The sequence below is a fragment of the Gopherus evgoodei genome, chromosome 16, assembly GCF_007399415.2.
Source record: "Gopherus evgoodei ecotype Sinaloan lineage chromosome 16, rGopEvg1_v1.p, whole genome shotgun sequence".
NCBI lineage: Eukaryota > Metazoa > Chordata > Testudines > Testudinidae > Gopherus > Gopherus evgoodei.
In genome coordinates, this window is record NC_044337.1 from 6,608,728 (window position 1) to 6,678,635 (window position 69,908).

The 69,908-nt window shown below is 47.6% G+C and overlaps 3 protein-coding genes and 1 pseudogene across 8 annotated transcripts; 1 reads left to right on the forward strand and 3 right to left on the reverse strand.

Moving 5' to 3' along the window:
- Nucleotides 1-10,379: 10,379 nt before the first annotated feature.
- Nucleotides 10,380-20,675, reverse strand: LOC115635985 (annotated as a pseudogene).
- A 7,249-nt stretch (nucleotides 20,676-27,924) lies between these two features.
- Nucleotides 27,925-32,284, reverse strand: LOC115636015 (zinc finger protein 436-like). Of its 5 annotated transcripts, none has more exons than XM_030535570.1 (4): nucleotides 32,096-32,284; nucleotides 31,646-31,741; nucleotides 29,560-29,663; nucleotides 27,925-29,189 (listed from the first exon to the last, which is right to left on the reverse strand). In XM_030535570.1, exons 3-4 carry the CDS (start codon nucleotides 29,597-29,599, stop codon nucleotides 28,222-28,224), a joined length of 1,008 nt encoding a protein of 335 aa, XP_030391430.1. In that variant the 5' UTR covers nucleotides 29,600-29,663; nucleotides 31,646-31,741; nucleotides 32,096-32,284; the 3' UTR covers nucleotides 27,925-28,221. The 5 variants fall into 5 exon arrangements, with proteins under 5 accessions (XP_030391430.1, XP_030391427.1, XP_030391428.1 ...); XM_030535567.1 differs by having other exon boundaries at nucleotides 27,925-29,192; XM_030535568.1 differs by lacking the exon at nucleotides 31,646-31,741 and having other exon boundaries at nucleotides 27,925-29,192.
- Nucleotides 32,285-37,499: 5,215 nt separating this feature from the next.
- Nucleotides 37,500-44,468, forward strand: LOC115636018 (zinc finger protein 436-like). Of its 2 annotated transcripts, XM_030535575.1 has the most exons (5): nucleotides 37,500-37,664; nucleotides 38,242-38,283; nucleotides 38,928-39,054; nucleotides 41,753-41,866; nucleotides 43,169-44,468. In XM_030535575.1, the coding sequence occupies exons 2-5, from the start codon at nucleotides 38,260-38,262 to the stop codon at nucleotides 44,071-44,073; spliced, it is 1,170 nt and encodes a 389-aa protein (XP_030391435.1). In that variant the 5' UTR covers nucleotides 37,500-37,664; nucleotides 38,242-38,259; the 3' UTR covers nucleotides 44,074-44,468. The 2 variants fall into 2 exon arrangements, with proteins under 2 accessions (XP_030391435.1, XP_030391436.1); XM_030535576.1 differs by lacking the exon at nucleotides 37,500-37,664 and having other exon boundaries at nucleotides 38,148-38,283.
- Nucleotides 44,469-57,103: 12,635 nt separating this feature from the next.
- Nucleotides 57,104-69,857, reverse strand: LOC115636197 (ficolin-2-like). The gene is made up of 10 exons (XM_030536007.1): nucleotides 69,763-69,857; nucleotides 68,293-68,406; nucleotides 65,844-65,897; nucleotides 65,091-65,126; nucleotides 64,676-64,711; nucleotides 63,122-63,157; nucleotides 62,409-62,536; nucleotides 61,370-61,499; nucleotides 60,687-60,821; nucleotides 57,104-57,771 (listed from the first exon to the last, which is right to left on the reverse strand). Exons 1-10 carry the CDS (start codon nucleotides 69,842-69,844, stop codon nucleotides 57,518-57,520), a joined length of 1,005 nt encoding a protein of 334 aa, XP_030391867.1. The 5' UTR covers nucleotides 69,845-69,857; the 3' UTR covers nucleotides 57,104-57,517.
- Nucleotides 69,858-69,908: the final 51 nt, after the last annotated feature.

Here is a 69,908-nt window from a genome sequence, read left to right on the forward strand (position 1 = left end):
CTTTGTAGCAAAGCAGTTAACTGAATATTATGGAATGGAGCCATGCACCACTCCTGCCCCTTTAGTTAGTGGGAGTTTGTTACTTAGCTGAACAAAGCAGCACATTCCCAGCCTGCTGTGCTGTTAGTAGAATGTTGTGTTCTTGTGCATTGAGTACTCCTCCCAGGGTAAGTTTTCAGTGTGGGACCTCTGAGGAGAGGAGATGAAAATCCCTGAGGTTTTTATCCCTGCACTTTCAAGGGGAGGTGGGGGCGGAGAGCCACCAGCAAGGGAAAGATCTGTCAGCGGTGCCTCGGTCTCCTGGGAAAGGCAGGATTGGGGAAGAACCTACAACATGTCACAAATGGCAGGCAGGCCGGTAGGCCTGCAGAATGCCGGATACCCTGAGTCTATATTGAATGTCACAGATACCCACTCACATTCATAATGTCCGCAGCCGTGAACTCCATCTCAGCTCCATTTAAACTGAGAGTCTCGTCTATAAACTGGCTGTAAAAGTAGCATTGTGGCGTTCCCACAACCCTTGTCTCAGGGATTTCAGTGGGGCAGGAAACAATTTTCTGATCCCATGAATATTTGAGAGTTTTGAATAGTTTTCCCTTTTTACATCAGGATGAAGCTGAAGCAACGAATGCTTTTTGCATCTGGATGGATGGGAAGGGCTAGCTCAGTGGGTTGCGCATTGGCCTGCTAAACTTAGGGTTATGAGCTCAATCCTTGAGGGTGCTATTTAGGGATCTGGAGCAAAATAATCTGTCAGGGACAGCACTTGGTCCTGCTGTGAAAGCAGGAGATGAGACTCAATGACTTCTCCAGGTCCCTTCCAGTTTTATGAAGCTGAAGTCACAAACACTTTCAGTTTTGACAAATTGGCATTTTCTGACAAAAACCTGGTTGTTGAAAAATTCCCAACCAGTTCTGGTCCAGCTCAGTCTGCAAGTAAACTCAGGAGCTGCCAGCCCAGCATGCTCAGTCTGGGGATGTGAGGCGTTCTTTGCTGCTCACGCATCATCAGCAATAAAAAAGATTTTGCAGGCTCAATTCTCCCTTCGTTTGGAGATAGGGTGACCAGATGAGAGACGTGAAATATCAGTACGTGGGGGGAGGTTTGACAGCGGAGCAACAACAACAAAGAACCAAGAGCCAGCGGCGGAGGAAGAAACAAAAGCAAAAATTGGTGGGGGCTGAGCACCCACTGGCAGCTCCACACCCAGCTCTCCGGTACCATCTCATCTCTGCTGCGCCTCCACCTCCCCTGAGCTGGCTACCACGTCCCGCTTCTCCCCTCTCCCTCCAGCACTTGCGCTACCATACAGCTGATTAGCACAAGCCTGGGAGGGAGGGGGGAGGAGGAGGAATGTGGCGTGCTTGGGGAAGAGGCAGGTCCTGGGCAGGGATTTGGGGAGGGATCCATTAGGACAGTGAGGGGGCGGGGCCAGGGTTGGGATTTGGGGAGGGATCCAGTGGAGGGACGGGCAGAATCTGGGCAGGGTTGGGGTGGAATTGGGGTGGGGGGGTGCGAGCCCCCTCTGCGTGTGCGCTGGAGGGCAAAATATCGGGACAATTTGCGTCCTGACCAATGTTCGGTTGGGACGGAGGACAAACTAGTAAATGCCAGGACAGTCCCGATAAAGTCGGGACGTCTGGTCACCCTTTTTGGAGAGGAGTGGCAAGGGCAGAATGTGACACTGAAGTTGGACCTTGCTTTGAAGTTTTGCTGATGATGCAGGAGAAAAGAGCAGTTTGCATTTCCCTCTCCCATAGCCGCCTTGGCTCTGAACTGCTCACAGTGCTCACAATGAGTAATAATGATTATTTTGGTCAATAAACCCATCAGATCTGACTGCAAATGCATAAAGGGAGGAAGTGTGCTGGAAAAGAAGAGCTGATTTTGAGAGTCACTCTTCAAAGCGCAACCTACGTAAAAACTAACTTCAAGCTATGCAGTTGCTTCTATTTTACTTTCCTGCCGAAGCTGGAAGTTCTGTCTATAAATGTTTTATCTCAGTACCTGGCTGGGAATCATTCAAACCCGAAACTCAATTGGCGCTGACACGGTTCGTATTGAGACTGCAGAAACAGCATTAATGTGGACCCATATTTGGAGTCTGTGGCTCCATGAAAGGCTCCCATGCAAATTATTGCTGCAAAGGGCAGGAGTCATATGAGTGAGCCGTGGGTTGGAGGTGACGGTGTGTTTACTAAACTGGGCAGACCATGCCCTGCGACCCCAAGCCCTGTCCCAGAAGGCCCTTCCTGTAGGGTTGCCAACTTTCTATCGGCACAAACCCAAGCAGCCTTGCTCCGCCCCCTGCCCCTTCCCCAATGCCCTGCCCCCCACTCACTACATTACCCCTCTCTTGGTGGCTGGCTCTCCCCGACCCTCACTCACTTTCACTGGGCTGGGGTTTGGGGAAGGGAGAGGGCTCTAAATGGGGGTATGGGCTCCATCGGAGCCGCGGGACCAGCGGACCGTCTGCAGTGACGCCTGTGGCAGGTCCACCAGAGCTGCGGGACCGGTGAGCCGGCCCTGCGCCTAGGGCACCAAAAACCCTGCGCCGCTCCTGACCACACCCAGCCCATCCACACGGCTGCATCTCCTGTCTGGGGTCTGGCCAGCCCTACTGGAGGACAGGGCTGGGGGTAGTAGAGCTGCGCTGGAGCAGCTGCTGGCGCATGGCGCTGGCTCCTGGGAGTGGCAGCCCCACATTCTGCAGTTCCTGGGAGAGCCCTGCAGTTCAGCGGATAATGATTTCTATCCGCATCCCACTGTCTTCACCCCTGTCGGAAGGAAGGAATGAATAATGAAAGTATTTTGTAAAGAACTTTGGATCTGGAGTGTTTCCAAGAAACATGTAAACTTGTGCATCGGCCTCTTTGGAACTTATTTTAAATGTGTCTCTTCAATTTAAGCATCAGGTGGATATTTCAAACGATCGTCAATGTTCCCTGTAGCCACCAGATGGGCCCAGTACAGCAGGGATGGGAGAACTTAACAAGTTCAACTATGTTTTAGAAATGGAGAGGAGACCAATGTATAGAGAAATCCATGCTCACAGCAGGATAATACTGAGCTGTAAAGGACCAAGATACATGGAAACTGTGCCACAAAGTGTGAAGAGTCTCTTTTGAAAGAGGAAAGGGAGGCCACGAGATTGAAGGAGCAAGACAATTCTCAAAAGCAGGTAGGAGAACAGAGCCTGCTCTGTAGCCTGTTGAAGACAATGGGAGCCTTGCTATTGACTTCAGCATGCCCTGGGACAGGCCTGTCATTCTAGATACCATAGATGGCTCTGGGGAGGGCAGGCCGCAGGCGTAACTCCACCACTTGTTAAGAGAAATCAGCATGCCAAGATCAGTGAGCCGGTCTGCCAGTGCCACCAGCCTGGAACAGTGAGGATGGTACTCCATAGGCTGTGCTAATGGGTGGCTCCTGGCCCCTGACCTCTTGACTTCAATGGGACTCGGGCACACGTTTAAACACAAGCACTTGATTAAGTGCTTTGCTGAATCAGGGGCTAAGCAGGGTTTGTTACACAGTGGGTCTGAGAGTCTTGCTCCAAAATGTGTTTAAAACATGAGGAACTAACCTCTCAACTTCATTTTTGGACACAAAGAATCCCATAAATTGTGCATTTGATATTTCCGACGTGGGGATTAGTCAGATCCATGCAGTTAAAAGCTAGCAAGTGTGTCTCTCGCTCGCCTGGGCAGGGGTCCTCAGCCTCTCAAACTGCTGCTGCTAGACAGAGGGTTTGCTGGGCAGCTCTCCCCAGGGCTGGTGCTGGTCTCTGCAATGGCAGCTCTGCTCGTCTTCTAATCCTCATTGCTGTGTTAGCACCTCAGCCCTGTGAGGGTTTTTTAAATCTATATTACAAAAATGCAATACACTTTGCTTCTGGTCTGCCATCAGGCTCCATCCACTGACTCCTGCTACCCAGCTGTTTCTCCTTCGCACTGTTGGATGGAAAGTTTCCTATCTTTAAAAGTGTGTAAACATCAGATTGTGTCACCTCTAAGATTCTTGCATAACTGTCAATGGATTAGCGGCCAAGTTCTCTTTAAGGGTTGGCTTCAGGGACTTTTTATTTAGGTCCTGATCAAACTGACTGAGGTAAATGGCAAGACTCCCCTTAACACTGATGGGAGTTGGATGAGGCTCCAAACTCCCTTATGCTGTTGAGTTAAGGTTTCATTCAGATGTGTCTGTGTGGAGGATCATTAACAGAACTGCTGTAATAAGGCATGGAAAGTAGAACACCAAATAACTGACCCCTGAAGAGAGATACTAAGGGATTCTCGGGAACACAAAGGGAGCTCTATACATGAGGTAACTAAATCAGGAAGGCCTTGTCCTTCAGCCAAATGAGGTTACCCTCAGACTTAAAGATTTCAGACCATGAACTTTGCCTACATCACATCATTATAAGTCCTACTTATCATGGGGACAACATAGATGAATTAATCTCCTTCAGAAGCCCCAGTATTTTTGCAGTAAATTCCCTCCTTCCAATGGTATTTTTGTGGAAGTGCAAGTATATGACCAGGGGAAGAAGGAGAAATAGCTTCTCTTGGAACTCCCGTGGTGGGACTCAGACTGCAGAATGGAGTTGGCCAAGAATGAATTTGGCCAGTGTGCCAGGGATAAATATTCTGTGCTTTAGGAAGGAGCCAGGAAGTCATTTACTCAACATGAGCTAGCAAGTCCTCTGGTTTTTGTCTTATCCAAAAGATGGGCCCTTTGGAAGTACAGTGATTCTTCAAACAATACCCAGACTTTGGTTCATTGCTAGAAGCACGGTCAGTGCAGCTGAAGTTCTCGCTTGCTTGTGCTATGGGGAAAAAACCCTTAATGTGTAGACAAACTCACCCACATTTATTGTTCCTGGAGTCAGATGAGGGCATCACAAACACAGGACAAAAATACAGTCGTGTATTTACTGATTCTTCCCTCCCACCAGTGTAATGCCTAGAGCTGGTTGAGAAATTATTTTGTCCACTCAAAAATGTTGAATTTTCCTTGAAAATTGTCATGTTTTCATAAAAAACTGAAATTGAACACAGGAAAGATTTTGGCTTTGGAATTTATGACAAAAAAAGATAATTCTGAAGAAATGGAAATATTTCCACAAAAATTTCCATTTAACCTAAAAGTCATATTCTGCCCCCCCTCCCCCCCAAGGACCTAAAATTTCCAACCAGCACTAGTAATTGCTTTGATATTGACAGAATTGCTCCTGATTTACACCCGTGTGAGATGAAAATCCAAACCTATAGCACAGGCAGAACCTCACTCAAACCCACCTGCTGCAAGGGTGTCAGGGTTTGGCTGTGTGCTCTGTGCTGGCAGTGGCAGTACCACCTAATGGCGATACTCCGGGGGGTCATGCCTCATAGTGAGAGTCCAAGGCTCATTTTACCTTGTAGTTACAGTTCAGGGGAGTGTCATCCAGTGGTGAGAGTCCAGAGGCCGCCTCGCATAGCAGCTAAGATTCAGGATGCTGCTGCCCACCAGCAAGAGTCCAATGGCCACTTTGCCTAACAGCTATAGTTCAAGATAGTGTTGCCTACTGGCAAGAGTGCAGGGGTTGGTAGGGGAAACCTGGCCCAACCTATCCACCAACCCTCACACAGGGCTCAGGGCTTGATACCCCTAAGTGTGCTCCCTGGGTCACTTCTTACCCTTGTTCCAGTCCCTCTGCCATCGTCATGAGTCAGACTTGGGGTCCTCACCGTGTTCCCCTCTGATCTGTCTCTAAAGTCTCTTGCACTAGCCACAGCGAGTTATCACCTTCTGCTCCTGCCGTCGTCAGGCTTCCAGTGACTTGGCTATGATGCTCAGTCCTGGCAGAGTGGAGCCCTGGTGGCTTCTCGGAAGGAGTCTGCTTCACTCTACTGCTCTCCTCCACCGTCAGCCCAGACTGAGCTGCTGAATTGCTCTCTTTTAAATGCTCTCTTCACAGGGAGCATGCCCAGCAGTGGTGAGGGGGCATGGCCTCTTGGGCCCAGATCAGTTCTTTAACCCTCGCTTCACCAGTGCAGGGTTGGTACATCTCATCACAAAAGTTTAAAACATCCTATTTTCCCTCATGCTTTTCACTCAAACACCTTTATCAGCTCATCCACTCTGGCATGGGAGCCTCTTCTCACATTTCCTCAAGAGTCCTGGACAATGAGGACATTTTCTAGTTGTTTATTATCCCTTTGCTTCCCCCACCCAACTTTGCTGATGAATTGGTGATTGGTTGATTAATATTGATCTCTTAGACCCCAGTGGTCTGTAAGGGTTTGGTGTCCTGAAGGCTACAGCATAAGGAAAATTATTCTGTGTCATTAGACTGAAATCCTAGAAGCACACAAGAGTGTGCATAAGAGTTCCAATTCCTTTTTCCTTATCCATAGTTTCACACCCCACTAATTTAGGGGTGCCCCATTTCTCATGGGCTATCCCCTTAGTTCCACATATTCTCATTAACATCTGTGTCAAGGAGTTACTATAAAAACGTGAGGTTATTATAGAGTCCCCATAAAATGTTACTATCAGCATATAGTGGTATTAATTAGCACATTGGGGCATATTTTTCAGTCTGTTGCTTCATAGTTTCCAGAACATCAGCACTTAACACATCTTTTACTGTAATCTTACCCTACTGGTACAGGGTTATCTTTTGGTCAGGTTGTCATGCCAACCTGTTTCAGACCTAAGGCATTGTGTGACTAAGTTGTAGGCCCTGTGTTACCATATTCATTCTTACAGTTAGGCTACAGAGATGAAATATACTTCATATCTTTTATTCTTGGCTACACCTCCTTGACTTGTTAACAGTGCTCCTAGGTTGATGCTTCTAGTTGATGCAGCTTCCTAGAAGCATCATCCTCATCGACAAAGTGAAAAGTGTAAATTAGGTTTGGCAAAGAAAGTTGAAAATTAGACTTTATTCAGTTTTAAAACTTCCAAGAATCCTTTGGAGTTGTGGTTCCCCTGATTTTGACCAACCCTTTTCCAGATTTATACAGCTCTCCTTCTTGCTTAAACTATGGGGATAGTCAGGTCAAAGGTCACGATGGCCAAAGAGAAGATGCACTTAAAGAGGGTGAGGGGATTTCTGGTTGAATCATTGTCTCCTCATTTACTGGCCTGAGGATGTGAGGGGCTAGAATCTGAGAATCTCAGGGATCACTGTTGACTCTGACTGAGGGACGGATTAACCATTTGTGTTACTCACTGTTGGAGTTCATAATGTTGTCCTCTGGCCTGCTCATCCTACAAGCAGGAAGTAAAAATCTTGTCCCCGTGGGGCTGCCAGGAAGGCTGTGTCTGGCCGCAATGTTCAGAGGAGCAACGGGGCTCCCTGTATTGGCTCTTTTTTATTGTTGCCACCCAGTCCCTATGCAAATTACCGCACTGAACTCATCCGGGGGCTGTTGAACTTCTGCACAGTGACGCTGAGAACAATTCTCTGCCGCTGGAGGATTGGAAAGGTGGATAGTTAAGGAACTTTAACCGTAGCGATGTGATATGTAACTGATCAGTGCAGAGAGGTGGCAGTGGGAAATGATTTAAATGGAAGTACATATCTCATGAATGTAACCTGAAGAATGAGGCTTCCACTGCAAGTGTGAAGGCTGCAATCCAGGCCAACACACTTGGGACTGAAACAGAGACCTCCAGAGTTTACAGCACGAGCTGCTAAAGCTTGAACTGATGAGCCAAGGCTCCCGAGCCGCTGTTGTAACAGACTCCTATCCTCTGCGGGTTGGGCACAGAGAGGGACCTGTATCACACACTCACTTGTAGGTTACATAAGTACACATTGTAAAGTGGTTTTCAGTGAATATTCACTCACAATCCCTTTCTGAAAGTTCCTGAGAGTAAACTAATTCATCATGATATCTGGGGAAAGCTAAAGCAAGAGAAATGAATTCCTTTCTAAATGCAATAAATGTCTGTGAACATTTTTTTTCTCATTTTCTTATTTTTGAAGAGTTTCCACTTTTTAACAGAGGGTGGCGCTGAGCTCACGTTGCTTACCCAGACACTGCATGGAATGTGTCAATGATTCTCAAATGTGTCAGAGTTTAACAAAACAAAAAACAAAGCCCATAATACAGAGTGGACAAAAGATATACTCTTGGTTACTTTTCCATATCACCGCTTCCTCCTTTATGTTGACGTCTACTCACAGCCATACATAATCTTCCATAAACAATGCCTGTCAGCATAATATTTGTAGTTTTTTTCATTATTAAAGTAGGGCTGTTAAGTGATTAAAAAAATAATTGCAATAATCACACTGTTAATAATAGAATACCATTTATTTAAATATTTTTGGATGTTTTCTACATTTTCAAATATATTGATTTTAATTATAACACAGAACACAAGAAGTACAGTGCTCACTTACAAATATTTGTGCTGTAAAAAATTAGTATTTTTCAGTTCACCTCATACAAGTACTGTAGTGCAATCTCTTAATCATTAAAGTTGAACTTACAAATGTGGAATTATGTACAAAAAATAACTGCATTCAAAAATAAAACAATGTAAAATTTTAGAGCCTACAAATCCACTCAGTCCTACTTCTCAATCACTCAGACAAACAAGTTTGTTTACATTTGGAGGAGATAATGCTGCCCATTCTAGTTTACAATGTCACCTGAAAGAAAGAACAGGCGTTTGCATGGCATTGTTGTAGCCGGCGTCACAAGATATTTACATGCCAGATGCACTGAAAATTCATATGTCCCTTCATGCTTCAGGCATCATTCCAGATGACATGCATATCCATGTATCAGAGGGGTCGCCGTGTTAGCCTGGATCTGTAAAAAGCGACAAAGAGTCCTGTGGCACCTTATAGACTAACAGACGTATTGGAGCATAAGCTTTCGTGGGTGAATACCCACTTCATCGGATGCATGTCCATGCTGATGAGGCGTTCTGCTTGATAACAATCTAAAGCAGTGCGGAGTGACACATATTCACTTTCATCTTCTGAGTCAGATGCCACCAGCAGAAGGTTTTTTTCTTTTTCTTTTTTGATGGTTCAATTTCTGTAATTTCCACATCAGAATGTTGCTCTTTTAAGACTTCTGAAAGCAAGCTCCACACCTCGTACCTCTCAGATTTTGGAAGAAACTTCAGATTCTTAAATCTTGGGTTGAGTGCTGTAGCTATCTTTAGAAATCTCACATTGGTACCTTCTTTGCATTTTGTCAAATCTGCAGTGAAAGTGTTCTTAAAACAAACAACATGTGCTGGGTCATCATCCAAGACCATTGTAACATGAAATATATGGCAGAATGTGGGTAAAACAGAGCAGGAGACATATTATTCTTACCCCAAGGAGCTCAGTCAAAATTTAATTAAAGCATTTTTTTAATGAGGGTCATCAGCATGGACGCATGTCCTCTGGAATGATGGCCGAAGCATGAAGGGGCATATGAATGTTTAGCATATCTGGCATGGAAATACCTTGCAGTGCCAGCTACAAAAGTGCCAGGCAAATGCCTGTTCTCAGTTTCTGGTGACATGTAAATAAGAAGTGGGCAGCATTATCTCCTGTAAATGTAAACAAACTTGTTTGTCTTAGTGGTTGACTGAACAAGAAGTAGGACTGAGTGGACTTGTAGGGTCTAAAGTTTTTCATTGTTTTGTTTTTGAGTGCAGTTATGTAACAAAAAAAAATCTACATTTGTAAGTAGCACTTCCACAATAAAGAGATGGCACAACAGTACTTGTTTATCCTTTTTACAGTGCAAATATTTGTAATAAAAATGATAACATAAAGTGAGCACTGTACACTTTGTATTCTGTGTTGTAATTGAAATCAATCTATTTAAAAATGTAGAAAAACATCCCAAAATATTTAATACATTTCAATTGGTATTCTATTGTTTAACAGTGCAATTAAGACTGTGATTAATCGTGATTAATTTTTTAAATCACGTTTAATGTTTTTTAGTTAATTGCGTGAGTCAACTGCGATCAACAGCCCTATATTAAAGTCAATAAAGTGCTGCTACTTTCCCGAGAATTTCTTCCGCTCTCCAGATCTTCAACACAGAGTGCAACCTTTCCGAGGCAGATAGTTGTGGCTGGATCACAGAGCTACAAACCAACGTCTATCCCTGACTCTTCTTGATTCAATACATGTAAATTTGGACAAATAATCTAAACTATCAATATATCAGTTTCCCTGTCTGTAAAACAGGAATAATGATACTTGCCTGCTTTTGTCAAGCCCTTTAAGGTCTTCTGATGAAAAGGACCAGTATTTATTTTCATTTGTTTTATATTATTAATATAAAAATTCCCGTAAATGATTGGGAGGGATGTGGTGAAAAAGCCAGTAAGAAAACTAGTGCAATGCAAAAGATGTAATCATACCACACAAAATGTACTTCACATGGCTGGTTAAACATACTTTATTAATTTAGGGTGACATATGCACTTTTCTTTTAACCAGTGAGGATTATGCTTCATAGTATCACATAGCACTATTGCAGAGAGAAATCTAAGAGTTCACTGTAAAGCTCTGGGTGCCATCCTGGCCCCACTGAAATCAGTGATAAAACCTCCAGTGACTTCATTGGTGCCTGGTGTTCACTCTTTGCTGGGAAGTGGGGAGATCTTAATAACCTTGGTGTAAATGATAAATGGTGTAAATATCCTTGGTGTAAATTAGCAAGGTGCAAATATATTGCTTTCTCCAGGCTCATGATCTGAAAAGAAAAAAAAAAGTTAAGAGTTGTTGATCTTCTGCAATTAACCACAGATGCATTATCATGCCATGACTTCTGATGCAAGAATGTATTGAGTCACCAAGTGCCAAATCTTAAAACCTTGACTCAGCTCTTATGATGGCAAAACTTCCACTGAAGTCAGAGGGATTTTCCTTTAATTTAGCAGGAATGAAAAAAGGGATGTCACGCTGTGCCTCAATAATTGTGACGTGATCAGCGGCGGCTCACAGCTTGGCCGCTGCCCTGCCTCTTGGTCACGATCTCTCTCGTATGTGCAGGCAGTGCTGGCTCTGCTTTGGTTCTAACAGAAGTAGAATGGAATGGGCTGGGCTGTAAGGTACCAGCATTCACACCTGAACAGAGAGCTCCTGACAACTCAACGTGACAAGGAAAAGGAAAGATTTGGTATTAAATGTCAGTGTGTTTGCTTGGGTGCTTCCAGCTATGGGCCTCATCTGATGTCAATGGAAAGACTTCCATTGACTTCACTGGGCTTCAGATCAGGCTCTAAGGCCCAGATTCTAACTTTCATGGGAATCAATGGGTTGTAGGCATCTAACTACCTTTGAGGGTCCATTCCCATATGTTGCTGGAGAGCGACCTCCCGCTGCTCTTTCCTTGTGCTAAACCGGCCTGAACTTCATCTCTGAGACTTCGTAGGAGTAGTGAGCCCCTTTGCCTGTAGCCCAGATGACACCATCTGCGTAGCTCTCATGGGGCCCCAGCAGGTACAGCCCGTTCAGATTGGAACCGTGACACTTGTTGTACCACCAGCCTCCCTTGAACTGCAGAGCACAGTTCCCCGAATGCATATCATTGTCGTTGTCTTTGGTTGTAAAAGTCATATTTCTATGGCCAGACAAGGAATCACCTGTTAAAACACCAGAAGCAAGAACATGATTGTGTGTACAAAGCACTGTCAGGTTCCGAGAGATGTCTTGCTCCCCTGAATGTGACTATTAATCAAGTAACAGGGATTCTCTATTCCACACTTTGGCTCTACAGCTATGGTTCCTTTTGTTTAATATATAATGTTTAATGTATAATAATGATTGGAGATATACCAGTCTCCTGGAACTGGAAGGGACCTTGAAAGGTCATTGAGTCCAGCCCCCTGCCTTCACTAGCAGGACCAAGTACTGATTTTTGCCCCAGATTCCTAAGTGGCCCCCTCTAGGATTGAGCTCACAATCCTGGATTTAGCAGGCCAATGCTCAAACCACTGAGCTAGCCCTCTCTCCTAATGTGCCTCTGATAGCTCCTTTCCCCTTCCCAAACAATATTTAAAAATAGGAGGCTACTGTGGGAAAAGACCTCCTACCCAGCAAAGCCTCACTTTATTAAGTTCCACCAACCAATCATCCTCTTTCTAGACTCTGGAGGACCAAGAATTCTCAGTTCAACTCCAGTTAACATTCTGATTCCACTGTGCATGAGTGTGGTGAGAACATCATGCCTATGGCCTGCGTTAGAATGTCACATGGGCTTTCTTCCCACCTCCCCTTTCAGGTAGTCTCTGAGTTGGTAGAACTGCCAAAGATACTCTATGCTTTTGATGGTTAAACATACTTTCTTGATACCTCCCTTGTACAGAAAGTGCAGGATGGGCTCCAAACTTACCTGCAGTGCCTGTAAGAAATTTTCCTAGGTTCAGTCTGTATTTGTCAGATTGTCCTGAAATGCTGAAAGTCTCATAGTGGGCAAAGGATTTTTTGTTTTCCATGTCACTCAGATCGACACGAAGTTCACAAGTTTCTAGAGGCAAAATGGAAACATAAATGTCAATCACTTTCCATTAACATTCTGCCTGAGGGGTTGAGACATGTTTGTCCAACCCGAGGAATACAAGCAGATGAATCACTTTATGTATCCTGTCTCCAAGGAGATGATATAGCAGAGAACAAAACCCAGAAAAGAATCCATCAGTGATTTTGTTACCAAAGGATGTTAACAGGTGGATATTGTCATTCCCCAGCCAGAATTCCGTCAGCTGGTTCCCAAACCCCTTCTTGTAGGAATTCCAGTCACGGAAAAAATCCACCGAACCATCTGCGCGTCTCTGGAAAACCTGCAAGGAAATGAGAGGGTGTGAGGTGGAAGACTGCACCATGATGTCTATCCATCATAAAGCAGCTGCCTGACATACCATTACTTCATACCTGCTCACGCAGCCACTACACTTCGCATTCACATAATGCTTTCCAACATATCTCCCTGCAATTAATCAGTCCCGCTCTACAAACATGGGCACCACTACCTTCATCTGTGGAGAAGGAGGAGGAGGAGGCTCAGAGATGGGATGTGACCTGGTCAAGTTCAAAGAGTGACTCTGGCTCCCATCAGCTCATTTAACTGGGCAAATCCATTTTGAGCTAATTTTTTTAACTACACGTTAGATGGATGGAGCTATCTCTTCAGGCTAGGAAGCATTGCAAACCCCCTCTGAGTTGGTAGCCATTGTGCTCCATGCCCCATCTCTCTTTCACTCCATGGCTTGAAGAACATAAAAACCCTTCCGTAGTTGGGATATGACAGAGTTATGCCTTGTTGTCTTTTGCCATCACATAAGGGTCTTTCATGCCTCAGCCAGGCTGTCACGTGCTGAGAATGCTGTGTAGGCAATGTGCTTAACCTCTGGGGTATGTCTGCATGGCTCCAGCCAAGACTTGAGCTAGCCATCCGAGCTCAGACCTTGGGGGTCCAAGCTGCAACCTGAGCTGCTACGTCTCGCTGCTAGTTTTAGTGTGCTGGGAGGCTCGTTCCCAGTACAGGGTAGACATACCCTGGGAGTGCCCACACTTCATGGGCTGATGGAAGGAGAGACCAGCTCCAAAGGAAGCCAAGGCAGCAGATAAAGGAAGCCTGGTGTAGCCCTTCCAGACACTAGAGGGAGACATGGTCACATGTACTAGGCAGGTTATTATACCTAAAGTCACCTGTAGAGTCTTCCAGGCTAGACAAGATCTAAATAGCAAATGCGAATAAACCAAAACCTAACAAATAAGGAAACTTCCAGGTTTCCACAAACCCAGTTTCTCCTCTTTGAACTGATGGGCTGGCCTGGACATGAAATCTGTGATGACATATTTGGGATGTAACTGGATGAATTATTTCAGCTCTGTCTCAACATTTCCTCAGTTTTAGGACAGATTTACAGCTGCCAGCAAGTGGCACTCCTTGCACCTCTGATTAAAATCAAACGTGTTCTCTATACCATCCTCCTCCCCGCCACACTCCCTCTCACTTACAATCCAGCCTCCACCACCTGTATCCATGTCACAGAAGACAGTGATGGAATCACCATAACTCCTGGGTAAATGGCATACCAGCCGCTCAGTGTTCTCCCTTTGGCTAACAGCTCCTTGCAGTTTCTGGGCCCTAAACAAAATGGAAAATTAAACATGCATTGATTGGAAGTGCGGGACTTGATCTGATTGTGCAAGGGACAGGTGAAGAGTCAGTGTGATCTTGGGGTCTTCAGAGCTAAAAGCAGGCACTGCTATGCTTTGAGCTAAATGGTCGAGGCCCCTGACACCAGACCCCTAGTCCCATCCTGCGTGGATCGGGCACAGAGGGTGACCTGTGACATGCACTCACTAGGGGGTTAACTCAGCAGAGTCTGTGCTTTTTTAGACAGCTGATTTATTTCATCTCCTTTCATTGGGGAGAGGCTGTGCCTGGCCCTGGCAGGTCAGTAGGGGCAGGGAAAGGCACCTGGACAGTCATGCCCTACTCCTAATCTCTGTCCCTGCCCCGCTGCTCCCAGAGCAAAAGGACTGCTCAAAGCTAATGCCAACAGTGTCCACAAAGGGAGTGGAGAAGAATGGGGTTCCCCTGCCTCCCATCAGTGGGAATGGGCTGGCACTCCCACAGGCTGGAGGAGGGTCCAGGAGGCACATTTCACAAGGGCATCAGGGACTGCTCCGTCCACCTTAAATAATATTATGGGTTAGTTAGTGGGTCTTTCTGAAATAAGGCGGAATATTACTCATTCTGTGCCTTGGCTTTCTGTCATACTTGGGACAGGGGAGGCAGCGTGGGAGCAGTAGTTCCTACACAGAAGAGGGAGAAGGAAATGTTTTGGTAATAGCTTGTTTTGTTTTGAAATGGCCACTATTTGAGAGGTTAACCATCCTCCTGATGGAGATGGATCAGAGACAGACTGCAGCTCAGAGGTGCCTGATAACAGAATTTATCCCATGGCTAGTACAGGTGCTACTGTCAGTTAAATCGTACTTTTGCCATATGGGAGAGTGACGAGGTTCTTACCTGTTATTTCTGGTTCTCCGCGCTCTCCTTTCTCTCCTAAAATGGAGCACAGGGTCAAACCCTTGCATGAGTTGGAGATCACATTGTAACCTCAGAACTCATGGGCTGTCAGCCTGACCTGATGCAGGAAAATACACGAATGCCCTTCCAACATCTCCAGAGCTGCATGAATTTGGCATAGATGGTACAATACAGAATATGAGGGCAGAAGAGGGGCATTACATTTAGAAGCGTGTGAAGTACATAGACATTAAAAAAAAAGTTAATATTTGGGGGTTTATTCTCCTTTTGTACAAACTCATTCACTTGAGGAAAACAAGATGAAAGTAGCTTGGTGAAGAATTGCCCCTGGCTGACTGTCCAGAGACCTCAGGCAGCCGGATGCAATGGGTAACATTTTCAAAAGCACGTAAGTAACTTACAAGCCTAAGGCCCATTAAAAAGCAGAGCTGTCTGGAGCATGACAATTCCATTTCGCGGCAACTTTGGAGGTTTTGAATTTGGGTTTTGTTCCACGTTAGCATGAAAACAAAACCTTTTGAAGGTTTTTTTGTGAAAATGAAATTGTGTTGAGATGTCCATGTTCCGATTGAAACCTGAGGTCTTCTATTCGAGAAGGTTTTGGGGTACAATGCTCTCTGGTTACTTCTGACAGGAGAGATTCTCTCTCACACTTTACAGCCTGGTTGTTAAGAAACTGGGATGTGGGAGAAGGGAGTTCAAGTCCCTTTTCTTCTTGAGTTAGGATTATCTGGGATGAAAAACTCTGCTCTTAATCAGCCAGAGGAGAGACTTGATCCTGGCTCCCCTACATCAGGGCTTAAATTCAGCTGGAGCTGTCCAGAGCTCTGCTCTGGTAAATATTTCTGAGCCCCTGTGCACCTCGTGGGGCTGAAGCCCCGAGCCCCAGTGCCCTCACCCCTATGGGGCTAAGTCCTGAGACCCCCGTCTCCTCAGCTGAAGCCTGGAGCCCTGCCACCCCTCAGGGCAGAAGCCAAGACCATAACAGGGTTCAGCAAAGAACTAGATAAATTCATGGAGGATAGATCCATCAATGATTATTAGCCAGGATGGGCAGGGATGGTGTCCCTAGCCTCTGTTTGCTGGAAGCTGGGAATGAGCAAAAGGGGATGGATCAGTTGATGATCCCCTGTTCTGTTCATTCCCTCTGGGGCACCTGGCACTGGCAACTGTCGGTAGACAGGATACTGGGCTAGATGAACCCTTAGTCTGACCCAGTGTGGCCGTTCTTTTGTAGAAGCCCTGAGCTCCCCCCGCAACCAGCCCAGCAACTGAAACCACCCACGCTGGAGTTTTTATAGCATGTTGGGAGAGGGTGCGTGGTGGCTCCGGGAAATAATCTACAAGAATATGAGCTCTATCCCGCAACACAGGCCAGTGCACTGGTCTGTGTTGCGGGATAGAGCTCATATTCTTGTAGATTATTTCCCGGAGCCACCACGCACCCTCTCCCAACATGCTATAAAAACTCCAGCGTGGGTGGTTTCAGTTGCTGGGCTGGTTGCGGGGGGAGCTCAGGGCTTCTACAAAAGAACGGCCACACTGGGTCAGACTAAGGGTTCATCTAGCCCAGTATCCTGTCTACCGACAGTTGCCAGTGCCAGGTGCCCCAGCCCTTCATTTTGGTGAAAATTTTCCAACCGGTTCTATTCCTTCGGCACTTTTGAAAATTGTACCTGATGTTCCTTCAAAACTCAGACCAAGTTCTAGATGCAGACTGGAATAAGGGCAGCTGCTTGAAACAAAGCAGTGGGTGGCTGCACAGAAAGATGAGGGTAAAATGGTATTTGTACCAAGCCTCAATTACAGTCCCGCTCGTGTACAGGATTGGATTAGCTGAGCATGAATTCCTGTAAGTCCTAAGAAATATTTGTAAGTCCACGCAGGCCTTTGTGAACCAGCAGACGCTACAGAACAATTGCACCGTATGTGCTTGTCACTGTGCGTATGGCTACACTGATGTGATTTGCAGCTCGTGTAGACGTACTTGTGCTAGATTTTAGCTCGCTGACAATAGCCGTGAGGATGCAGTGGCACAAGATTCAGGATAGGTTGCACAAGTTTGCCTGATCCCTCTGGCTACATATTCACACCTGTAACTTAGCCCGCGCTACCCTGGGTTCACTTCTGTTGTTAGCAAACTAGCTAGATTAAAGCTAATGTGGGTACAGATACATGAACTGCAAATCACGCCCCCGGCTGCAGTGTAGCCATCCCCTGTTTATTATTAAAGTACAGAAGGGTCACAGCTTTGCAGTGAGAAGAATTATTTGAGATGATCAATTACCTTTCAGTCCAAGGAGGCCAAGCATCACCTTTTTGCTCTTGGTTAAACAGTGGAAAGATTTATCTGAAGTGCAACAATTTCAGTGGGGGGCTCAGAACTGACTTTCTACTGGGGTAAAAGTTTTTACAGGTGTAACCTGACGATAAGCACCTTCAGAAGCTGTTACTGTGATGACTCGCTCTTTCTTTCTTTACCTTTCTTGCCTACTGGTCCCATCTTTCCAGGGATCCCTGGAGCTCCCCGTTCTCCTACAAACACAAGAGAGTAGATATTTGACAGCGCAAGCCCTGAATAATTCAAACATACCAACTGAACTGAATCCCCACATCTGCCATTTCTGATTTGACTCATGAGGCTGCAACTTAGAGTCCAGAGAGAGGATCCTTCCTTTGGATTTTCATGTCACATCAGTCGCTAGCTGGGGTATCCATCCCAGAGAACGTATCAGACAGCTGCTTCCACTAAGCCACATCATGGGTGCAACTCAGATAGCAGCTAGCTTAGTTTTAACAAATCTCTCCATATCACTGTTTCTCAAACTGGGGTCTGTGAGGGTGCTCCAGGGGGTCTGTGGGCCCTGCTGATCAAATCCTCCCCCTCCTTCTCTCAACTTTTCCCCCTCCCTCCCAGCGCCTTCTGTATGCTGGGGAACAGCTCTTCTGTGGCGTACAGGAGGCCCTGGGAGGGAGGGGAAGGAGCAGGGATGGGATGTTGGGGGAGGGGGCAGAAAGAGTCGTGGAAGAGGAGGGGCTGGGCTGGAGTGGTGATGGGAAGAGATGGGGCAGCGGTGGAGCCTTGGGGAAGGGGTGGAATGGGGGGCTTGGGGAATCTGTGAAAATTTTAAAATCAGAATGGGTGTCCTTGAGTTACGAAAGTTTGAGAACCGCTGCTCTATAGGGTTATTGGCATCTGTGAGTCCTGGCAGATAGATCTGGTGAGGGAGGAGGTCAGTGTGTTACAGCAGCAGATAGCGGCACTTGGCCCTTTGGCTCCTGTTCTATCAGCTCACACTCTTAATGCTGATGATCCCTGGTGTGCTGGCCAAGGTGGTGGCCATCAAAGACACACCTGGCTTCCCTTCTGCAGCAGCCCACAGGCTACCATGGTTCTGGCCAGAGGAAAAATAAATTGACAATTGTTCAGAGCCAGCTTCTTAGTTCGGGCCCCTCAGTGTGGAGTTAGAGACTTGCATAGTGACCAGCTTGTTGGAGGCACCTTTTCCTCATGTTGGGGACTCGTAAGGATCATTTTTCTGCCATCCAAAGCAGAGTCTTCCTCCGCCCCTGGGCACATACCTCTCATTCCTGCAACTCCAGGGTCACCTTTGGGCCCCATGGCACCAGGAATCCCAGGACAGCCTTGGAGAACAGCGAGCTTCTCTGAGCCACTGAGACCCACTATTTTCACGTCTGGAGAAATAAATGACATGTGAGAAGGTCCATAGGATTGAACCATTTTGCAGATCCCTGAGAGAAATAAATCCTGCAAATGAGAATCTCCATAAGCTTTCTTTTCTTTTCTTTTCTTTTCTTTTCTTTTCTTTTCTTTTCTTTTCTTTTCTTTTCTTTCAGTACAAAAACCACAGCCTCAATTTGAGGAATTAAGAGACTATTTAAAACGTTAATGAATTTGCATGTATTAAATTCACCACCAGAAGAGACCGGACGGCAGACACTGGAGAACCTCGACAAAGATTTTCAAGGGACACTAAAACTGGCAGATTAGTGAGAGTCTGGGTGAAAACTAACCCCACGGCCATGTGACCTAGATAGATGAGAGCAGTGGGGACTGCAAGTAACAAAGGTAGATTCAAGGCTTGTAAATGTGAAGTCAGTGGGAGTTTTCTCATTGGCTTCACTGGGAACAGGATTGTATCCCTACATCTGGGGAGAGGAAATCAAGAAAGCTACACAAGTTGTAACCGAGCAGCCTCACCTACTGCATTAAACACAAGCCGCAGTCATTGCTTTCACCTTGTCTTATTAATACGATCCCAGGGACTTTTTCCTATAACCAGGTATAGCTGCAAGAAAGGGAGGTTCAGGAGGCTGGAAAGAAAGTCTCTTTGAGCAGCTCTTAAGAAGCATGAAATAAGGGAACATTTGAGAAATGCCAGAGTATTGTGCCTGTGTGAATTTCCAAACATTTTAGAGACTTTCTGACTTTCACATTAATTCCAAAGATCTGAATAATATCTCCCTGGGAGCAAACCAAAAATAGCTATGGGTAGAGGTATCTCATTGACTCATAGACTTTACGGTCAGAAGGGACCAATATGATCATCTAGTCTGACCTCCTGCACAACGCAGGCCACAGAATCCTACCCATCCGCTTCTATAACAAACTCCTAACCTATGTCTGAGTTATTGAAGTCTTCAAATTGTGGTTTGAAGACCTCAAGCTGCAGAGAATCCACCAGCAAGTGACCCATGCCCCACGCTGCAGAGGAAGGCGAAAAACCTCCAGGGCCTCTGCCAATCTGCTCCGGAGGAAAATATCTATTCTATTCTAGTTTACTTCTTATATCAAACTTATTCTGTTCTATTCCTTACATCAGATCTGTTTTATTCTCACTTTTTATATCACGTGCATCATATTCTGTTCCTTTTATTAGGTCCATTCTATTCTGTCCATCATATTCTATTCCTTATATCATCTCCATCTCGTAGTATCTGAGCTCACTGGACAGAATCAGTAGAGAATGAGACATGGCAAGATTTTCATTTAATCAGATTATTCTTTAACTGGAGAATGTTGCTGTTCGAGGATTGCCAAAGAGTAAAATGTAATAAAAAGCATCTCATCTCGTGAATGCCATTCTTCTCCAGTCTAGTAGCTGGGGGTTTCGCAGCCCCTTTGCTCTGTCTCCTACTATGCCAGGGAACAGCCCAACAGCAATGGAAAGGCATTAGTTATACAGTGCATATGTGAGCCATCTTGTTTCTTGATTAAAAGCAATTTAATTAAGGAAGAAAATTAGAAGGGCTAATATTAAACTTCTGTGCAGTCTAAATTCTGCATCTTAAAGTGGGAACCAGTCAGATCCATGTTATGAAAAGGTAACAGGTTTGTCTGTGACTCACCTGGGCAGGTGTCCTTAGCCTGACAAACCACAGCTGCTAGACAGAGTAAGGCGAGGAGGGTTTGCTGGGCAGCTCTCCCCATGGCTGGTGCTGGTCTCTGCAAAGGCAGCTCCACTTGTCTCCTCATCTTCGTGCTGTGTTAGCATCTGAGCCCTGGAAGCCTTTCATATCATATGAAAAGACAAGAAATAAACTCCACCTCGGAACTCTAATCTCCCTTACACCCCAGTTCCCACGTTCCAGCTGTAAAATGGCTTCCCTTTGGCTTGTTGTGTAGACACTTTCCCATCTTCAAGGATCTGATAAGAAAGTTTCCTGTCACATTGTACCTCCTGTGTGACTCAGTAAATATTTTGGTGCCAGTGGGTCTGCTTCCCATTAATTTTACTGGCTTTCCTTTAAGTGTTGGTGTCAGCAATTCTTCATTTAACTCCTTTATACCAAAGAGTTGAGATTATTTTCCAGCTAGAGCTTCATTCCACAGATGTCAGGATCGAAGATCAGTCTGGCCAAGAAGGATATGTAATTATTTTTCTTGACAGCCTAAGCATTGCGAAATCTCAGAGAGTATGGTTTATACCTGCTCCAAGACAGTGGCACTGTTAGATCATTAGATCCTGAGAGAGGATTTCACAGGGTTGAACACATATGTTCATATCCTGCTTTTTACTTGCAGGTTTGATATTGTTGTACTCTTCAGAATGATCTCAGTTCTAACTACTTGTTTGTTGTTAAATTGTTCCATGATATTTCCTCTAGAGCAGAGGAGATTTTGATTCCATGAAGTCATCAGTGATACATAGTGCATGACATCAGAAATCTATTCTATTCTATTCTTATACCCAGTAGCGCATTATGTGACATGACTGACAGCTGTCACGTGTGGTTTGTTCTCTTATCTGTGTGCAGTGGAGTGTTTTGGCAGTGTGTGGGGTGTGGTGGGTTGTTTATTAATGTACATGTTACTACATATTTATATTAGAACAGGCAGGTTGAAGAAATGTACCTTGTATTTGGAGTGGAGGTGGATGATGTTCATTATGATTTTCAGTTGCAGATGGGGTGGGGTGGGGTGGGTGGTGGTGGGGAATTTACACAGTCTCGGCCTGCCCCCAGAAAAGGTTTTGTCTTCCACACAGAGGAGCTTTGCTGCTGTCAGTCTGAGAGGCATGTAATGTACACTTCAGTGTGTGTGTGTGTGTTTGAACGCTGCATGTTTAGCTCAAGTAGCTTCCTCTTAATTGTTGTATGGAGGGACAAAGTTGAACTGAATCTCAAATAATCCTCACCTGTCGTTGCTGGTGACCCAGCATTTCCTTTATCTCCTAAAGAAAGAAGTTTCAGATCTTGTGTTACCTGGATGTCACATCTTGATCTGAGTGTGCAGCCCAGCATTGGTACTAATCCCAGGCTAGGGCACACGAATGGCTGATGTTCCCTTTCACTGCTCTGTTGAAAACATATAAGCAACATTTCCAGGGTGGCAAATTTGCCTCGGAGGCACAGGCTGTGAGGTAATCTTGCCTTTTAACCCAAGAGCTATATTAAAATGCCTGTTATGTGCAGCATGTTGGGAATACGGGTCAGAAAAGCAAGATTTCAGAAGTTCCTTCCTCGGACCATGTGAAATGACAGGTACTATTATTACAGCTCAAACCCCGAAGAATCACTTGGTACATCACAGCAAAACTGAGACTATGCCATCCAGCTCCAGGATACTGCCCTGGGATGGTATGTGACTCATTGGATGGATCCAAATGAGATGATAAGAAGAGATGGGGAATAGGGAATAACTAAAGGAGCAGATGACTCACACAGGACACAGAGCAAAACTGTCAGCGGCTCCCCCCAGCACTGCATCATCATTAGGAAGAGATTGCAGGGGAACAGACAGAGCACAAGCAGCTGGGTATGGAGGTATTTGGAAAGCAGCCACCAATTCATGACACTGAGTTCAGAGGCTCCTGCGTGTTTCAAGTGAGGTATCAATTAATAGAACATTCAGTGCCATCTTTTGACAATTCTAATGAGCCATTCTCAGCCTCACAGATGGGACTTGGGGTTTGTGACCGCTTGTCTTCTCTGTCTCTCTAGCCTGGAGCAGATGGCGAGGGCGGGTCGTCTTTTCCTAGGCCGTGCATTTGCATGTGGAGGCCAACAAGTGGAACAGCTCTTCCACTCCTTGCTGATCTACCTGGTCCCTGCTTCGTTGCTCTGCTTGTGCCTCCCTTGCGGCACCAGTCCTCTGGGAACAATCCTCAGGTAATACAAGCACGCTGTAATTATTGCCTTGCCATGCCTCTTCTGTGCTGCCAGGCGCCCTGTCTCTCTGGCCTCAGCTCAGCAGAGCACTGGAGAACGTGCTTAGTTTGAACCAGGTGCTTACTGATGTCAGTGGAACATAAACATGCTTAACGTTAAGCAAGTGCTTAACCGTTTTGCTGAATCAAGGCCTCTTTCAATGTGAGTAACATCAGAGAAGCAGGGGCACCCTCCCCCGAAAGCGCTAACCCTTACATCCAGGAAGGCCAGGAGCACCTCTTTCTCCTGGTGAAAAAGGGAACTACTGAGCCGAGGTGCAGTGGCAGAGCTCTGAACCTGCTCACCTGTGCAGGAACAGGAGGGGCCTGTATAAAGTCCGGTGGATGCAGGGCTGTTGCTGGGAAAGGCTGCAGTCGCTCCCTGAGTGGAGGGAGTTGGGAAGCTGGCAAACCCGCCTGGGGAAAGCCAGATATGGAGGAAGAAGCCCAGGGAAACAGCAGCAAGGGGTAGGATTGTATTGGGCTGCGGCTGCTTGTTACAGGGTCTCTTGGCTGGTACCCAGTGTAGAGGACAGGCTGGGTTCCCCTACCAGCTGCCAGGAAGCGGTACAGGGTGTTGGAGGTGCCAGGCAGCCAGTGGGTCTGGAGAGATGGTGAATTCCCCAGAAGAGGAGGACATTAGTGACCTGGCCGGAGGGCCAAGCCACGAAGAGGAGACTGCAGTCCCTGGAGTGAGAGGGGACGCAGCGCAAGACAGCGCAGAGAAGACATCACCAGAGGGGGAGGAGAAGGTCTGGTATGACGAATACACAGAGGACAGCCAGCAGGAGGTGCCTTGAGCAGTGAGGGGACCCTGTGCCATAAAGGTAAAAAAAAAGTCTCAAGAATGTTGTTGATTATTCCAAACCCAAGTCTGACAAGCCCCAAAAATTCAGAGTTGAGGTTTCATAGATTCCAAGGCCAGAAGGGACCATGGTTACTGTCTATTCTGACTTCTTGTATAACACAGGCTAGAGAACTGCCCCAAACTAATTCCTAGAGCAGAGCTTTTAGAAGAAACATCCAGTGTTGGTTTAAAAATGGTCAGTAATGGAGGATCCACCACAACCCTTGGGAAATTGCCCCCATGATTAATTATACTCACTGTCAAATATGTAGGCTTAACTTCCAGTCTGAATTTGTTCAGATTCAACCTCCAGTCATTGGATCGTGTTTCACCTTTCTCTGGTAGATTGAAGAGCCCCTTATTAAATATTTTTCCCCATGTAGGTACTTAGACTGTGACCAAGTCAGCCCACAACCTTCTCTTTAAGCTAAATAGATCGAGTTCCTTGAGTCTATCACTATAAGGCAGGTTTTCTACTCCTTTCATCATTCCCGTAGCTCTTCTCTGAACCCTCTCCAACTTATTAACGTCCTTCATGAATTGAGGGCACCGGAACTGGACACAGGATTCCAGCAGCAGTTACACCAGTGCCTAATACAGAGGTATAGTAACCTCCCTACTGCCACTCAAGATTCCCGTGTTTAGACATCCCAGGATTGCATTAGCTTTTTTGGTTACATCGTCACACTGGGAGCTCATGTTCAGCTGATTATCCACCACAACCCCCAAATCTTTTTCAGAGTCACTGCTTCCCAGGATAGAGTCCTCCATCCTGTAAGTATGGCCGACATTGTTTGTTAAAACTAACCAAGTGCAAAGCTGAGTTTATCCCAAGGGCATCACTTAGAGGCAGTTAAGAATTTTCAGTCAAAGCCATTTTTCAGAAGAAAACTGGGATTTCAACAAAATATATATATTTTTTTGGCAAAGAAGTGTCTGCTTTCAGTGGGAAATCTTGAATTTTCATTAAAAAAAAATGGAGCATCCCCAGCAGTGCCCCTGTTATGATGCGTTGCCTCCCCTCACCAAGACAGGAGATTGTGGTGCCTCATGAGAACTGTAGTCTGATCAGTGAGTCCAGCCAACAGAGGACAGTGGGAGTATGAAACACCTGAACCACAACTCCCAGGAGGCACCACGGCGGCATTTCAGAATTGAACTATATCATTTTTTTGGCAGAAATATTTAGTTTTTGAATTTTTTTGGTGAATATTCAAAATTTTCTTTGGAAGAAACGCCATGTTCCCTCCAGCTTTAGTGTCAATAGCAAACAGCAGTGTGTAGATATTTGCAAATGCTAATGGCATAATTGTCCTTGCCTTGAAACCTGGTCTCGCTGCATCTTTTCTATCACTAACTCGTATGAGTGTACATTTTAGGTCCAGTGTCCCACATAGTGTCCGGACCCTGGGTATGGCTAACAGCAGCAGATAAGAGGAGACAGTTGTAAAGAGAATCTGAGACCTCTTGTTATTTAATACAGAAACAAACTTTAAAGAACCACCCCATGGGCTCTTCATCATCCAATTAGTCTTGACCTGATAAACTCTCAATTCTGCGTTTGCTCGGTAGGGTCTAGCCAGAAGGTCCATACTGTTAAAGGGTAAAGTGACTCATCTGTCACTCACCTGAGCAGATGTCCTCACAGACCCCTGCTGCCAAGCAGAGTAAAGCTATGAGGCTTTACTCCGCTGCTCTCCCCATGGCTGGTGCTGGGCTCCGCAGTGTCAGCTCAATCCATCTCTGCTTTAGCATTTCAACCCTCTCTTACTTTGCCTTTCATAGGCAATAGAATAGCTGCCACCTTCGACCCCTCAGCTCCCATCATCCGTAATTCCCACTTTCCAGTCATTTCCCCTTGGAAAATTGTGTGGAAACATTTTATTTATTAACGAGGTGGAGGCTGTTTGTTTCCTGGGCCTGTTTTGTCATCTGTTACCTAGTTGATTGCAAAACTGCTGGGAATGTTTGGTCTTATTTCCAGCTGGAGAACTTACCTGCATGCTCACCGGGCTTCAGTGCACATTGTACGGGTGCAAGTGGGGAGGAGGGTGTGTTGGCTCTCTGCACAGGATGAATTTCCCCCTAAATCTTGGCTGGATTAGGGGAAAAAGTGTTTTTTTTTCCTGACCTCTCCATCAATGATCAGAATTAAATGGATCCATGAACAGTCTGACAACGCACAGAAGCCTCAGCCCTGGCTGACAATAGAGCTGGGAGGGCAAGAGAAGGAGGATATGGGATCATCTCATTCCAAACTCAAACTGCCTCTAGCTTATCACCAAATGTTTTAGTGACACGCTGTGAAGGAAAGGATACTGGACTGGAAACGGGGTGGTTCTGTTTGAGTGAGAGCTGCAGCCTGGCATGAGAAAAGCATGTGCCTGCACACTCTGATGAGACACTAATTGCTAAATATTCCCTCGTTTGCCCTGCCTCTGGGGAGAATACACTCTTGGGCCTGCTGCTTGGGCTCTGGGTGGACTGGGGATAGGGTGTAGGGGCGTCTCCATTCTCTGGACATCTTGAGTATGCAGGCTGTGCTGGAGAATGACAGATACCACCAGGCCATTTCAGATCCAGGCTGCTAGCTTATCCATAGTTTGGAACCTGTGGGTAATGGCCTAAGCCCCATACCTAGAGCCAGATTTTCAAAGGTATTCAGGTGCCTAAGGATGTAGATCGGCATCTAGTGGGATTTTCTAAAGAACCTAATGAGGTTAGGCACCTAGGCACCTGGTGGGAATTTTCAAAAGTATCTGCAGCTTCAGGCACCTAAATATTCTTACAAATCTGGCCTTTAGGTGTTTTTCAAGCTTTTATTATTTGTATGGTAGTAGCACCAAGGACCTCCAGTCATGGACAGGACCCGTTGTGCTGGGCACTGGACAGACACAGACCAAAAAGAGGGCCCCGGTCCCTACAATCTACATATTTTAAAGCCTGCTTCCCCTTTCTAATGTGTCTTTTCATCCCATTCTGTTTCTTTGCTTATTTTACCTTCTCGCTAATTAGTTCCAAACAGGGTCAGTGTGGAGATTAACTCAGCTTTGGTATACCAGCCCTGCAGCAGGCTCAGGAAACACCTGCTAACTCCTTTGGCAGAGTGTGGCGGACCCTGGGGGAGAGACCGTGCTGTTTTCTTTAGCGAGCAAAATGAAGGCCCAGACACCAGCAGCATCACAGAGCCGTGGGCTTTTTTTTCTGTAGCGTGCTGCATACAGTTGGTTCAGTTCCTGCTCGGTAAAAGGTGCACAATTCACAGATGTCCTTATTCGTCTTATGGGAATGTCCCAATTTCATCAATTTTTGGAGCAGCATCAATAATCACAGGATATGAACCACCCAACCTTTCACATCCACTTTGATACGTATCACCACTGCTATACAGTACAATTTATTTATGTTGAGTTTTTGATGGTCAAATATATTATTAACTTTTGGAAACGCTGTCACATGAAACCGGATGGAGAACACGCATTCTGTACAAGCACAAGGGAAACATACCAAATACGGGCCCAGTCATGCCAATGCTTATCAAGCTTAGTACCTACTAGTGTCTGCAGTCACACTGACGTCAGTGAGACTATATATGTCAGTCTGCAGCCTGCATGGTACTAAATGTGTGCAGCAGTGACCCCAAGAGAGAAATGGGAGGATTTTTCTTTAATTTGGCCATTTTAATTTGACATTGCTATACAGCCAAACTCCTATATGGATATGTCATCTATCCAAGTCCCTGCAGCAGTTGAACCTAAATCTTGCAGCAAAGTCTCTGGATTCTGCAGTGCTCTGTTGCAGCAGACTAGAAATTTGGTGACAGTTTCATTTAAATGAAGAAAGGAGGCTTTTAATGATTTTGGTATGAAAATGAACACCACTATCAATACAGCGGTCCTGGTGTTAGATTTGACTCCCCGCCCCGGAAAATCAGTTTGTTGGTTTTCAACCAGCTCTGCCATTTAGATTACCCCGTTTCACATGCATTTAGCCTCTGATGTGTTTACTTGTCCACTCCTTTTAACACTCCAGACTTTCCTTAATTGGAGGGCATCTCAGATCACCCTTCTTTGACCAGCTCACTCCCTGCCCAAGGCCAAGACGTGCACGGCTCAGGATTCCCCAAGCAACCCAAATGAAAAAAAGATTTGCCAGCTAATAAAAAGGAAAAAAAGAGAATGTAAGTATGCAAATTCACTGATAATCAAACAGGCCCAGAGTTACCTGGGAACCTTGCTCCATTCACTCACCCAACTCAAACTCATTGACTTTAAGGTCAGAAGGGACCATTATGATCATCTAGTCCGACCTCCTGCACAACGCAGGCCACAGAATCTCACCCACCCACTCCTGTAACAAACTCCTAACCTATGTCTGAGTTACTGAAGTCCTCAAATTGTGATTTGAAGACCTCGAGCGGCAGAAAATCCTCCAGCAAGTGACCCATCATGACTCACCAACAACACCCACTTCTGCCTCCTTTCCTGGTTACCTTGTATCCCAAAAGATCCCTTCCCACAACATCTCCTCATTGTCTTTTCACCCCACCGCATCCCAAGAGCAGCATATGAGTGGGAAAGAGCTCCACATGCCCCAAGAAGAGAATGCCCATGTCTTGGATGGGATGTGGCCTGTAACTGTCGGCCCATGGTTTTCACATGGGCCAGGCTCTTAGCCTGTGTGGATTCTCTGGTGTGTAATAAGGTTTGAGCTTCGGCTGAAGCTCCGCCCACAGTGGGCACAGGTGTAGGGCCTCTCGCCCGCGTGGGTCCGCTGATGCTGGAGGAGATTGGACCTTGCGCCGAAGCTCCTCCCGCACTGGGCACACTCATGCTGCCGTTCCCCCGTGTGGATCTTCTGGTGCTCGCTCAGCTCCGAGCCGCGGCTGAAGCTTTTCCCACACTGGGCGCACTGGCGGGGCTCGTCCGCCGCATGGAGTCTTTGGTGCCTAATGAGGGCGGAGCTCATGGAGAAGCTCCGCCCACACTGGGCGCACTGGTAGGGCCGCTCGCCCGTGTGGATGGTCCAGTGCTGCATGAGGTGGGAGCTCAGGCTGAAGCTCTTCCCGCAGGCGCAGCGGTAGGGCCGCTCGCCCGTGTGCATCCGCTGATGCTGCACCAGGTGGGAGCTGACGCTGAAGCTCCGCCCGCATTCAGTGCACACGTAAGGCCGCTCCCCCGTGTGGATCCGCTGGTGCCGGACCAGGTGGGAGCTCACCCGGAAGCTCTTTCCGCACTCGGCGCAGTCATAGGGCCGTTCGCCAGTGTGGATCCGCTGGTGCCGCAGGAAAGTGGAGCTCTGGGTGAAGCGTTTCCCGCACTCGGGGCAGGCATAGGGCCGCTCCCCTGTGTGGGTTCTCTGATGGATAATCAGAGACGAGCTCTTGTTGAAGCTCTTCCCGCAGTCCATGCACGTATTTGGTCTCTCCTGGTGGGTGAGGCCATCGCCCACCCGAGCAGATTTACCCCGGCTCTGTGCCAGCGGGTTCCTCTGCCGCTTTTCTGATCCGCACCGAGTCTCACAGACACCTCCCCACTCAGGGCTCTGGGATCTTGTGGATAAAGTCATGGGAGGCTCCACCACCTCAGGGGCTTCATGCAGGGGCTTCTGCTCCTCATTCTTTCTCGGCATCCCATCACCTGCTGGAATGAAAAGGGAATCCAGCCATGATTTGCTCCCTGCGCTGGGGAGAAAGAGAACCTCAGGAGTAGGAAGGACAGTGGGGCTTGTCATGAATATTAAAAGTCACCAGAACTAAACTCCACAAAAACCCTTCACCAGGAGGGGGACTTATACTCTCTCAAAATCCCACCTGAGCCATAGAAAAAGGATGGGCAAGGGGAAAGACCCCTGTTTCATATCAGTTTGGATGAGTGGGAAGCCCTGAATGTCTAGGATATGGGTACTGCAGTGAAGGAGGCGGGATGACAGAATGGCGAGGTCTTGCAACTGCTTGGGTGGAATTCTACAATTCTTCTCCGTTCACTGGGCAAGCTGCTTACTCCTCACCTATGTGGGCACTGCTCACGATCGCCTCACGGCCTTGCATATCGGACCTGCAGCTCTTCTCCTTGTTCTGTCTGGGATTACAGCAGGTCTCGGAATAGGCAGTTCTGCTCAGGGGAAAGGAAGTGGGTGAGATCAGGGTTTGTCACACATTTCCAGAGCTTTTGTTACAAAAATGGTGCATGGTTTTTAAATGATCCTTCCTTTCTGACGGCGGGTATATCTCATCTCAACAGAGGGGAAAATGTTCTTGGAGGCCGGCGGCGTAGCTAGGAGTGGAAAGGTAAGTGGGCAGGCAATGACCGACTTGCGCTAGCTCAGCTCGAGGTGACGTTGTGACATGGGCGAGTTGTCCGAGTCAAAACCCTCCCGACCCCTTGGGGCTGAGTTAGGGAAGAAGCAAGAGAAACTAAACTGGGTGAAGGAAGTGTCCACCCCAGATGCACGCACCGCTTCAGGAGTGAAACGTGGTTGAGATGCAGCTTGTCTCCCTTGAGGCTGAGGAACTGCCCTGACGCCTGCACAGGGAGCAGGAGTCAGCGCTGGGAGGGCTCTGCTTCCTGGGGGGCTCTCTATCAGGGTGCAGGGGAGCGATCAGGCTCCCAGCTCTGTGGGGAAGGGTTCTCTAGGGGCATGGGTAGGGCAAGTCCTTTGGGTGGGCGGGAGGAAGCCATTCTCATTGGGGTGGCAGGCCCCACTCTCCAGTGTATATGTCACTGTCCAGTCTCTGTCCTGGCCCAGTGTGGAGGGGAGGCCCCAAGGGAGGGGGTTTGGAGAATGAGCCTGTCTTGCACTCACCCTGCAGAGGCAGCTCCTGTCCCATGGGGCTGGGCCTGGCTCCCTGCCCTGCCCTGTTGGCTCTTGCTGCTTGCAGATCTAGAGCAGCCAGCTGCAGCATCACCTGGTGTGTGTGCAGGTGGGGCCCTCCTTGCTCCCTTCCTGGCCCTGCCAGATGCTAGACTTCGCCTGCCGAGCTGCGCAGGAGCATGGGGTTCCTCAGAAAATGACAAGCCCCAGGTGCCGGAGTGCAGTTCAGGTACTGGAGCGATGCTCCAGCAGTGCTCCAGCCCTGCTCAGATTTGGGTAGGTCTGGGTGGTTAGTGGGTTGGCCATAGACTGTAAGAGGGTGGTGGAAGCTCAGAGCCAGCCAACCATATTCCAAGGTACAGCTCTTTTAGGGAGAGCTTATGGTACACTCAGGGCAAGCGGTGGCTAAGGATTCAAGCACACCCCTAGACAGAGGTTTGTGGAGACCCTGCACCCAGGCTGGAAGGGATGGTTTGAGGCTGGAAGGACCAGAAGAACTGTAAGTTCCTAAGAGCAGCAATATTTTTTCAGAACTCCGGGCTACACCTCCCTTAACTGGCGAACCAAGTGGGGGACACTGAGGCAAGCTGACTATAGTGCTACACAGTGAGGTGATATGCTCTGCAACCAGACCGTTTGGGAACGTCACCACTCTGCTGTCAGATGCATTGTGCTCCCTTGTAGGAAATTTGGAGACCTCCCACTGAAGGGGACCTGATGAGTTAGGCAAAAATCAAGTACAAAGCCTGGTGCTTGTTCCTGGGTGCTGGAACTGGGGGGTGCTGCCGCACCCCCTGGTTTGAAGTGGTTTCCATCATACACAGGATTTACAGTTTGGTACAAAGGCTCTCAGAACCCCCACTTGGCAAATTGTTCCAGCACCCCTGTGTTCATCTCCACACCTGCAGAGAGACCATGGCCAAGCCCAGTGTGGAGAGGACACAGGAATTCTATACACCTGAGTGACTGCACAAACCCTACAATCCTGTCCCCATGGAAAGCTCTGAAGACAGGGAAATTGCCCTCCTATTTTATTGATCAAGTTCTGGCAATATCCTCAGCCTGATGCAAAACACAGAGGTGAAGCTAAAGAGCTTACTAAGAGGCAGACACAAAGAACGCAAAACTGGGACTTGTCAGACCAAAGCTGCAGCCGGTCAGACCTCCTTCCCGGACAGTGGCCAAACCGGATGCTTCAGGAAAAAAAAAATTAACAGGGGGGAAATTCTTGAAGTCATTGGGGCAGGATTTCATCCTGTCTGTAGAAATATTAAACACTGACCTTCCATGACCAAAGCGCTGTACAATGACAGAATAAAACGAGCCCCTCTGATGACACTGTTCCCTCGGGCAGGATATTCCCTCAGAAGCGAGTTTGCTATGAAGAGGAAGGGAACTGGCGTTGATTTTTGTTTCCCCGCTGGTTAAAAGGAAAACAAACTGGCCCAGTGATGATGCAGTTGCTAGATCTGGGAGCTCATATCTCAGCCCTTATTTCTCCTTCTGCCCCTTTCAGTCTCTTCTCTCCTTCCTCAGTGCCACTCGCCCTCCAGCTGGGAGGTTGATCGCTGTTACCTTTCCAGTGGGATCTCTCTGCTCAGGCTAGGACAGTAACAGCTGCTCTGGATCTGTGCAGTGAGCGGATCTGGGGTTCAGGCACATAGGGATCAGCAGTGGGTAAGGGGAAGGAAAAGGCATTTACAGCTACTTTCCTGCCTTCCCTCTCAATTACCTGCAGTTCCTGGCTCAGACGGTGACTGTAGAATCTGTTTGCTTCCCAAAGACAGTAGTTACAGCCTGGGACGGGGCCCGTTTGTGGTGGCACTTGAAATCATGTCTCTCAGCAGCCCAGGGCCCCTTTGAGGTGGGAGATTAGCAGCTCCTTGCTCTGGGCTCTTGGACAGAAGGGAGCTGGGTAGGGACCTTCTCACCCGGGAAGCTCATCCTTAAAATCCCGAGGACAGGCAATCCGGAGGCAGAAAGAGAAGCAGCCTCCTGTCTTTTCCCAACAGCCATCACCCTCTAGTGGCAACAGCAAGGGGAACACGTGTGAATTTTGCACGGTTCACAGGTGGCGAGGAGACTCTGTGAGCAGTTCAGGGTGTGAAAACTGGCTGACCCCCCCTTAATAGATTACAAGCGGCCAGTAGGTAAGGGGGGAGTAAGTACTGCTCATGGACACAGTAGCTTGCATTTTTTCACTATCTCTTTTCCTCTGCCTCAAGGCAGGAAGATCCTGCTCCTAACCAGTTAGTTCTACTTAGATAAGGGAAACATGAGACTTTACACTTACCAATCAAGTATTAACACGCAAGGGTCTTTGTCTGAATGTGTATAAAAGGTTTGTGAAATTTGTGTAAGACAGAGTCTTTTGTACCAAGGTACAGGCTCTCCTTTTTCTGCAGAATAAAGCATTTTTCCTTATCCCTGTCAGGCTGTTAACTGGCTCTCAGCTAGGCAGACCCGATATTTCGGTAACAAGGGAGCCCGCTCACACTGAGCGTGTGCTAGGCCCGGGGTAATCAGTTGTTTGTTGGCAAGGTCCAGATTTCTTGGTCAAGGTATAGTCCAGAGCCAGACTCCAGAGAAAATAACCCAACAATAACTAGTGATAATAAGTCAATACAAAGATTTCAAAAGTGGCTGGCAGGTAGGGTACCAACTTTGTAATCACACAGAACTAAACACGCCTCCCCTGCCCCCTGCCCCGCCCCTTCCCCAAGGCCCCGCCCCCACTTGCTTCACCCCCTCCCTTCATTGCTCCTTCTTTCCCATCCTCACTCACTTTCACTGGGTTGGGGCAGAGGTTGGGGTGCAGGAAGGGGGGTGAGAGCTCTGGTGGGGGGGAGCAGGCCCTGGGATCGGGCCAGGGATGAGGGTTTGGAGTGCAGGAGGGGGCTCCGGGTTGGGGAAGGGGACTGGGATGCGGGAGTGGTGCAGGCTCCAGTAGGGAGTTAGGGTAGGGGAGCAGCAAAGAGTCCTGTGGCACCTTATAGACTAACAGACGTTTTAGAGCATGAACTTTCGTGGGAGTTAGGGTACAGGAGGTGGCTCAGGGCTGGGGCAGAGGATGAGGGTTTTGGGGTGTGGGAGAGGGTGCAGGCTCTGGGGATATGGGCTCTAGGGTGGGTCCAGGGATGAGGGGTTTGGGGTGCAGGAGGGGATCTCAGAGCTGAGGCAGAGGGTTGGGGTGCAGAAGGGGGTGTGGGCTCCAGTAGGGAGTTAGGGTACAGGAGGTGGCTCAGGGCTGGGGCAGAGGATGAGGGTTTTGGGGTGTGGGAGAGGGTGCAGGCTCTGGAGATATGGGCTCTAGGGTGGGTCCAGGGATGAGGGGTTTGGGGTGCAGGAGGGGATCTCAGAGCTGAGGCAGATGGTTGGGGTGCAGAAGGGGGTGTGGGCTCCAGTAGGGAGTTAGGGTACAGGAGGTGGCTCAGGGCTGGGGCAGAGGATGAGGGTTTTGGGGTGTGGGAGAGGGTGCAGGCTCTGGAGATATGGGCTCTAGGGTGGGTCCAGGGATGAGAGGTTTGGGGTGCAGGAGGGGATCTCAGAGCTGGGGCAGAGGGTTGGGGTGCAGAAGGGGGTGTGGGCTTCAGGAGGGAGTTTGGGTGTGGGAGGGGGCTCAGGACTGGGGCAGGAGGTTGGGGTTTAGGAGCGGGTTCGGGATGCAGGCTGGCTCCTAGGTGGCTGTGACCTCAGGCAGCTCCCAGGAAGCAGCGGCATGTCTGACTCCTAGGTGGATGATGCTTACCTCAGGCGGCTCCCTGTCGGCAGCACAGCAGGATTCAGACAGGCTCCCTGCCTGCCCTGGCTCTGCACAGCTTCCAGAAGTGGCCAGCATGTGTGGCTTCTAGGCAGAGGAGCCGGGGGCTCTGTGTGATGCCCGTGCCCACAGGTGCCATCCCCGCAGCTCCCACTGACTGCAGTTCCTGGCCAATGGAAGCTGCAGAGCCAGTGCTTGGGGCGGGGGCAGCACGTGCAGGCCCCGGCCACGCTGTGCCTAGGAGCCACAGAATTTGCTGCCGCTTCCAGGAACCGTGTGGAGCCAGGGCAGGCAGAGACCCTGCCTTAGCCCCACTGCACCATCAACCAGACTTTTAACAGCCCGGTCATGTGTGACCGGAGCCGCCAGGATCCCTTTTTGACCGAGTGTTCTGGTGGAAAATTGGACACCGGGCAGCCCTACTGGCAGACCGGATTTGGCCCATGGTCCGCCTATTGATTCCCCCAGCATATGCCATGCTTATAGCTACTGAAGCATGCGTCTCTGTCCAGAGGGCAGAGCGGAGAATCCAGGGGAAATTCCTCCTAACTCCCAATAGTTTGAAGTTAGCTTATGCCAGGGGCGACCAAACTTACTGACCCTCTGAGCTCCATACGATAATCTTCAGACGTTTGAGAGCCAGGTGTGTCTGCCAGGGCTCAGGGCTTCTCCCTGCTGCAGGGTGGTGGGGCTAGGGACTTCTGCCCTGAGGGGCAGGGGGTCTCAAGGCTCCTGCCCTGTTCCTGTTGAAGAAGCCCTGAGCTCCCTCCCCACTCCAGTCTGTAAGCGGAGAATGGGGGAGAGGGGCGTGGAGGGCTCCGGTAGCCACACTTCAACTATAAAAGAGCTGAGATTTTGCCACCCCTTATCCCCTGAAGAGTTTGTATCATTTCCAAGACTCCTGGTTTTAGGGGTGATTATTTTGTTATTACATCACAAGATATTCTTGTTACACACAGAACAATCCTTCTTTAAATTCTGCTGCGCTTTCTATTTTTACACCCCCACTAACACAGTTTCTGAGCACCTCACAACCTTAAAAGTGTTTATACTCTTTGAGGTAGGGGAGTGCTACTGTTCCCATTTTACACGTGTGGAGCTGAGGCGCAGGGAGATCATGAGCTTCTCCAGGTCACACAAGACATTTGTGGCACAGCAGGGAACTGGGAATTGAATCCAGCTCTTTCAAGTCCTAGGCTAGTGCCTTAGCCACTGGCCAGCCTTCCTTCTCTGTTTTTTTTTAAAACTCCTATAACTTGTTGTGGCAATGAGTTCCACAGGCTGATTGTTCATTCTCTATACAAGTATTGCCTTTTGTCAGTTTTGAACTGACCACCTGTCAATTTCCTTGAATGTCCCCATGTACTTGTATTATGAGAAAGGATGAAGAGAAGCCCCTAGTGTACCTTCTCTAGAACATTCATTAATTTTTATATAGTGTTTTCTCTTGGTTTCTCATGTCCTTGTTTAGAAGATGGGGCTCAGTTCCCATTGTTAGGCACTAGCTGTTGTTTGTTTCTCTTCTGGGAGTGAGGGGGAGGAGACTCTTCCTCTTGCTGCTGGGTCAGGGTTTGTCGCTCTTGAAATTCGGGATGGGGAGATGTTTGGGGACTTTAAAATTTAGTTTAAATTTAAAAAGCCTAATTAAAAACTTTTAAAATCCAGCTTGTTACCCTGTTTCCTTCCCCCTACCCCCCTTTCTCCAGCTCCAGGAGAGAGATTGTCTTATTTGCCCCTTATTCAGTCCCACTCAGTAGAAATCATTTGCTTCTCCAGTGGAAATTTGTGGGAGGCTATAAGAAAATAATTCCTAATGACGAGGAGACTTTGGCCATGTGAAATAGTCTCCCCCTCAAGAGAAAAGGCATCACTAGTGCTTCCATCACTAGGGACATTGAAAATCTATGAAAAATTAGATAAAAGTCCTGGAAAATAGGCTACCGACCAGGGGTAGGCAACTTATGGCACGCGTGCTGCCTTCAGTGCGTGAGCTGATTTTCAGTGGCACTCACACTGCCCGGGTCCTGGCCACCGGTCCTGGGAGCTCTGCATTTTAATTTAATTTTAAATGAAGCTTCTTAAACATTTTAAAAATCTTATTTATTTTACATACAACCATAGTTTAGTTATATATTATAGACTTATAGAAAGAGACCTTCTAAAAACATTACGGGCACGCAAAACCTTAAATTAGAGTGAATAAATGAAGACTAGGCACAGCACTTCTGAAAGGTTGCCAATCCCTGCTATAGACAATTCTACACAGACCCCCAGGAGATAGGAGTGAGGGCCTGAGCGATTCAGAGAGGGGAACTGCTGCGGGATATACCTGGGATCAAGGGAGGCTGAGAGAAGCGTGGCAGAATTCAATTTTTTTTTACAATTTTAATGGATAATATTGATTTTTATTTTTAAGCACCGTCTTTGATTTTTATCCAGCTACACTTTTGATGTTGTAGGGAAATTAGACATGGCTGGTACCAGACAAGAATTGTTTAATGACAGCAGACACTGACATTCATAAAGTTAAAGCTTTGTAACCACTGAAACACAAACCGTCAACATCACGTGTCAAGATACACAAAGTAAATATCCTTAAACCAAACTCAAATACGTCCTCTGGCAGCAGTTTTCTTGCTTTGCCTATCTCTACATTTTGATTATTGACGGAAATACTTTCACGTCCGTTTGCGTGTGTCCAGTGAAATCGACGTTTATTGATGCTTGCGGTGTTGTAGCTGTGCTGACCCAAGGATATGAGAGAGACAAGCTTTTCTTCAGGACTGTGGTGCTCCAAAGCTTGTGTCTTTCATCAACAGAAGCTGGTCCAATGAAAGATCTTACCTCACCCCCTTGTCTCTCAGTTATTGACATTTACAGATTAAAATCGAATCCTTCTAAGCCTAGTTATAGAGAACAGAGATTGCGTAGGAGAGAGAGAGAGGGTCAGTTCAGAACAAAGTGACCCTTTTTAAAACCATCAGGAAAAGCTCAACACACACACACACAACCCCACCCGTCAGATATTGCAGCCCCTGACAGAAGTGAGGAGGGGATTTGGCCTGGAGATCCAGCACTTTTCCAGGGGGATCCTAAACTTAAAGGGACACTGGGCTGATAGGAACCTGGTCCGGGTGAGGCTGCCCAGCCCTGGAGGACAGAGCTATGCCTGTCACATGGTGTTATTTCCCCTCTGATCTTCTATTAGGTAAACAAGGAGGAAAGGATCCTGGACTGCTCTGCAGGGGAGGCTGTGTCCAGGTTTCTGTACTGATGACCGCTAGAGGGTGACGGTTATTGTGGCAGGAGAAGCTGGGCCTGTCTCTTCTCTTGCTAGTTCCTGTGCTTTGGATACCAGGGGTTGAGCTTCCTGAGATGTAGCGGCTGCTGCTGCTGCCTGTAATTTGCAATTGCAACAGCTTCTGCTGTGCCCAGAGGGCTGCCTGAGCTGCTCTGCTGCCTCCCCCCAGGGAGAGATCCTAGCCAAGCTGGGGCCTGTCTCTGGCTCTAACCAGGCCTAGGGAGACACAGGACGCTGCAGGTAACTGAGAGAGAGAACTCAAGCACTGGCTGGCGATGGGCAGCAAGGGGACTATGTAAAACTGGCTGGGCCTGCTGCCCGCTCTCAACCCCCTGTGTGCCTCTGCTCCAACCCACACAGCATCTCAGTTCTGTCAGCACTCGCTGGAGCCAGTGCAGGTCTGAGACCAGCGCTGCCAGGAATGGAACAATAACCCAGGCTCCCAGCCACTGCAGGTGGACAGAGGAGGAGAACTGAGACATGCTCCCTCCCCTTTCCCTAAGGCAGTTTTCTGCTTCTGTCTAGTAAAGATGCTGATGGGACAGGCAGGGGAACATCACCAAACCAGCTTCTTTTTATTCTGCCTTTTCAGGGCTGGGAAAGGGAGGGTTTAAGATATTTTGGTGTTCTTAGCCCAGGTGAAAGGCGCCAGATCTGCCCTATCAAGCATTTTACTAGCACCACACAGCCTGCAAATTTGCATGCAGACAAAGACTATAGAGAGGACTGGGCTTTAAAATGGTCGGGAGACCGGCATTATCTCTCCCCATTTGCCCTGATAAGCTGAGGAATAACACCCACCTTTTGATCGTTTCAGGGGGGACAGAAAAGAGAAATGTCTGCACTGGAGCCAGCTCAGGTAAGGCATTTTAATGGGGTTGGGGGGCTTGTTATGCAGGGAGAGGACTAAATACACAGGAAGGTGGAGGAGGGAGAGACTGCAGCCTGCCAGGAGGGGCTGACTTGTAGGATCAAGGAGATGATTAGGGGAAGGGCGAAATCCCTGAGCTACAGCATATGGATCAAATCCCAGCACTTTCCTCTCTATGCTGGGCAAGGGTTGCTGGGAATTGTTTCTGGCAGGATGGGTGAATAATAGAACATCATTAAGAAGTTTCTGATTGAATCTCCCAGTCTTGCCAAGACCCAGACATGCAGCCACAGATCCCAAGATGGGGGCAACTTAATGGAAAAGTGCCCAGAGCTCAGGAGACAGCCACAAAGCCATTCCGCCTCTGGGCTTCCCAGCCCTGACATTTGGGAGTTCAGTGACATCTGAGGCTGGGTATGTGAGTGCGAGGTGGGCTTACACCTAGGGGAAAGCAGGCCTGAATTGAGGGGTCCTGTGGGAAGGTGGTGCCAGGTGAGTCTAACCATACTCTAGGTGAGCTATTGCCTTGCCGTGCCACAGAGCATAAGGTATGGGAGACAGGGGCACATGGCTTGAGCGATGGGACTGTTCATGAACCAAAGGTGCTCAGTGGGCAACGCTTGTGATTTCAGGTCCCGGTGACATTTGAGGATGTGGCTGTGTATTTCTCTCGGGAGGAATGGGGCCTTTTGGACGATATGCAGAGGACCTTCTACAGGGACGTCATGAAGGAGAATTACCAGACTGTGGTCTCATTGCGTAAGGATTCAGCTCTTCTCGTTTATTTGAAGCTCTGTGGTCATTGAAGTGCCAAGGGAGGCTTCGGCTCAGGCCTCGGGCCCTTTATAGTACATTTACACTGCAAAGAAGAACCTGCCATGCCGAGTCTGAGAGCCTGGGTCAATTGACGCCTGTGGGGCTAAAAGACGCAATGTTTGTGGATGGAAGTGGGGCTTGGGCTGAAACCTGAGTCAGAGCTTGGGTTTAGTGTGCAGGGTAGACGTACCCATAGATGTCTGGGGATCCAGCCAGGCCTGGAGTGGCAGGGGGAGACCCCAGACAATACCTTTCAAGTAGCACCCTTGTGGGTATTCCTCCCCACCCTCTTATATGCAAATGTTATCCTTGTGGATTTAATTGTTACATTCTCACTGGCCTTTCTGTTACATAACTTGTTTAAAACATGGCCCACTCTCTCCCCTTTGGAGTTTTCTTCCTTCTTTCCCTTTCCCCAGCCTACTCACAAGGGGACATTAACAAAATGAAAAAGGTGTGATATTCAAAATGATGCACAATTAGGCGGGTTAATCATTAAGGCCAAGAACTTAGGATGGGACATTTATATGCATAATAAGATAAAAACATAAAACTATTACTGATAAAATTTTCAGGGACACAAAGACTGGGGAAGTTGTAAATAATGAAGAGGACAGGTCGTTGATGCAGAGCAATCTGGATCCCTTGATAAGCTGGGTGCAAGCAAACAATATTTGTTTTAATGAGGCCAAATGTAAAATTATACGTCTAGGGACAAAGAATTTAGGTCCCACTTACAGGATAGGGAGACTCTGTACTGGGTAGGAGAGACTCTGAGAAAGATTTGGGGATCATGGTGGATAACCAGCAGAACGAGAGTTCTTGGTGCAATCCTAATGCAGTCCTAGGGTGTATAAATGGGAATCTCAAGTAAGCACAGTGAGGTTATATTACTTCCCTGTTTGGCACTGGTGTGATCATTACCGGAATACTGTGTCTAGTTGTGGCATACCTAATTCAAGAAGGATGTTGATAAATTGGAGAAGAGCCAGGAGAATGACTAAATGATTGTAAAACTTGCCTTATGATAAAGGAAGTCGCATGGCCTGTGTTATCCAGGAGGTCAGATTAGATGATCCCAGTGGTCTTGTCTGGCCTTATGCAACCCTCATGCTAATCTGTAGAGATGAGGGTGAGATCTAACATGGGGAGCAGATTATCCCACACTTGCCTAATGCAAAATTTCTTGTTCCTTCCTCGGAAACAGCCGGTTCAGGTGACTGTAACTGGGCACTGAACTACATGGACCTTGAGTCTGATCCAGTCTGGCAATTCCTATGTTCTGCTCTTCTTTGTATTTCACTACATCTCATCTCCCTATTTCTTTCTCTTTCTTTCTCTCTCTGGATCTCTCTTTCCCGCCCTTTGCGGTGCTCTTTGCCTTCTCTTCCTCTGTTCTCCGCTTGCGTCTCCTTCCTCCTTCCACAATCCCTTCTTTTCAGTCCTCTCCACACCTTCCCTCCGCTTCCCCTAGGTCCAGCATCTCCCTCAGGGCTCTGAAATCACAGCTTTCCAGTCACAGCCACACGCCCTCAATCTAACCCCACACGCCACAGTCACGCCCTGTCCCCCGACAAGCATATACAGCACCAGTCGCACCCAGTCAGAGAGATACGCCCCCCAGTCACTGGCTTCTCTGTCCAACTCACCTTCACCGGACACCCCCACCCCCAGTAACACAGTTGCAAAAGCCTCTTGAGGCAGCGCCAGGTTTGCTCCGGGTCACAAGCCTCCCTGCCCTGCAGAGAAGCTGGAGTACACAGCGCAGGGAAGTCAGAGTCCCTTCTTGAAGACAGCGGTGGCTGCTGAACCGTAACAAGGAATTTTTGCGCCCGAGGCAAGGGTGGCTCCAGGCTGTTCAGCGGCAGGTCCCTGAGTCCCTCTCGGAGGGAAGGACCTGCTGCCGAATTGCCACCGCCGCTTCATTCATTCTTCGGCAGCAATTCGGGGGCAGGTCCTTCCATCCGAGAGGGACTCAGGGACCTGCTGCCGAATTGCCGCCGAAGAAGCATCAGCAGTAGAGCTGCCGCCGAAGCGCCACCGATCACGTTCCCCCATCCCCCGCGCCACTCCGCTTTGCGCGCCCGAGGCAAGCGCCTCATTCGTGTCGCCCTTGTTACGGCGCTGGGTGGCTGTGCAGGATGCATGAACAGCAGCAGACGTGATGGCTGCCACCTTGGCCAACACGCCAAGCTGCCGGAGAGTCTGCTACCGCCCCATCTCCTCCCATAGGGAAGGATTTTCAGACACAGAACACTGTCCAGGGCTTTCAGTGGGGAGAGAGCTGTGCGATTCCCCTGTACGTGAGCAGAGGTGCACCATGTCCCCTCGCCTCCTGGGGCTGCTTCCACGCCCTGAGAGGCCCTGGTCTCACTGCAGTAGAGAGAGCAGCAAGTACCACGCTTATTAGTTTCTCTTTGCCTAAGTTATGTGCAGGTCCCTGAATCAGCTATAAGGGGCACAACACATCTCCCAGAAACTGTCTGCCTTTCCCAAGGGCCTCGGGGAACATCCCCCATCCGTTCAGGTTAAACGTCTCCTCCCAGCAGAAGGAGGAGCTGGGTTTAAATCAGGGGCCATTCTTCATAACAAACAGTCGAGGAATATTTGACAAACGCTGATTTCCTTTCTTCCTGAGCAGGATCTTCCATTCCCAAACCTGACGTGATTTCCCAGATGGAACGAGGGGAAGAGCCATGGGTCCCAGACCTCCAGAGCTCCCAGGAAAGGGAGATCCCGAGAGGTGCCCGAACAGGTGAGGAATAGACCAAACCACCTCAGTAGCTGTCAGTGGAACGAAGATCTGGGAATCCAGCAGCACTTTCATATCCTCTCATCTCCCTCTTATCTCTGTCACCGTCATAGCTGCTCTCGGTGATCCTCACATGGCTGATGTCAGTCAGGGCTGTCAGCCCATTGCAACTCACATCTGGCAGGGGTCTGTCCCCTCACCCATCCTTTCTGTGTAGTCAGGAGGCGTGTGGCATCAAAATTGTTCCCCTTCCCTCTGTCTTCTGGGGACAGTTCGGGGATTCAATTCTTGATTTTCAGTCTCATTGCAACAAACCCTGCTTGTCACTAGACATTGCCAGTTGGTGTTGCTTTTTAATAGACGAATTTAAAAACAACAACAACCCGTTTTCTGATATAGGCTTCTAGCAGTATGTCCTAAAATTGGAATATAGGGTTTCCTGCTCCCCTGGTTATATCTTGAAGGGTTTTTGGATGGGCCTGTGAGCAAAACAACCAAAGATTCCCAGGCCCCCTCGTTCCTCTCTGTGCATCCCTCTGCCTGCTGCTGGCAGCCTGTTCGGTGTCATGTCTGCTGCTGCTGTTACCGGTAAAGAGATGGCAGACTCTCCCCTTCTCATCTCTTTTTGTTCTGATTGATGACTGGGATTGCAATAGCACCGAAGAGCTCCTGGCATGGGCCGAGTCCCCCGGGTGCTCTGCAAACACACCAAAAAGAGCTGACAACAGACAAGAGACAACAGATGGATACAGACAGATGGGGGCAGCACAAGGAAACAGTGGGACCATGGGGTTACTTGTAGCAATGGTAGGAACAAAAGGGACGCATGGCTTTTGCAAGTTCAGTTCCCTTTGCATAGGTTTCCTTCCTGCCCTCCCCTTGCAAGAAATCACAGGCACCAGTTTCCTACTTACCCCAGGGCTGCTCAACCCCCATTCAGCCCCAGGTCCAGTCCCCACGCCATCCCTTCCCCCAAGGCCCCACCCCAACCCCACCCTGCCTCTTCCAGCCTGGTTCCATCCCCATCCCACGAGTGCATCCCACTCCTTCCACTCTCCCCCCAGCACCACCTGCATGCTGTGAAACAGCTGATTGCGGCAGGCAGGAGTCGCTGGGAGGGAGGGGGAGAATCTGCTCAGCGTATGGGGCTGTTGGGAGTGGGAGGCACTGAGGGAAAGGGAACTAGCTGCCAGTGGGTGCTAAGCACCTACTAATTTTTTCCATGGGTGCTCCAGGGCTGGAGAACCCACAGAGTCAGCACCTATGCCGGAAATGACTCATGTCTGGATTCTCTTCTTATTCCAGCAGGGGACGATGTCATCGCCCAGAGGACTCCCGCAGGCGATAGGCCGACCATATGCAATGAGTGCGGGAAGAGCTTCAGAGGGAGCTCAAACCTCGTTCAGCATCAGAGGATCCACACGGGGGAGAGACCTTACGAATGCACAGCCTGTGGGAAGAGCTTCCGCCAGCGCTCGCACCTCCTCCAGCACTGGAAGATCCACACCGGGGAGAGACCTTTTGAATGCCCCGACTGCGGGAAGAGCTTCAGCGTGAGCTCCGCCCTCATTAGGCACCAGAAAACTCACACGGGCGAGAGACCCTACGCATGCGCCGAATGCGGGAAGAGCTTCAGCGTGAGCTCCGCCCTCACTAGGCACCAGCGGATCCACACGGGGGAGCGGCCCTACGTCTGCGCCGAGTGCGGGAAGAACTTCAGTGTGAGCTCCCACCTCGTGCAGCACCAGCGCATCCACACGGGGGAGCGGCCCTACGTCTGCGCCGAGTGTGGCCGGAGCTTCAGCCAGAGCTCCCACCTCCTCCAGCATCAGAGAGTCCACACGGGCGAGCGGCCCTACGAATGCACCGAGTGCGGGAAGAACTTCAGCCAGAGCTCGGACCTCATCAAACACCAGAGAACCCACTCGGGAGAGCGACCCTACGAATGCCCTTGCTGCTTTAAAAGCTTCACCTGGAATTCAGTGCTCGTTAAACACCAGAGAGTGCACATGGGACAGAGACCCTATGAGTGTGGCCAGTGCGTGGAAAGCTTCAGCCCTCATCATCCCTCAGAGAAACCACACACGGCACAAACCCCACTGATGGAGCATCAGGACACGAGCCAGCATAATGCACTTGCTCTTATGAGCAAGTCACTTCAACTCTCTGTGCTGAGTCTTCCACCTCTGCCTAAAGGAAAATGGGAATAATGGGATCTTGTTTATAGGAGAGGGCTCTGCTCACCCATCACCAGCTGGGACTTTTCCTGGAATTGTAGGGTTTGGGAGGTTTCTTTTCCTTTTACTATAGAGTGGGTTGAGTGCTGTTTCTGGAAATCCAGGTTTAGGAGATTTTCCAGTGAGTTTGGTTCCAGTTTCAGTAAAGTCTTTATTTGTTGCTGTGGGTCCTTGGAATTTGGGTTTGAAATGTTAAAAATTCTCAATAAAAGTTTGCATTAAGATACCAGGGTCTTGGAAATTTTATTAGTACTCAGAGTGCCAGAGGCTAATTTCTCCAGATCAAATTATTCCCACTTTTCAGTATGCAGCCCATTTACCAATAGTATCTGTGAATGTCCAGGAGACAGGTGTGGTGACTCAGAGAAACGTAGACTCTTCCAGCAGCAGATCCACTCTTGCTCCCTGGTACCAACTCAAACTTTCATCTCTCCTCTCTGGAGAATATTTAACTTCTTTAGATCCCATTTCAACAAAGCACTTCAAATGCTTCTGTCCCGTTGACATTTGCTGAATCAGAGTTTAATTCCCTAAATTCCAGGACTGTCAGTTTTACACTGGGATTGTTCATTCAAGGTGGGTGTTCAAAAGCACCAAAAGGGGTTATTGGATTTCAGTGGGAGCAGGACATATAAATCACATCTTAATAAGGGTAGTTAGTCAGCCCAAGGTGGCTGCGAGGTTTGGGCTTCCTTCACAGAAGAGAGATGGATCGGAGCTACATTTTTAAACCACTGCACAAAGAATTACATCCTCTTACTTGTTAATACCGGTTGTTATGCTTGTAAATTTGGAGATCATTGTGATGAGTCACAGAATTCCTATTAATTAATTAAACAAACCCAAACCAATTAAAAAACCAAAACTAAAAACAAATCAATGGCCATAGAAAATAGCCCTTGTCTACCCCAGTGGGATGCAATCTGGGGGATTGTGCTTATGTGACTCCTCAGTAGACAAGGTAACACAGTTAGCCCATGTTTTTATGTCAATAGATAGACTAAGCCTTGGACACTCTGCACTTCCTGGGACAGCGCATCTGAGAAATGTTGCACCAATACAATGTCTGTTATAGTGGGTGAACCTGAGGCTTTAGCCCAGAGCAGGTGTTAATTTTGTATCCTATCTCACCTCCTGAGCTCATAAAGTAACAATACATTGGTAAACGGGTGGAGATCAGTGGAGCTATGTTGATATACACCAGCTAAGAATCTGGCCCCAAACATTTAGTAGCAACCAGGTGGAATTTTAGACTAGGTTCAGAAATCCTGAAAATGCTTTTGAAATGTCTCTAGTGAAAACAATCCAGTGAGATTTGGAGGCAAGCTATCAAAGCAAAAGATACAAGCATTTAACCCCTCGGGTTCAGATGGGATTTTCCAATACAGTGTATGGGGCTCTGTCATAAACAGATAGCTAAGGGTTAATGTCTCTTTCACCTGAATCACCTGACCAGAGGACCAATCAGGAAACCGGATTTTTTCAACTCTGGGTGGAGGGAAGTTTGTGTCTAGGTCTTTGTTTTCTGGCTGCCTGCTTTCTCTGAGCTTTGGAGGAGTAGTTTCTACTTTCTAGTCTTCTGTTTCTAAGTGTAAGGACAAAGAGATCAGATAGTAAGTTATATGGTTTCTTTTCTTTGGTATTTGCATGAATATAAGTGCTGGAGTGCTTTGATTTGTATTCTTTTTGAATAAGGCTGTTTATTCAATATTCTTTTAAGCAATTGCCCTGTATTGTGTCACCTTAATACAGAGAGACCATTTGTATGTATTTTTCTTTCTTTTTTTTATATAAAGCTTTCTTTTAAGACCTGTTGGAGTTTTTCTTTACTTCAGGGAAATTGAATCTGTACTCACCAGGGAATTGGTGGGAGGAAGAGATCGGGGAGATCTGTGTGTGTGTTGGATTTGCTAGCCTGATTTTGCATTCCCTCTGGGGGAATAGGAAAGTTCTTTTTGTTTCCAGGATTGGAACAGAGAGGGGGAGTCACTCTGTGTAGTTTCACAGAGCTTGTGTCTGTGTATCTCTCCAGGAGCACCTGGAGGGGGGAAGGGAAAAGGGATTATTTCCCTTTGTTGTGAGACTCAAGGGATTTGGGTCTTGGGGTCCCCAGGGAAGGTTTTTCAGGGGGACCAGAGTGCCCCAAAACACTCTAATTTTTTGGGTGGTGGCAGCAAGTACCAGGTCCAAGCTGGTGACTAAGCTTGGAGGTTTTCATGCTAACCCCCATATTTTGGACGCTAAGGTCCAAATCTGGGACTAAGGTTATGACAGGCTCAGTTTCTAGATGTTGTAATTCAAACTGATTTCACAGTTTAACTGCGCTTTTCCCCTAACAGATTAAATGTAGTTGTTGCAGATGAGGAGAAATAGATTTTGCTTCTGCCACAGGATGTTGTACATCTTTCTTTGCTTTGGATTTTTTTTCTTCTTTTTTGAAAGAGGCAGAATATGATGAGAACCTCCCTGTATCACCACTAAGACAGCCTCAAAGAATCAGCATGTATCTGAACGACTTGTAATTGACAAAGTATTTGTTGTGTTCCAAAAATCTGTGATGTATGTGCAGTTCATTATTCAGTTCCTGGTGGACATGAAAAAGTCAGCATGTCCCAGTAACTATTCACACAATCTTTGTTTTTCTTTCTGATGGATTTGAACACCTGAGTATTGGCAATTTTTCAGCTACTCTGTATGGATTCCTTAGCAGTCCAATTTCCATCCCTAAAATTTCACCTGCCCATTAGCAAATGCCATAGAAGCACCTTTCCCCAGCTAGAAAGAGAGAATCTAGGGTCTGATTTTTTCAAAGGTTTTAAGTACCTCTAGACACCACTGACTTCAAGGGAAGTTGAGGTGCCTAAGATCTCTGAAAAATCTTTTGACCTCAAGTAGTGTCATTCAATGTGAGTACAGGTAGAACAGATGGACATTAAAGGAATTTGCAGACATTGTCACTTATCATTCCAGTTGCTGAGTCTAGAGTCTCCTGTAGCTCTTAAAGGAAGATCAAGGGTAAGTATTACTTAAACATCCTTCTCTGACCTGAGTGTTTGGATAGTTCAGTGGTTTAAACCCTGGTCTCTTAAACTTAGAGGTTGTGAGTTTGATCCTTGAGGGGGCCACTTAGGAACCTAGGACAAAAATTTGTCTAGGGATTGGCCCTGCTGTGGATTGGACTAGATCTTCTAGGCCCTTTCCAATTCTGATATTCTATGTCTGTCTTTGCCTCAGCAAATCCTACCCCTTCCTTCAAAGATAGAGAGGGAACCTATTCTAAGGGTTATTTTTTTGCAGTGTAGACATACCCTAACCTCCTTGCTGGATTAGGCTTCCAAAACAGAGCAGAGTCCTGATCCAGCCCCCCTAGAAGCCTTCTCTGTTGAGTGGAATCAGGCCGTAGGAAATCTAGCCTCACATGTATCCAAACAATAGCTGTTGTGTGGCAAAATACCCTAGTTGCTTTTGAAAAATTTAACCTTCTACACCTCTTTCCAGAGCTTTCCCCACCCTGCCAAATGAGTTATTTTCCTTCCTTCCTGCAGGAACAAACTGCCACAGGGTTGCTGGCCCTTGTAACTGAAGTAGGTCCAGGGCCCCTGGGCCAAAACAGGTGTTCCCACTTGTCCCAATTAAGAACTGCACCAGGGGCTATAAAGGGCCAAAGACTGTAAATGAATGAGAGCTACCTGAGAGAAAGGGAGCCAGGAAGCTGCAGGAGGATAAGGCAGTGAGAATGCCTAAAATGTAAAGGGTCAGTTGAAGGCCTGTGCTTTTTTTGTTTAAAGCAGATCCACAATCTTAAACAAAGAGACCGTGGGTGTGGCAATGAGGCCTTAGCAAGCTGGGGAGATGCCCTGCCTTGCTGCAAACACATTAGCTGTGTATGACTGATAAGGACTATTTTGAGGTTTTTTTGGAAGGGTTAGCAAGGGGCTGGTTATAGCTGGGAGCATTCAGCATGGTATGAAACAGCTCCCACCAAGCCAAGACTGGCTACTGACTTGGCCTCATTTCACTGGCTGTGGGCACTTTCCTACAGTGTTGCATAGGGGGCTGCCACTTGATACTTGCTTGCTGAAATGTTTGTGAGGCCCTCAAACCAGGGGCAGAGATTTTTAAAGCTGAATAACAATTGTGGAAATTCAAGAAGACAAGGACCCTCCTCTGTTGCTATGGTCAGATGGGTGTGATTGACTTGTGGGATTCAATCAACCTGTCAAAAGAGAGATCTAAGCAAATGCTGCTGTTGGAGAATGCTTAGTAGTAGCAAAGGAGTATTTTACTGAACTAGGCAGGAATGACACAGGCCCTGATTCAGCAAATCTGGACTATCTGGCCTTTTCTAAAAATCACTGATTCTTTTAGGTCTGTCTCTGTAATGTGTCTTGCTCTGAGCCTTCTCACTTGGTGATCCAGGCCAAGAGGTCTCTGTTCTTAACTCTCTGTTCGTAGGCTCATTGCTTGGCATGTAGAATATAAAGTTTGGCTTGCCATCAAAGCTATGTATTTTGATACTCTATCACCTCTCTTCTACGTGCTAAGGCTTACTGAGCTGTGGGCACAGCAAGTGATCACACTTAGTATCAAGAGGATGTGAGGTAGGCAGGAAGATACCCAGGGACAAGCAGTGGCCTCTTCATATAGGTACTTGCCACTCTTAGACTCTAGCACTTTTCACAAAAAAAAAAAAAGATATGAACTACAGATGAACCAGTCCCAGTAGCATGATAGGAGATTGACTGTGCTGTAGGGAACATTCATCGTCTTACTCATCTAAGCAGGCGTACATTTCATCTCTGACAGCTGGTAAGAATATATGTACCCTTTGCCTGTCTTCCAGCATCTGCATTGCTCTCATCGGTTTTCAGGCAGTACTTCCCGCTCAGGCTGGTGAAAGGACAAGAATTGTACCACCAGGCTCCCTTATAGACCCAGTTGCGTGACTATTTATCATGGTTGCGGCCTATGGTTGAAAGCAGTGTGTTCTTTAAGTTACTAAAGGAATCACCTGGATTAAAACAACGTTAATGACTTGCTACAAATGGTTACAAGTCAAATTGCCCCAAAGGCCTGACCTTTCAGGAAGATTGTGTGTCTGCTCCTGAAGAACCCTTAGTACTGTAGACAGGCATAACAAAAACAAATGGCTGGAAATTTCGGCCTGACAAATTCAAATTAGAAATAAGGCACAAATTTTTACAGAGAGAATGATTAACCAATGGAAGAAACTACCAAGTGAAGTGGTGATTCTCTGTTGCTTGAAGTCTTCAAATCAAGACAGGGGTTTGTCTGCACGGCTCTGTAGTGAGGACTACATGGGTGTGATTTGTAGTGCGCACCAAAGTGTTGCTGTATAACTGCACCATGTAGACACTGCTAGCTCAGACTCAAAGGCATCTCGTTCATGTTAACATGGTCCTGTTTCTGATAGGATTGTTATTGTAAACTGAGCACTTTTAGCTCAGGCTAGCAAGGTCTGTGGTTAAAGCGCCACACTTCAGTGCGCACTGCAAATCACACCCACGCAGTCCTCACTATGGGGCTGTGTAGACAAGCTCTGGATTACTTGCACTTCCTTGCCTTTCAGTCCAAAGGAGCCAGCATCTGCTTTTACTCCTGATAAAAAGAGAAGATGCAGAAATATCAGTAAGGTGAGGGGAAGGCTCACAACTGAGATCAGAATAAATATTTCAGGCTAAATCTTTATGCCAGGGCCCAGCCAGAGTAGCCAGGCAGGAGATCCAGGGAACCAGCAGATCCGCTCCCCAAAGGGTATTTCAGGCCTCTACTCAGGCTGTGGCCATGCCCATGGTCTGCCCCAAGGCCCTGCCTCGCTTTCCTGAAGCTGGGGTGGGCTCAGCTCCAGTTGGCAGCCTGGAGCTCAGGGGTCAGGTCAGCCATGTTTGGGGTGGGGGCAAGACCCTTGGGCGGAAGGGGCATGGCCAGGGGCTGCCTAGCCTCCCCAAAGAGGGGGGAGTCACCCGCTGTCCATGTTTCAGACTATTGGCTGTTGTGGCCCTCTGCACCTTAGCTGCAGGGTGGAAGGCCAGTGAACTGAAACAGCAGCAAATGAATCGTCTGCACCCTGAGGCTGTCACTGCTCCACAACCTGCCTCTCTGCACCTCTCTGAATCTTACGTCCTTGCTGAGGGTTACTGCAGTGGTTCTGCTGCCAGTCAGCCCTCCGTGGCCACCAGGGAGAGGCTCTGCCTCCCTGAGAATAAAACCCTTTACAAAAATGTGCCCTGAAGGGTGCATCCAAATATTTACAAATCTCTTCTGGTATTTCAAGCATGTGCTGCACATACACCGTTATTATCTGTTCTTTGTTACTTTACCTTTTTGCTCTGCTGGCCCCACCTTGCCTGGGATCTTCTGAGCAACTCTTTCTCCTGAAAGGCAGATGAAGACTTGAATATTTTATATGATGCTTGTGGTATATTGAAATAATTGTGACCTATCACTTTCCAGGGTTTTACTGGTCCTGATGTGCTCTGTAGGGAAGTGTGCAATCTAGGCCAAGCAGCAGTCAGCTTGCAGGTAGACCATTGAAAGCAAGGTGGGGTGCATTGTGCCTCTCTGTTTTAGGGAGCAGCCTGATTTGTCTTTCTGTTTCTGGGTTCTTGTTGTTGTTTTGAATTCTTAGAAGTAACATAGTGGTGTTGCAAGAGTCTTTTATGTTTTTATCTAGTTCTCTGTGTGTAAGCTGTGGAAAATAACAAAGACGAAAACTTTACATGCACCAACTAAAAATGAAGCACGCTCCCACATCTGCTGTCCCCTGGCCTCACTCTGGTCATCTTTACCCAGTATAACTCCACTGTAAAAACGTGTGCAAACCACTATGTGAGCTAAGGATGAGCCCCTTTAGCTGGGAGTCCTACAGACTAACTGCTATGAGAGTCGTTAGCAGACTGATGACATTTCAGTACATGCTAATGCTACAAATAAAGGCACAGGAGAAGAGCAGGGATGTATGTCTATGACTGAAATACAGTAGATGTGGGGAAACAGCCCCTTTTAAATGAGCAGGTTGGAAAATGATAAATTAATAATAATGGTAATGGTAATGTTCTTCTCAAAAGGCACAGCTGTTAGCACATTTGCGCAACTGACTTCCTGTTTTGTCTAGTCTTCTGCCTGATAACTTGGAGTTTGAAGATTCCTGCCTACATAGGTTGCTCTGAGAACCTTAGCCAGAGTGTTCTGGCATCAGATACGCAAGTAGCCCGCCTCTAAGCAGCACCCCTCATTTTTCTATTGTTCTGTGGAATGATAAAGGAACGGAAACAGACGGTGTTTCAGAGCAGGGTTGTTGTGCAGTTTGCATTCTTCGCTGCAGGGCGAGAGAGGCTTGTGCTGTGATCAGGATGTTTTCTAGCATTCCCTGCACATCTTATTTCCAGGGTCCTTGTGAGGTTCTCTGGATAACTTGTGTTAAATGGAGTTCCATGACAGGAGAACTTGATATCGGCATTCTGGGATCCGGCCTGGCTTCTGGATGGAATTCAAAGTGTGTGTGTATTAATCCATAAAGTCCTGAGAGGTCTGGAACCTGGTTCCCTGAGAGACTGTCCCTCCACTGGGCCCTATTGCCATAGCAGAGATCAGCCTCCTCCCCAGGAGAAGGTAGGAGCTCTGGGCAGGCTCTCAGAATCCCTCAAGTAGGGGATTCACCCTCTACCTTGGATTTGTTAAGCTCTCAGGCATGCCGCAAGCCCTGTCTCCCCCAGGCTTCTTGGGAGGGAGTGGGCTGTGAAATGGAGGGGTTGTCATTTACTTCAATTATCTTCCTCAGAGTGTTTGTCAGGATGAGCTTGATTTGGAGCAGGGACTTGAGCTCGCATCCCAGCTGGATGCCTTAATCAGCAGGCTATTGGCTATTCTGGGGTAGGCCTCTCTCAACCTCTCCTGTTGGTGCTGTCCCACTTTGTATAAATAATTGCACATTAATTGGAGCAGGGACTTGAACCTGACTCTCTCCTGTCCTACCCTAACCATTGCTCTGTAGAGTCATTCTTGCTCTTTGGCCCAATACATATTTATTTTATACAAAGTGGACCAGCAAAATTGACAGCACTGCAGTAAAGCCGGGTGATTAGGATGCAGGAGACCTGCGCTCAAGTCTCTGCTCCAAATCAGGCAGGGAAGGGATTTGAACTTAGATTTCCTACCCCCTGACTTCTAGGCAAAGGGATGGATGAGAGCACCGATACTCCAGTGTTCTGTGTCTGTGAGGTGTACTCTGACCATGCCTATATGACTGGGCTCCACATGTCAGCTGTAGTGGGAGCTCCTAGTGTGAGAAGATGGAGAATTCCCTTGTTAGCTCTGGGAAGGCATCGATATTTGGGTGGCTTTGCTGTGATTACTGGTGGCAACTTAAGCACCTTGAGGGTAGGCAGCCACTGAGCGGTGGTTTTGAGGATGTCAATGGCACCTACATGGTGGATTTAGGTGCCTTTAAAAGGCAGTTAGGCACCTAAGTACCTTTGTGGATCTAGGCCCAACTGCTGCAATTGTCTAATTCTCACTCAGTGCCTGGGGAGGTACCTCCTCCCACTTGACCAGCTCCAGGTTCTCCTTTGGGACCTGCAGCACTGGGTATCCCATGGCATCTGTGAAGACTGGAGAGTTTATCAGGACACTGAGACCCACAATTCCCCGCCCCCCCTGGGAAAAGAGATGGTACAGGAAGGGTTGCAGGAGTTGAAATAATCTCAGAAGCAAGCTTCCCTTTGTCCTGTTCATTGGCTATAAATCTAGTATAAGATCTAGAAGTGAAGTTTGTAATATACAAACATCACAATTATAAGAATGAAGCCAATAAGACAAAACAATGGCAAAGGTTTTAGGATCAGAAATGTTTTGCTATCTCCCTCTGGGCAACGGGGACTCAGTAAATTAGAACTTACATATTTTTTGGCTGCTTATGAATGCTACAGAAGTTGACTGGAGGAGGAGGAATTAGATGAATCTTCACAGCTAAATGAGCATTATTGTCATGTAACATTCTGCTAGGCACTGTACATACACAAAAGCTGAATTCATGTTGGGCCAGTGGTGCACGAGCACCAGGGCTCCGCTACTGCAAGCTGAAATCACTAAGAGCTGAAATCACTAAAAGAGCTAAGCTTACTGAGCTGAGATCACTGAGTGCTGTGTTAACTAGTGGGGAGCCTGAAGATCTATCGCTAAGAGGCTGGCAGAGTGGAGCAGTTTGCAGCATGTTGGAGCAGCCCATGGAACAGTGAGTGGGGTTGACGGCTCATGGGTCGGCTGGAGGAGCGGCACAGCGAGTGTAGTGGAGCTGGTCATGGTGAAGGCTGCAGCAGAACTCCACGGAGAGGCGGAGCAGTTGGCCCTGGCCCACATAAGGTGCCCCTTAACACCCTGTGTGGGCTCCCCCCCCCCATTTCCACCCAGGCTGGGGGGGTAAAACTCTGCAGATAAACTTTTGAACTCTGGGGTGGCACTGACCAGAGACTTTCAGGTTGTTGGACTTTGGGGTGATTGGACTTAAGACCCTAAGGGGGAAAGGACATTGCCAAACCTACTTGGAGGTGGGGTTTTTGCTTATGGTTTGTGTTATAATCCTGTTTGTGGTGTTTCTCCAATGTGATGCCATATTGTTTCCTTCCTTTATTAAAAGGATTTTGCTACATTCAGACTCCGTGCTTGTAAGAGGGGAAGTATTACCTCCTAGAGGCGCCCGGGGGGGGGTGGTGTGTAAGTGTCCCAGGTCACTGGCTGGGGGCTCGAGCCGGTTATGCATTGTGTTAATGAAACGGAACCCCTGGATACTGAACCTGGCTTTTGTTGCTGCCAATTCAGAGGGGCAGAAGGGTTACATCTGATCTCCTGCTCTCCCCATGGCTGGCGCTGGTCTCGGCAACAGCAGCCCCATTCGCCTCTGCCTTATTCTGGTCTCTGCTTTGGTATTTGAGTGCTACTTTGTGTATTGAGCTTTATGTAGCTGACGAGAATGCAACATTCACTTGCACCTGTTAATTCTTAGCTCGCCCACTCGGTCGCCGCATTCTGTTTGCTGTGAGGTTGCGCTGTGGAAAACTTAAACGGATGCAATGGCCCAGGAGGGCTGCTCATATGCCATTTAGAAATCCATTGTCTTACGTAATCTGCCTGGGTTTCCTGCATGGGGTGTTCCATTGAGGCTACCTTTAGCTCAGAGTTTCCCAAAGCCGTTTATCTTTAGCCAGGATTGACGTGCTGTGTCTGCGCTTGTTAAAACCTCATCCAACAAGACATCATAAACATCAGCCACAAGTGTCTGTTTTGTACAATACACATTGGCTGTGCCTTCTAAGGGAGAGAGAGAAAAATGACCATAGGACTCACACAGAACTGAACGTTGGCCATGGTAGGATCCTGGCATATGTTTAGCATTGATATTATTATTATTATTTACCTGAGCAAAGCAATGTCTGATGCTCTTCTCAATGGCTTTTCCCCCCTTTTAGGCTGAAATGCAATAACTTTTGAGCACTGCATCCAATCAATTGCAAAATTTTGGGGAAGGCAGACCCTTATTGATTTTTTTTTTTTGGTGACAAATGGGGAAAACCAGAAGGGAGGAAATATGAGGCACACAGGGCCCCTGGCATCTGGTTAGCAGACCCCCCAGCTTCAACCACCCCAGTAAATATCTACAGATCTGAAAAAATGGTTGCTGGCAGCCATTAGTGCTATATCATAACAGTACCCCCCGCTCCCCATCTCAGCTCTTCCAAAATGTCGATAGCCAGAGTGACTCTTTTATAGCCTAAACAGAAAGAAAAGTCATAAGAATGGTGGGAGTGGGAAGGAGGGAGGAAGGGTGAGTGGAGGTGTGCATACTGAGCCCCTGGCATGGAGAGCAAAATGGGGGACACTGGCATGGGGAAATGGGCAGCACATGGAACCACTGTTGGGGTGGGGAGAGGGGGAAAGGATGCCGTGGGGACACAAACCTCCTGGTGTGGGGCAGAATGGGGACAATGGTATGGGTGTAGAGGGGTATGGGGACACAGAGCACCTGACATATGGATGGAGGGGTTGCAGTGAGTCCATGAAACAGAGCTGCCAGGCTGGCATGCAGGGAGCTCATGTGTGTGAGGGAAGAATGGAAGGATGCAGAATCCCTGGTGTGTGCAATGCACTCGGGTGACAAACCAAACAAAGCGTACAGCCCTCGAGTATTACTAGTTAGCACTTCTATGGTGTTGTGCACATGTACAGCATGTGTATAGCCTGAGATTGGATATGTTGCTTTGCTGCAGGTCTGCATTTTGGTTTTGGCTAGAGCCACTGGATGTACTGTCTCTCTTTCTAGGGTGAGACTAGAGGTGCCAGGGTGCTCGCAGGAACATGCAGAAAAGTAGATCTGATGTACAATACTGTGTTTTATTTAGAGTTTAAAATGATCAGTGATACGGCGCAGTCAGGGTGGTAGGAATTTCCATTGTTCTCACTCCCTGCCATCCCGGCTCTGCTTCCCACAACACAGCGACGGCTTCTGTGGCTTTGGATGAACATGAAGAAATGCCCCAGAACAAAGCAGCCATAAATCACAGCTGTCATTCAGTGGGGCAGCAGCCCCTAGGCAAGCGAGTCTATACAAACCATGCCATGCTCCAGAGGGGTCTGGATGGAACCAGCGCCAACATCAGAAGGAGCTGGAAACAGTAGAAAGGTGTTCAGAGAGCTGCTCCCAGAGCAGAGACTCAACTCAGCTGTGATCTGTGAGGATTAATGCTGGAAAATATTAACCAAGTTAAACCCGGGGGTAGCTGGAAATGCTTGGATCCCATAGTGATAGATCAATGATTATTTTACAGCCTCTCTTCTCCTGCAGAGAAGACTCTCTACTCCCCAGATATGCACTTGGCAAATGCTTATTTAGAAGAGAAGTGGTGAGCCAGCATCTAAGGGCCCTGTCTCCCCACTACCCATGCTGGGAATTACACCTCCCAGCTGCGGTGTAGTCGTCTCCTATATTACTTACCAAAGATGACACAGGAAATGGATTGCAGAAGCGATACCTGAACCCCTGTCATGGTATAATTCCCCACTCTGAACCTTAGCGTCCAAAAGATGGGGTACCAGCATGAATTCCTCTAAGCCCAATTACCAGTTTAGTACTTGTAGTGCTGCCACCAACCAGGAATTCCAGTGCCTGCTACACTCTGGTCCCCCCAAAACCTTGCCCGGGGATCCCCAAGACCCAGTCCCTCTGGATCTTAACACAAGGAAAGTAAACCCTTTCCCTCACCGTTGCCTCTCCCAGGCTTCCCCTCCCTGGGTTAACCTGGAAGATCACTGTGATTCAAACTCCTTGAATCTTAAAACAGAGAGGAATATTCACCTTCCCCCCTCCTTATCTCTCCCCCTCCCAGACTCTCCCTGAGAGAGAAAGTAATCCTAACACAGAGAGAAATTTAACCTCTCTCTCCCCCTTCCCTCCTTTCTCCCCACCAATTCCCTGGTGGATCCAGACTCGGTCTCCTGGGGTCTCACCAGAATAAAAAAAACCAATCAGGTTCTTAAACAAGAAAAGCTTTTAATTAAAGAAAGAAAAAACAGTAAAAAATTATCTTTGTAAATTTAAGATGGAATATGTTACAGGGTCTTTCAGCTATAGACACTGGGAATACCCTCCCAGCCTAAGTATACAAGTACCAATTAAAATCCTTTCAGCAAAATACAAATTTGAACTCCTTTCAGCCAAATACACATTTGCAAATAAAGAAACAAACATAAGCCTAACTCACCTTATCTACCTAGTACTTACCATTCTGGACATATAAGAGACTGTATCAGAGAGATTGGAGAGAAACCTGGTTGCACTTCTGGTCACTCTCAGAACCCAGAGAGAACAAAAACCAAAAACTAACAGCACACACAAAAACTTCTCTCCCTCAAGATTTGAAAGTATCCTGTCCCCTGATTGGTCCTCTGGTCAGGTGACAGCCAGGCTCACTGATCTTGTTAACCCTTTACAGGTAAAAGAGATATGAAGTACTTCTGTTCTATTAACTCCTACTATCTGTTTATGACAACCCCCATCTCTGGAGTCCTAGTCCACTCCTTTAATCACATGAGCAGGCATCTAAGCCCAACTCAGTGGACATTAAGCTTGTTGCTATTTAGTGTCTAGAAAGAGGTACCACTTTGGCTCATATCCCCGGCCATGAACCCTGTAGAACGTGAAGCAGCTCTGTTAGTTGGGCAGCCAAGGCAGTCACAGATGGGAGCCGAAGAAAATGAGTGAAATCGGTGGTACCAAATTGAGTATCAGAGCATTAGCCATACTTAGGACCCAGGCACTGGAGGGAGAAAGGAGAAGGCAGTGCCAGGAAAATGTTACAGGCAAGACCCAGAGAGCAGTTCTTCCATCGTGTGCCTGCTGGCTGAGCTAGACAGGCCTAAATTTCATCTCTGATTGTTTGTAGGAATAATTATATCCTTTGCCTGTCCTCCAGTTCACGCCATCTGCAAAGCTGGCATGGACACCAGCCAAGTACATCCCATTCAGGTTGGACCAGTGACAGTCCTTGTACCACCAGGCCCCCTTGTAGAGTGCAGCACAGTTCTGAGCATTTGAAGCCAGGTCATTGTCATGGTCTCTGGTTGAAAACTTCATGTCCTTGTGTGAGGTTAGTGAATCACCTGTGGAAAATAATTGTGTTACTTTGTCACAAAGATGTTAGCATTTCTTGTCTTGCCAGGGCCTGATCTCAAGCCCATTGAAGTGGATTTGGGGTGGGGGGGGTGTCTTTCCAGGGATTTCAGGCCAGGGCACTTGACATTATAGTACCATATGCTGCGCTGTCTCATGTGATCACCTGCTTAGTTCCCCAAATCCCAGCCAGTGCGGTCTGCCAGGGGATGGCCTATTTCACTATCAGGCCCCAGGAAACCCTCGCTGTGCAGGAGAGAGGCTCTTATGCTTAGTGGAGGAAGGAGGAGAAGGCAGCACATACATACAAACGTGGGTAACCCCAACAGACCCCAGTCGCCAGCACTGAACTGGGGACCTCTGGAGCTCAATGCATGAGCCTCTATCACGAGCTAAAAGCCGACGGCCTGTTAGTGAAAGGCTGTAGCGCAGACTCAATCTCTCTCTTTAAGTAGGGTCACCATCCATCCTGTTTTTAATGGAACAGTCCCTTATTGAAGCCCTATTGCAGGTGTCAAATTTTTTTTAAAAAACAGGCAAATTGTCCCCTATTTTCTGCTGCCCTGGCAGGTCAGTCAGCGCAGCCCTGGCCGTGTCTTGTTTGTGGCTGGCGAGTGAGTGCAGGCAGGCGGTGGCTCATCAGTGAGAGCATGTGGTGGCCTCAGGCTGGGAGGAGAGGCAGGAAGATGACACCTCACGTAGGACGAGAGGCAGCCCTGTGTGTGAGGGGATAGGGGTGTGTCACCTCTCACCCATGTGAAACCTTAAGCTGGAGTTCTCAGCTGGGATCTGCAAGCACTTTCAGGGGGGTCACTGGGTGCTGATGCTGAAACCCAGAGCCTGAGCCCCCCCATGGGGCTGCAACCCTGACCCCTGGCGCCCTCTTTGGGGCTGAAGCTGGAGACGTGGGACTGATGCCCCGATCACTGGCTCCTGCCTCAGGGCTGAAGCCAGAGTTACAGGGAGGCTGGAGCCCCCAATTCCCAACACCCACTCCAGAGCTGAAGCTGGAGCTGCGGGGAGGCTGGAGGCCTCGATTCCCAGTGCTCACTGCAGGGCTGAAGCCAGAGCCATAGGGGAGGAGCGGTTTAAAACTCTGATGCGCAGCGCCTGCCGCAGGGCTGAAGCCAGAGCTGGGGAGGGAGAGGGAGACTGAAGCCCTGATTCCAAGCGCCCGCTGCGGGGCTGAAGCCGGAGCCGCAGGGCTGAATGCCTGAGCCCTGACGACCTCCGCGGGGCTGAATCTTTGGATCCCCAGTGCTCTCCAAGGGGCAGAATCCCCCTGAGCCAATGGGCAGAGTTGAGGGGCACCGGGAATGTTGCCACCTCAAACAGCAGTGCACGTGAAGGGGTATCCTGGAGTCAGAGCCACACCTCCCACACACCTCCTTCTCTCTCTGCCACCTGGCCAGTTCAGAGGTGGGAAGCTGGAGCTGGGCAGTGCAGGGCAACTGCCATGGAGCAGGCAGCCATGGTGTTCCCTCCTCTCCTGCTGGCTGCTCCGCAGCTCCCAGCCCCCATTTCTCACACAGCTGGAGAGCTGTGGGGGGAAGGGGCTGGCCAAGCCCTCAGGAAACAGGGACTGCACCCTGAGCTACACCCCTCCCTGCACCCTGAGCTACCTCCCTGCCTGCACACAGCCCCCAGCTACCTCCTCCCTACATCCTGAACTGTTTTCAAACTTTTTGAGCTGGACCCCCCCCCAAGTTGAATTATTATTATTTTTGTTTGTGCCTCCCTCCTGTCACAGCTCAGACAGGCTGGGTGGCCTTCTGAGGTGAGTCAGGGGATGAAGGTGGAGCTCCCTCCCTGAACCAGCAATGTGGAGCTGGCTTGAGCCCTGCTGGCCCGTGCCCCCCCAAAATAGAAGTCATACTACACCTATGCCCAAGGCTGCCCCCCCAGACATTGAGGCCCCCTTGCCCCGCTGGGCTCTGGAGTTTTTATAGCATTTTGGGGAGCAGGGGGTACTGCATAGCTCTGATTGCTGTTGAATATGAGCAATTTTACAAGGTGTCTCATATTCGGCATGGGGCAATATGGTCACCCTATCTTTAACTGGTCTTGGTGCCCCTTGATGGGACAGAACACCACACCCAAGGAGGTGTGTGGGTTACACGTACTTTTAGTGGGGACTGTGCTGGTAACTCAACAAATCTTTAAAAAAAATATACTCATCTCAATGGGGTGAAAGCTGGGTCTTCTCACTCAGCAGCATGACCACAGTGCCCCGTGATTTCACACCATTACAAGAGGTGCTTTGGGAGTGAGGTCACTAGAAGAACGCAGTGCTTTGGGAATGCTATTGCGTTGCATCTCTTCAGTGCATCTGTGGTGGCAGTGGGAGTACATGAACGCTGTAGCTTAGAGCAGAGACCCGACTGGCCTCTCACCTCACTGCCTTAGGGTATCTTCTCTGGTGCTCTTTAAGGACAAGTGTCCCTAACCAGACAAGTGGTTACTAGAGCCCTGGTGGAATTTCACATCAATGATGTTCAAACGGGTTCAGAATTCCTAAAATTGCAGTTGTCGCTAATGAAATCAACTTACAGATTTGGAGGCTAAATACAAAAACAATGGGCTGTATCTGGTGCTGATTTACAACCTCTGAGACCCCCAGATTGCACAGTGTTAATCAATACAGCATTTGTTCCAATGCTATAGGGAAGATTCCTGTTCTCCAGTCCCTCTGTCAGTTTTCCTTGCCTGGAACTGAGTTTCCAGCTGCTGTAAATAAATTTGATCCTGTGTCTTAGATGCACATTCCCCCCAGCCCCCAAGAGATTAAACAGTTATGACAATCAGGGAGGAATTTATTTTGCTTTTGCCACAAGATGTCCTCTCTCTGTTGGCTGGTCCTGTTTTTCTTGTGCTAGGAAAGGTATAAGACATGCCCAGAACCTACCTGCAGTGCCTCCAATAAAGTCTCCAAGAATCAGTTTGTATTTCTCTGTCTCTCCTGCAATCTTGAATGACTTGTACTTGGAAAACTGCGTGTTGTTTTCAAAGTCTTTGAGGTCAATGCGGAGTTCATGGTTTCCTGTTTAAAAACACTGTGATCATGAAACACAGTGCCACAGCAGAATGTGCTCAATCTTCTTGCATCTGAATCAGCCCGATATTTGCAGTAGGGCTGGCATTACCAAACTGACTTCTACCCTAGTAGCAAACAGTGCCACAGTATCTGACCATTTGCTGAGAAGAGATTTTCCATCCCTTTGCCCCTTCTGTAACCATTTACACCTGTGCAAGTCAGAACGAGAGCATTTTACATTCATTTTTGCATTGCAGAGCAAAGAAGTCTAGCCTGGAGTATCTAGAGCCATCTCCTTTCCTGAAGTTCACTAGTGCCACAGCATGCTTCAGCCATCAGATAACTGACAGCCTGTTTAAAGACCTTTCTAGGTTTTACATGAGCAATCCTCTCCATTAGAGATACAGCGTTCTCTGCTCCAGCAGCTTTTCCCAGAAGGTTTGTCAAAAACAGGCTCAGTCCCCTTATCACTATTTTCACCATTCTTAGCGTGTCTCACTGTTCCCTGTAATGAGGAGGGATTAGACTGAAAAACTGCATCAGTGATTTCTTACCAAGGGATGTCAGCAAGTGGATATTGTCATTCCCCAGCCAGAATTCTGACTGCTGGCTGCCAAAACCTCTCTTGTACGAATCCCAGTTGCGGAAAAAGTTTTCAGATCCATCTGCCCGTTTTTGGAAAACCTACGGGAAAAGGAGAGGGGCTCATGTAGGAAACTGAAGAGCGGTGTCTGCCTTTAATAAAAGCTGGGCAAAGGAGGGGAAAAAAGACCCCACCCCGCAGTCTCCAAGGGTACATCAAGTACTCGTGTGTAAATGGCTTCGACCCATTTTAGTCTCAGGTGAATAACCGCTCAGCCCCTCTGGGGTAAATATTCACCGTGGAGAACGGTGCATCTAAATCCCCTATCCACAGCATTGAAAGTATATCTGTGATAGAGTGAACTGTCACGTGGTGGGGGGGGGGTCCTAAGTTGCTGATTCCAATTAACCAATCCCCTCAGACTGCTGGGAGTAGGAGGGGTCTAGGCCTATATAACCCAGACACAGCTAATCTGAGGAGTGACAATGCCCAGGGGAAATGGGGTGCTGCAGGGAAAACAGTCTCAGAAAGGAGCAGCAGGAGAGGCAATTACCTTTGGGGGGTGGGGTAGGGAGGTACTAAGGCTTGGGAGAGCTGGGTACAGGCAGGGACTGCTTCCCTAGGAAACTTTGGACTAGCATGCAAGGCAAGAGAACTTATGGGGAAAAGGGACTAAGGACTTCTAGTGTAGATGATGATAAACTAAATATTGATACAGCTCCTATGTTTTCTCTGGCTTCCACCCCCTCTGGTGGTCAGGCCACTGTGGCCCACCAGGCAATAGGTTAGTGGCAGTATTCGATAACTTTAAAGTCCTTTGCATGAGCTCTTACGAAAAGGGTAAATTAAACTAGTCTCTTCAAAAGAATTTAAACCTAACATCAGTGAAACCCATAGGAATGTAATTCAGTGTCATTAGCTTGCAAAGAACCAGCTTTCTCACATCCTGGGACCCTCCTGCAGAACGAGCTTGTGCCTCTGATAGTTGTGCACACTTTATTCTCACTTACAAGCCATCCTCCACCGTCTGTGTCCATGTCACACAGCACGGTCCTGGCGTTACAGTCACTGGGGTAGATGGTGTACCAGCCGCTCAGGGCGTTCCCTCTAGCTAACAGCTCCTTGCAGTTTTTTGCTCCTGGACAAAACCAGAATTTAAAATACTTATTAAAAGTCAACATGATTGCAAGCTGTCTAGAACAAAAGCCCAGCTAAAGAGACCTTACAAAACCCACTTTACTGGAACTAAACCTCTGTGACAGAGCCAGGTATTGAACTTGGATCTTCTAAGTACCAGTCTAGTGTCTTAAGAGCAAAACCAGTTGACAAAGGGCAGAAAAATCCTCAATTCTTAACTGTCTGGGGGCCTGGGCATCAATCTAGGCAACCCTCCCATTGAGCAGCATGATGTCTGTTTATTGTAGCCCTCACAATGGTGCTGGCTTTATTAGTCTTCTCATACATTGGGTGAGTGCAATAACTGAAAACTCCACTCAGTGGTTTTAGCTCTGAAATCGAGGCAGGTTCTTTAAAGACACTATCCATTTCAAATGAGCTTCGCCATTGGGTATGTGCGTTTGTCATGGCCAAGGATATTGTGACAAACACCACGACTCCTACGACAGCTGGGGGAGAATCAAATGTGACTCTGCATTCTGAAGTGAGGTTCCATGACCCCGGAGCAGAATGAACTGACTGAACAGAAATTCCAGGAAACGCTCACCTTTCTTACACTGGACGCTGTCCAGCTCTTGCTCTCCTGTGCAGGAAAATGAAATCAGAAAGGAGTGACTCGATAAACTGCTCATAGTGTCTAGCATAAAAATGCTTGTCAATTACGACTACGTGCCTCTGGGTTTGAGATGCACAAAGAGTGCCATAAGATCAGTGTTAAGTTTGCTGGATTTGTATTTTCATGAGCCATGATTCCTTGGTGGTTCTTTCACTGTCAACTGGATGACGCATTCCCACCAAGGAGAGGAGTTGCAAGATGCCTGCTCTCCTTAGATGAGAAGGGTGTCTTAAGGCCAGGCAACAGCCAGGGTCAATTTTAGTTTGTGCACTTGTAGGAATTCTCCACACACACACGAGTACTTTGAGGGTGCAAATAGCTTCCAATGAGCTGGGTAAAAAGCAGGCACAGAGCTCATCCTCTTTGTTTTTGTTGGACCATGGAGCAGGCCAGCCATGAATGGGGAAGCAAGTTGCACCAGCCCTCCTCCATCTGGGACCCTCAGGATGTAGCATCCTCCCCCTGTGCACTAGGGAACGTGGGTGGGGTGTTATAAGAATTTAGATCTATTAATTACTCTTCGTAAACCTTGGAGGTAAGGCGCTATAGGGGAGCAAAGGGTTGTTATTAGTCATCCCATCTCTTATAGAAGGATACTTCTTTATTTAAGGAGGAAACTGGCCTTTCCCATCCTCATGTGAATCCTTGGAGAATTATGGGCTAACTGGGTCATCTTAACACAGAGCCCTACGCAGAATGGCGCTGGCTCAAATCTGATTAATTTGTAAGTTAGAAATATTCCTGGTACTTGAGTTCTGGCACTGGCCAAAAAAGTCATCTGTGTGTAATTAGGGGAGCTGTTGCAACACTTGTATGGCCACATGTTGACATGTTTTTGTTACGCTAAAAAATGTTTCACTCTGCAGGCTTCACTTCAGTTATGAACATTACAGAAATATTGTGGGGGGAGGGAGAAGGGGAATCAGTTTTTGTGTCCTATGCTTTTAAATATAGTTCTACTCTGAAGAGTGACTATGTACAAATGGCCCTTTCTGACTCTGTCAACACCTCAATAGCTATTATTCTGGATACACAAACCTCTTAAAATTGCTCTTTATTCAGGCTGCCACCTCTGTGGTAGAGGGTGTTAGACTCTTCTTCTGGTGCCACATCAACAACACTGTTTACTAAACTCTGATCACTTAGAATTGTGTAATCCCAACAAAATCAATAGGACTGCATAGCATTTATTAAGGGCATAACTTGAACACTATAGTATTCCCCAGGTATAAATGAAGGCACTTGTTACTGGTGATGATGAACAAAAAGGGAAGAACCCAGCATGACTCTCAGATCTCAGGCTGAGTTTGCAAGGCTGGTAAGCGGGGAAACCTTTTACTTGTAAACAAATTAGATTTCCAATGGAACCCTTGAGAAATGGGACCCCACTGTGTTACTTCAAAGGAATTTCTTTTTAGCTCAGAGCTGCACTTTAAAGATGAAACTCCCAGGGCTCTTGGCATGAAAGAGGGCAAAGGTTCTCACCTAGTGTTCCAGGAGCTCCCGGAGATCCTTTATCGCCTAAAGAAAGAACACAGGGTCAAATCCTTGTGATACTTGGAGATGACACCCTGATCTGTGTAGGGCTTAAGCAATACCTCGCTTTAAGGCATCCAAGCTTGGAAATGTGGCCCCAGTGTATGATATGGATGTGCTATGAATGGAATTACTGAAGCAAGATACTTCAGTAGGGTTCTGCTGAATGCGTCCACCAGGAAGGTATTTCAGAGGGCCCCTTCTGCCTGCCTAGGTGCTGATGTCAATCTCCAAAGGCAGAACTTGGAAGGCCTGGCACATATGATAACTGGGCCCATCCTAGACTCTACTAGCTGTCACAGTCCATCACCTTAGATAATGTGGCATCATAAAATCAGACTAGAAGAATGATTTGAGCTCTTACCTTTTGGACCTGGGGGACCAGCAACACCTCTGTCCCCTGATAAGAGAACGGAAAGGATTAACAGAGTTGCAGGCATCTCAGAATTGTGAGCTAAGAGCTGAATTTCTTTTAGGATAAACATCTGAAGGCAAATCCCGTTCCCCTGATCAAGACCTATGGCAAAGGTTTGGCTTAGGAGCTCACTGCATCCTCGCCAGGCCATGGAGTGTTCTCTGATCACTACTGCAATCCTCAGACCAGGAGCAGCCTCCAATCCAGCTGTTGCTCCTTCTCCCGGCCTGGGGAATGGCCAGTGGTTCCACTACTCCATTGATCTGCTAGATCTACCTTCAATCTTGCCCTTGCCCACACCCTCCCTGTCCTGTCCGTACTCTCCCTCCATAGCAGGAGATCCTCTGGAGCAGGGTTCCATGAGGCACAGGTCATTTATAGCCCTGTGTGAGTTCTTGGTATTCTGTCCCTGCTACCTGGGCAGAAAATTGCACCCATTCATTTTTGGGCATGGCCCTTCATGGCTACAAAAGAGAGGCTGGGATTTAGCCACTTTGTATAGTCAAAGGAGCATAAGAACAGCCATACTGGGTCAGATCAAAGATCCATTTGGCCCAGTATCCTGTCTTCTGACAGCGGCCAATGCCAGGTGTCCCAAAAGGAGCACATACTCCTTGGAGAGAAGACACAAATGCTTTTAGGACAGAGGCTGTTATCTCTATCAACTTCCAAGAGCACAAGGTTTTCCACTGGTTACTTTACCTTTCAGCCCCTGTGGTCCTGCCTTCCCAGGGATTCCCTGTGTTCCCTGAACACCTATACAACACAGAAAGAGAGTAAATATTTTACAAGACAAATGTTGACATGTTACATTTGGGAGTTCCCTCTTTGTCCTCTGCCTTAAAGCCAGAGGGTGTAGGGAGAAGTTGCTTGTACTGGAGACATTAATGACCTTGTTAAGCTATGTAAACTGTGCCCAGATACCATGGTGATGGGTGCAATAAAGAAATGAATTGAAATGCTATATTTGCTATTTTTGGTCAAATGACTGCCTGAAAAATGTTCTGGCAGCAAAATTTTTGATTTCACAGCAACACTCCCACACATAGTGAGACGTTTGAGTAACCCTGAAAGTTTTAATCTTGATGGGCTAAATTTCAAACTATCTCACATCAAGCAATCCAGGCTTTAAAAACAAACACTCCCACCCCCTCATTGACCACTTAGTTCAATACCTTAGTGATAGCTGAGCTCTCTTGTAAATCTGACCCTATGAATATCTCAGAGATTTAACGGCTCCAATATTTATTGCCTAGAGTGTTTCTTGGGGACATCACTCAAGTATAGTGTATTGTCCCCACCATGTGGAACCTAGAAGACAAACAGCTCATTTCTCTATACATGGCACCCCTTGTGTTTCCATTGTGAACTGCCTGTCAGGGGAAATGGACGCACTATGAGAACAGAGTTCTTTTAAGTTCATGTTTGTTGCAGAGTGAGTATCTTACCCCCCATCATAGGAATTATTGCCTTAACTGCCCCAATTACAGTGTATCTCCAAGGACTGAACATTTATTATTGTCCTTGGTGGCCTCAGTGGGCAAATCCATGCTAACTCTAGTGTGTTGGCTCAGGATCCCAAGGCTTCCATGACATGGACTATTACACCAGATGGTTTGGGGGCTAAACTCCTCTTTACAGGCATGATCTGGATGCTATCTTTGGGATGGTGTTGGAAATGGAGGGTGACACCATTCAGGGTCAACATCGCACCTCCAGTGCGATGTTGGGGGGGTAAGGGGACTATTCCCATGCCACTTGTGGTGGTGTACTTCTGTGCATGGCCTGATATCAAAAGTTGATGGACCAAGCGGGACTCTGTATTATTCAACTATGGGTCAACTCTGCCAGTGGCTTAGTGAGGAATGATAATTGCTCTGTTGCCCAATCATTGACAGATTGTTGCCCAGAGGTCCTCATGAGTCACCATGGGGCTCGTGATGGATGTACTAGAAAGGGAGGTGATGAGAGTGCCTTTAGTGCTGGACCCAGACTGCGTCTAATGGACTGGAATACAGAGACTCTTTTGCATTTCTTAGCTTCCACCACCGTGCTGGCAAAGAGAAACACTTTTCTACTAAAGCATCCAGGAGACCTCAGCCAGCACGGTCATTCAGGGTGTAAGGCAGGTGAATACATCCAGAATGCTTTCCCTCTGGGACAGAAAAGCACTTCTTCCAGGGTCAGGACTGTTCCATCTGTGGAAATCCATATCAAGAGCATTTGGTACATGCTCCAGAGTCCATGTCAGAGCAGGAGATGACCATGGGCATGGCTTATCTTGGACGGTGTTCAGTTGTCACCCTTCGGGGTGGAAGAGGCACTGAGGAAGCTGGGCATGATCATCTGTTTACTGGGCACAACTATTTGTCATTCACCCTAGGCTGAGCCACAAACATTTGTGGAGCATTGACTAGCGCCCACGTTGCACTAATTGCCAGTTAACTGCTATTAATCAGTTAACTCTAGTTAAAACAGGACCACAGTCTAGTCTTGGCAAACCTTCTGTAACTGGCTCCTCCCTTTGGAAAGCAGTCCCCCTCAGGGGCTGTGAGAGATACAGGCTGGTAAGCTTCAGATTGTGCTGTTGGCTCAGCCAGCCAGGTTATTGACTGAAGTTTGTACGTTCAGGGTTAGCTGAGGTGTTTTAGGAAGGTCAAGATGTGGGAGTTGTTTGGTGTGACTAACTGTTTTCTACACAGCTTGGCTACTTTTGTTATAAACATCCTAGTTAGGGTTGCCAATTTTGGTTGGACGTATTCCTGGAGGCTTCGTCACATGACCATCTTTAATTAAAGATTAATCTTGATTCCCAGAGACTCCAGGACAATCCTGGGGGGCAACCCTAATCCTAGTGCAGCTACTCTTTAAAACAAACAAAACAGTGTCCAAAAGAGAGCTGAGTTACAGATACTGTTGCTAAATGCTGGCCATGAGAAGACATGACATACAATAGATCCCTAAGTAACCCAAACATCAAATCATAGACATCCCAAAACTAAGGTAATACGAACAGTTCTGATACCAGCCTTCTCCGCTGGTTCATGTCAAGAACCTATTAAAATGAAGAAAAAATAGAGAAATCATTCACCCTTCTATCCATCCTCCTCATCACTCAAATCAGGTTCTCATTCAGTGCCCGGGAATGTACCTTTCATTCCTGCAGCTCCTGGGTCACCTTTGGGTCCTGCAGCACCAGCCATGCCAGGGCATCCTTGGAGAATGGCGAGTTTATCGGAACCACTGAGTCCCACTATCCTCACCTCTGGAGTAACAAACAAACCAACAAATGACTGAGTCCTGTAAGAGTCTCCAGAGCTGAAATGGTCTTCAAAGGGTGGCAGTGGTGGGGAACCTCACCAGACTCATTTCTGGGTACTTGTAGGACCCTATTGCCCCAGCATCTGAGTACTTCAGTCTAATATATTAATCCCCATGACCCCTTGTGAGGTAGGTCCTGCCCAATGTTGCAGGAAGTCTGTGGCATGGAAGGGACTTAACCATGTTCTCCGACCTTCTAGGTTAGTGACCAAATCATGGGACCATCCAGCCTCCTGATCAAATCCCGACCAGAACCCACAGATCTCCTTTATTAGCTATAAATGCAAATATAATCATCTCGCTCTCAGAAATTAAATACACAATATATTGCTGAGAAGATGATGATGATAAAAACTGTTTACACAGATCATTTACTACTATATCTACATGTATTTATTAAACTGGTTCTGCTTCAAAGACAGGCTGATCCTAAGATAGCAGTGGGAGAACCACAGATCACGGGTGGTTCTCTGAAATGTATCAGTCTCTTAGGTCCTGAAATTAAGCAAGAGCTGCTAAGATTTCTTGTATTCACTGATTTGGGCCAAGTCAGAATCTCACACGAAATAGGTTTTCTTGGCTTCTGGTCTCGGATGAAACCAGGAAATCCACTCAAATGTCAGAAAAGCTGGATTTGGTTCAAGAGGGGTGTGTGTGTGTGTGTGTGTGTGTGTGTGTGTGTGTGTGTGTGTGTGTGTGTGTGTGTGTGTAAACTCAGTCTGGCTCTTATTTATCCAAAACCATGTGGGCCTTCCTTAACTTGCTGACGTGTTGCAATCTTGAGGCACGAGAGACCTCATGAAGGATGGGATTTCATTCTGTGTTTCTCTATTGTAGCAATTCAAATATTATGACATTTAAATGGAAGGCTGTGAGCAATTTTGAATACTTTGAGAGACTCCACTTATATAAACAGCACTCTTCTGCTGATAGCATGTTCAAGAAAGACATCAAAATGCCTGTGTATAGAGTCCCACAGATCTGTTGTCTGATGCAGCATGCCAGCAATATGCTTTGAACAGCACTGTTGTTGATTAGAAAGGATTAGATAACGAAATGCTGCAATTATACAACAACTGCAAACCATCTTCTCTTCAGAATTTATTTTTGCCCTGGAAAATCTGATGATTATTAATTCTACATACCCTGGGGCCTCTCTCCTATCTGAAGAGGCCATCCACAATAGAGAGGTTATAAAATAAGTTTATAAAGCATCCATTCAAATCTACTTTGCTCTCAATAGTGCAAAGGAAGAAGTAGGAAGGACCATATCTTTGAAAGTAGCAGATTTATGTCTCACCTGGGCAGGTGTCTTCTGCCTTGGCAATCACTGCTGCTATGGAGAGTAAAGTGATGAGGGTTTGCTGTGTCGCTGTCTCCATGGCAGATGCTTCCTCTGCAATGGCAGCTCCACTTGTGTTCTCTCTGCTTCAGCATTTCAGAGCA

Bases quoted from the DNA above. Each gene is read 5' to 3' on its own strand.
- LOC115636018 (XM_030535575.1), top strand. From the start codon at position 38,260: ATGTCTGCACTGGAGCCAGCTCAG. The intron at 38,284-38,927 runs GTAAGGCATTTT...TTGTGATTTCAG, and splicing joins CTGCACTGGAGCCAGCTCAG to GTCCCGGTGACATTTGAGGA. The intron at 41,867-43,168 runs GTGAGGAATAGA...TTCTTATTCCAG, and splicing joins CCCGAGAGGTGCCCGAACAG to CAGGGGACGATGTCATCGCC.
- LOC115636015 (XM_030535568.1), bottom strand. From the start codon at position 29,599: ATGCAAGGCCGTGAGGCGATCGTGAGCAGTGCCCACATAG. The intron at 29,193-29,559 runs GTGAGGAGTAAG...TTTTCATTCCAG, and splicing joins CGTGAGCAGTGCCCACATAG to CAGGTGATGGGATGCCGAGA.
- LOC115636197 (XM_030536007.1), bottom strand. From the start codon at position 69,844: ATGGAGACAGCGACACAGCAAACCCTCATCACTTTACTCTCCATAGCA. The intron at 65,127-65,843 runs GTAAAGTAACCA...TTCTCTTATCAG, and splicing joins AGGACCACAGGGGCTGAAAG to GGGACAGAGGTGTTGCTGGT. The intron at 60,822-61,369 runs GTAAGAAATCAC...GTTTTTAAACAG, and splicing joins CCACTTGCTGACATCCCTTG to GAAACCATGAACTCCGCATT.